Below are 72089 nucleotides of genomic sequence, written 5' to 3'. Positions count from 1 at the left end.
CAATCTTAGGTGGAGGACCGGCATGATTTAAATGAGTAGTGGGAATCGGTCCACCATAAGTAGGAGGTTCCACATGGGCAAAGATGTCGGAGCCATTTCTACCACTAGTAGAAGGACCTTTTTCACTATTAGCTTCCCCCTTGTCGGAGTTGGCATCCGTCACCTTGTTAGTGGGATCACCCACTTTCGTCGGCGAGGTGGATATTTTAAGTCCTTCTAGGCATTCAGTAAACATGCTTTTAACCTCGGCCGTCATGGAGGTTTTCAATGTGTCTAAAGCCACATTGATATCCTCACGTGAGACCGAGGTTCCCCCATCGGCCGTAGACGAGATAGGATTCACACCGGAGTGCTCCTTCGCACCGTCGTTGGTGTCAACCATACTCTTCGGACGGCAAAGTCCTTAATAAAGAGACGAGGCTCTGATACCAATTGAAAGGATCGATACGGTTGACTAGAGGGGGGTGACTAGGCAACTAACAATTTTTAAGCTTTTCTTTAACAATTTAAACCTTGCAACAAAGTAGGTTGTCTAGATATGCAACTAAATGGAAAACCTATATGATGCAATGACAACTAGCACACAAGCAAGCAATAGATACAACACAAGTAAGCTTGCAAAAGCAAAGGCACAAAATAACCAAGAGTGGAGCCGGTGAAGACGAGGATGTGTTACCGAAGTTCCTTCCTTTTAAAGGGAAGTACGTCTCTGTTAGAGCAGTGTGGAGGCACAATGCTCCCCAAGAAGCCACTAGGGCCACCGTAATCTCCTCACGCCCTCACACAATGCGAGATAGCTTGATTCCACTATTGGTGCCCTTGAAGGCGGCGACCGAACCTTTACAAACAAGGTTGGGGCTATCTCCACAACACTTGGAGGCTCCCAACAACACCACGAAGCTTCACCACAATGGAGTATGGCTTCGAGGTGACCTCAACCGTCTAGGGTGCTCAAACACCCAAGAGTAACAAGATCCGCTAGGGATTAGTGGGGGGAATCAAACTTCTCTTGGTGGAAGTGTAGATCGGGGCCTTCTCAACCAATCCCGAGCAAATCAACAAGTTTGATTGGCTAGGGAGAGAGATCGGGCGAAAATGGAGCTTGGAGCAACAACGGAGCTTTTGGGGGAAGAGGTAAGTCAACTTTGGGGAAGAAGACACCTTTATATAGTGGGGGAAACAATCCAACCATTACCCCCCAAACAGCCATGCACAGAGCGGTACTACCGCTTGGGCAGGGCGGTACTACCACTGATAAGCGGTACTACCGCTCCCTCCCAGCGGTACTGCCGCGCTGACGAGGGATGCAGATTCCTGGCCCCAGAGTGGTACTACTGCAGAAGTATTGGCGGTACTACCGCTTGGAGCAGTACTACCGCCACTACTGCCGCTACTAGTACCGTAAAACTCGACATGAAAAACAGTGGTCGAGAATCGAGGCGGTAGTAGCCCGGAACCACTGCGGTACTACGGCCAAAGTTCGCAAGAGGTACTACCGCTCGGGGAGCGGTACTACCGCTTGATGAGCTTCGGCGGTACTACCGCTGAGGATCGCGGTACTACCACTGGGAGAGGACAGGCAGGCACAGATTAGGAAAGATAGCTCCAATGAAGCGAAAAGAAGCATCGGGTGTGATAAGGATGTGTACGTGTTGATTCCACCCTAGCCTTACCAAAGCGGATCCCCTCTTGATAGTACGGTGACTCCTACGAAACTAGACCACCAGCAGAGAAACGAAGGAGCTACACCGTCTTGAATAAAACACCGAGGGGAAGTAATCGTCTCGTGCCAAAGGATGAATATCTGAAAGAACTCAACGCACACGATTAGTCCGCAAAAGCATTGTCATCAATCACCAAAACATCTTGGGGATAAATATGCCCTTACACTCCAGAATACTTATGTTCATGGTGTTTATATACTTGTCATCCTAGTATTCAATGTTGATTATTCATAATGCATGTTCATGACCGTTTTTGCTCTCTAGTAGGTCGCTTCTCAACCTATTTGCTAGCCTTCGCTTGTACTAACTGGGAATACTTCTTGTAAATTAAAAATCCTTAAACCAAAGTTATTCCAGATGAGTCCACCATATCTACCTATATGCAGTATTACCCTGTCGTTCCAAGTAAATTTGCATGTGCCACCTCTAAAAACTCAAATGAACATTTGTTTTGTGGGCCCTGACCGCTCATGGAGCGACAGGGGGTGCTCAGTATCTTCCATGTGCTAAGCAGGTTATTCTCATGATGAGTGTTTATTCATTCATCCTTGCATGAGTGGGGCTATTGATCGGGATGCCCAGTCCAATGATCAAAAATTGCAAATAATTAAACAAAACTCCCCTAGACTGTTGTTGGTATGGAGGGCACCTGAGGATTCGGCTAGCCATGGCTTGTGTTTGTTGGTGGAGGGGGAGTAAACTCTACTTTTATCGCTTGGGAACCGCCGCTAATTTTCTTAGCACGGAAGATATTTTAAACTCTTGGTCGTAACGTTGACAGGAAGGGTATACCTCCCAAAATTATATTTATCTCTGATTTAAGCTTCAAGCTCTGGCACCTCTGCAAATCCCTGCTTCCCTTTTTGAAGGTCCTATCTATTTACTTTCATGTTATTTTACTTTTATATTGAGTCATCACCTTCTCAAACAAGCACCAGTCCTGAGAGCACTATTGTCATCCTCATGCATTGTGTATAGTTAATGTTGAATGCGCGATGACTGGATCTCTTCTACCATGCATTACAATGTTTAGCCGATGCTTGAACTTTGGAGGTGCTCTGCATTTATGTTTGCGGTCTCAGAAAGGGCTAGCAAGATACCATTATTGCCATATTATATCATGATTATTTTGACAAAGTGTTGGCATTTGAGATACTTTATTGTTGCTTGCTAGTTGATTGTGCCATTGATATGAGTGAATATAATTTCTAAGAGTTATTGTTTGCATGGTTAGTCAAGATCTTTGCTGAAACCTTGGGTGCTATTTAAGCACATACATGGACACAAGAACAAAAGACTTCATAAAAGTTTTCCTTTATCACTTTCAGTTTGTCAACTGAATTGCTTGAGGACAGGGAATGGGTTAAGCTTGGGGGAGTTGATACGTCTCCATCGTATCTACTTAACCTAACACTTTTGCTCTTGTTTTGGATTCTAATTTGCACGATTTGAGTGAAACTAACCCGGACTGACGTTGTTTTCAGCAGAACTACCATGGTGTTGTTTTTGTGCAGAAATAAAAGTTCTCGGAATTGGACGAAACTTTTTGGAGAATTATTTTGGAATAGTAAAAAATACTAGAACCAAGACCCACTGGAGCGGGCGGCTAGCTGCCCACTATGAACCAGAGTGCGCCACCCCCTCTGGCACGCCTTGGTGGTTAGTGGGGCCCATAAGGCTCCACTGACCCTAATTCCAACTCTATAAATTCCTATTTTTGGAGAACAAATAGGGGAGGAAGTTTCAGCGTGTTTTATGATACGTACTCGTCACCATCTCCTGTTCTTCATCAGGAGGCCAGATCTGGAGCCCGTTTGATCTTCCATCTTCGTCATCACCAACCATCCTCCATCACCAATTTCATGATGCTCACCTCCGGGAGTGAGTAATTTCTTTGTAGGCTTGTTGGATGGTGATGGGTTGGATGAGTGATGATCCACAAGTATAGGGATCAATTGTAGTCCTTTCGATAACTAAGAGTGTCGAACCCAACAAGGAGCAGAAGCAAATGACAAGTAGTTTTCAGCAAGGTATTTTATGCAAGCACTGAAAATATAAGTAACGAGTAGTTTGATAGCAAGATAATTTGTAACGAGCATGTAACGGTAATGGTAACAAAACTACAGCAAGGTAGCCTAATCCTTTTGAGGCAAAGGACAGGCCAAAACGGTCTCTTATGATAAGCAAAGCGTTCTTGAGGGTACACGGGAATTCCATGTAGTCACTTTCATCAAGTTGGTTTGATTTGTGTTCGCTGCTTTGATAATTTGATATGTGGGTGGACCGGTGCTTAGGTGTTGTTCTTATTTTAACAAACCTCCTACTTATGATTAACCCCCTCGCAAGCATCCGCAACTACAAGAAAATTATTAAGAATAAATCTAACCATAGCATTAAATTTTTGGATCCAAATCAGTCCCTTACGGAATAGCGCATAAACTAGGGTTTAACCTTCTGTCACTCTTGCAACCCATCATCTAATAACTAATCCACAATGCATTCCCTTAGGTCCAAATATGGTGAAGTGTCATGTAGTCGACTTTCACATGACACCACTAAGGGAATCACAACATACATAGTACAAAAATATCGAGCACATATCAAGTTGACATGATTACTTGCAACAAGATTTCTCCCGTGACCTCAGGAACAAAAGTAACTACTCACAAATAATAATAATGCTCTAGATTAGAGGGGTATTAAATAGCATGATGGATCTGAACATATAATCTTCCACCGAATAAACAATAAAGTAATCAACCACAAGATGTAATCAACATTACTAGTCACCCACAAGTACCAATCTATAGTTCCGGTACAAAGATTGAACACAAGAGATGAACTAGGGTTTGAGAGGAGATGGTGTTGTTGAAGATGTTGATGGAGATTTCCCTCCCCAAGATGGGAGAGTTTTTGGTGATGATGATGACGATGATTTCCCCCTCCGGGAGGGAAGTTCCCCCGGTGGAATCGCTCTGCTGGAGGGCAAAAGTGCGCCCGACCAAGTTCCGCCTCGAGACGGTGGTGCTTCATCCGGAAAGTCCTCTCCTTATTTTTTTTTTCTAGGTCAAAATGACTTATATGCCAAAAGAGGGGCACCGGAAGTGGGCCGAGGAGGGCACAACCCACCAGGGCGCACCTGGGCTCCCTGACGTGCCCAGGTGGGTTGTGTCCACCTGGTGGGCCCCCTTTGGTGGTTATTTGCTCCAATAATTCTTATTTATTCCATAAAAAATCCTCGTGGAGTTTCAGCTCATTTGGAGTTGTGCAGAATAGGTGGCTTGACGTAGCATTTTCATGTCCAAAATTCCAGCTACCGGTATTCTCCCTTTTTGTGTGAACCTTGCATATTATGAGAGAAAAGGCATTAGACTTACTCCAAAAGGCATTATTATACATAAAAACAATACAAATAATAGTAGGAAAACATGATGCAAAATGGATGTATATATCAATGAGATTCATCATGTAATCGAGTTAGTTTTGTTAGGGCTTGATCCCTAGTATCCACCATGTTCTGAGATTGATGTTGCTAGGCCTTTGCTATGCTTAATGTTGTTCACTAGGTCCCAAGTGCCATGATTTCAGATCTGAACCCTTTATGTTTTCACCATTATATCTATGTTCTTGATTCGATCTTGCAATTTATATGCACCTATTACGTGTTATGAGCCGCATACCCCAAGGTGACAACAATTGGGATTCTTTCTGGTGACTACCGTAATTTGAGGAGTTGATGTATTCACTATGTGTTAATGTTTTGTTTTGGTTCTCTATTGAAAGGAGGGCTTAATATCCCTTAGTTTCCTTATAGACCCCGCTACAACGGGAGGGTAGGACAAAAGATGTCATGCAAGTTCTTTTCCATAAGCACGTATGACTATTTACGGAATACATGCCTACATTATATTGACGAACGAGAGCTAGTTCTGTGTCGCCCTAGGTTATAACTGTTATATTATGCATATAATCCAACGAAATCACCGATCCAATGCCTACAAGCTTTTCACTTATTATTCTTGACAAGTTACCACTATTGTTACCACTGTTACAACTGCTACAAAATTATTGCTACTATTGTTACGGTCACTATTGCTACTACTACCATTCCTCTTGCTATCAAACTATCATACTATTGTGCTACTGATCACATTGCTGCAGATATTTAATCTCTAGGTGTGGTCGAATTGACATCTCAACTGCTAATACTTGCAAATATTCTTTGGTTCCCCTTGTGTCGAATCAATAAATTTGGGTTGAATACTCTACCCTCGAAAACGATTGTGATCCCCTATACTTGTGGGTTATCAGACTTGATACTTACTGCTATGGTTGGGTTATACCTTAATGATCTTTGTAGTTGCGGATGCTTGCTAGAGTTCCAATCATAAGTGCATATGATCCAAGTACAGAAAGTATGTTAGCTCATGCCTCTCCCTCATATAAAATTGCAATAATCATTACTAGTCTAGTTATTGACTGCCTAGGGACAAATAACTTTCTCTTGTGTTACAAAAACTTTCTACTAAACAACTAACTTTTATTATCTTGCAAATTATTCATAATTTTATTCTTGCTAAGTACTTCTATTTTTATCCTTGCAAAAATTATCCTATCACCTACAGAATTGTTTCACAATTGTTCTAGGTAAATCCAACGTTAAGTGTGCATAGAGTTGTATTGGGGGTCGATAGAACTTGAGGGAATATTTGTTCTACCTTTAGGTCCTCATTGCATTCGACACTCTTATCAAAAAATGATACAAACGAGCCCCTATACTTGTGGGTTATCAAGACCTTTTTCTGGCGCTGTTGCCGGGGAGTAATAACGTGGGCTGAATATTCTCATGTGTGCTTGTTTGCTTTATCACTATTTTATTTTCTGTTCTAAGTTGTTTGCTATCTTTAGTTATGGGTAGGAAACATAAAATACCAAAAAAGTAGTTGTACCTGCTAACCCAGTGGTTGAATAACCACTCAACATCTACCACACTCCTGAAGATTTTGTTCTTGGATCATCTTCAATCCATTTGTGCTCGTGCTGAAAACTCAACTACCTTAGTTGAGGGGAAATCAGTAAAGGAGCATGCTTATTTTGTGCGACACCACTTGTCTTAAAAAGGGATACTTTTATGGTATCAAATTAATCGTTTGTAGTGATATGCTTGGAATTTATGTGAAATACATGATTTTACTTGTTATTCCGAAGACCCCAAAAAAAACCTTCAATTCCAATGTAGGTTTAAGGATAATGGAATCTTATCTTCTTATGCCAAAGATACTTATAGTTACTTTGATATTGAACAAATTGAAGAATTTGTTGCTTTTAACGGTACTTCTGAAATTACTTCTTTGATTGAAAAGTATGATGCTACTCTTTATGAATCTGGAAATTTTTCCATACTTGAATACTGCTATAAAAACTATGCTTCTCATGCTTATGTTAAACCATATATTGAGGACACCTCCGCTATCCAAGAAGAGACTAATATTTTGCAAGAATATATGGAAGAAGAAATTGTTGAAACTGTGAGCCCATTGGATGAAAAAGATGACAAGGAGAGCGAAGAACAAAGGGAGGAAGAGCGAATTAGCTACCCGTGCCCACCTTTCAATGAGAGTAACTCTTCAATCATACATTGTTTAATTTCCCTTCGTGCTTACGGAAGATGAATGCTATGATGATTGCTATGATCCCTTGGATTCGTTTTAAATATCCCTTTTTTGATGAAATTGATTCTTGCTATGTTTGTGGCCATGATGCCAATATGAATTATGCTTATGGAGATGATCTTGATATAGATCCTTATATTAAGAATGAATTTTTTTTCTATTGCACCCACACATGATACTCCTATTATCTTTTTGAATTCTCCCGACTAGAATATATCAGAGAAGTTTGCTCTCATTAAGGATTATATTGATGGGTTGTGTTTTACAACTACGCATGATGATTTTGATAAATATAATATGCATGTGCTTGCCGCTCCTACTTGCAATTATCATAAGAGAAAAACTACATCTCCACCTCTCTATGTTTCCAACACGAATAAATTGCAAGAAATTGTTTATGCTAAGTATCGGCCTTTACTTTGTGTACATGAACTGTTCTTTTCTGACATGTCGATACATAGGAAGAGAGTTAGACTTCATTGTTGCATGATATATATTACTTTCTGCTCAATACTTAATTACAAATCATTGTTAACTAAAATTGGCTTTGATATACCTTGGGATCCAGGTGGATCAATCACTTGAGCACTTTATACCTAGCTTAATGGCTTTAAAGAAAGCGCTGCCAGGGAGACAACCGGGAAGTTTTAGTGAGTCATTTTATTATTTTATGTGCTTTTAAAAATGTTTAAAAACAAAAAAATATAGAGGGGAATCTTAAACTTTTCAAAAAGAAAAGTGAACGTAAGAAAGACGAGTACCGTTGAAGTGGGGGAGCTCCTTGAACTTTGTTCATGCCCATGGGAAGTTTGTGAATCTTGTATTACAGAAAATTTTGAACAAAAATAATTATCCCCTTGTACAAATACATTGTATTATAAAAATAATGTGCCAAGATTTGCCTTTAGGATGATTAGATTGCTTGTTCGGTATGTGCAGTGCAAAAGCAGAAACTTCCACTATAGGGCATGAATTTCCCAAAAAAATTACCGGAACATGCAAAAATTCTGAATTTTTTACACGGTACTGCTATGCAATTTTTTTATTTTGTCCTAATTTTTTAGAATTTTCTGAGTTAAATAAGTATATGTAGAATCTGCATCTTTACAGATTGTCCTGTTTTCACATATTGTTGTTATAGTTTCATTATATGCGTATGTTTGAAGTCTTGTTGAGCCCCCTTTGACTTGGGGCCATAGAATTGTGATAGAATACATTGGGTAATGTTTGATTATAATTGTACAATAATTTTATAACGGAACATGGTGGTATTTGATGGTATATGTACTAACCCCGCTAATAAAAAGTTTGGTTAAGTTTTGTGTGGATGAAGTGTTCGAAGATCGAGGAGGTATTGAGTTGAGAAGAATGAAGAGAGGCAAGAGCTCAAGCTTGGGGATGCCCGAGGCACCCCAAGTAAACATTCAAGGATACTCAAGCGTCTAAGCTTGGGGATGCCCGAGAAGGCATCCCATCTTTATTCAACAATTATCGTTATGTCTCGGTTTTTGTTTTGTTCACATGATGTGCGTAAATTCTTGGAGAGTCTTTTGTGTTTATTTTTCACTATTCTTTTATGCACCATGTTGGTATGAGATAGTCCTGGGTTGATTTATAGAATGCTCTTTTCACTTCACTTATATCTTTTGAATATGGCTTTATAGAATGCTTCATCCGCTTCACTTATATCATTTGAAGTTAGGATTGCCTATTTCTCTACATATATAAAACCCTTATTTGTAGAATGCTCTTTAGATTCACTTATATTTATTATAGTGTGGGCAAGTCTTTTGTGGAAAGAATTAAACTTTCTTGCTTCACTTATATCTATTTAGAGAGGTAATAGGAATTGGTCATTCACATGGTTAGTCATAAAATCCTACATAAAACTTGTAGATCACTGAGTATGATATGTTTGATTCCTTGCAATAGTTTTGTGATATTGAGGTGGTAATATGGGGGCATGCTAGTAGAAGAATTAAAGTTGAGTATTAATAATGGTGTTAAGGGAAGTAAGTCCTAACGCAAGTAAATCCTCACACGTGTAAAGTGGTGGACGCTGACATTAGCAGTGTGGTTGGAGCATAATTCATCCTTGATTGAAATCCTTCTGTGTTGTTTGAATTGGGGGTGCACGATGGTTAACTCCTACCAACCTCCCCCCTAGGGGCATGAGAGTAGTACTTTCCTTTGAGGGCTAATAAAACTTTCACAATAAGTATATGAGTTCTTTATGACTAATGTTGAGTCCATGGATTATACGCACTCTCACCTTTCCACAATTTGCTAGCCTCTTCGGTACCGTGCATTACCCTTTCTCACTGAGGGAGTTCCGGACTAGGGGGTGTCCGGATAGCCGAACTATCATCATCGGCCGGACTCCAAGACTATGAAGATACAAGATTGAAGACTGCGTCCCATGTCCGGATGGGACTTTCCTTGGTGTGGAAGGCAAGCTTGGCGATACGGATATGTAGATCTCCTACCTTTGTAACCGACTCTGTGTAACCCTAGCCCTCTCCGGTGTCTATATAAACCGGATGGCCTTAGTCCATAGGACGAACAACAATCATACCATAGGCTAGCTTCTAGGGTTTAGCCTCCTTGATCTCGTGGTAGATCTACTCTTGTAACCCACATCATCAATATTAATCAAGCAGGACGTAGGGTTTTACCTCCATCAAGAGGGCCCGAACCTGGGTAAAAACATCGTGTCCCTCGTCTCCTGTTACCATCCGCCTAGACGCATAGTTCGGGACCCCCTACCCGAGATCCGCCGGTTTTGACACCGACATTGGTGCTTTTATTGAGAGTTCCTCTGTGTTGTCACCGATAGGCTCGCTGGCTTCTTCAATCATCATCAACGACGTAGTCCAGGGTGAGACCTTCCTCCCCGGACAAATCTTCGTATTCGGCGGCTTTGCACTGCGGGCCGATTCGCTTGGCCAACTGGAGCAGATCGAAGGCTACGCCCCTGGTCGTCAGGTCAAGTTTGGAAGTTTGAACTTCACGGCTGACATCCGCGGGGACTTGATCCTCGATGGGTTCGAGCCACAGCCGAGCATGCCGCACTGTCGCGGCGAGCATGATTTAGCTCTGCGGCCGGACAGTACCTTGGAGGCTGCACTCAAAACCGCTCCGATCTTCAATTCGGGGCCAGCTCCGCAGATCGAGGATGGATGCCTAGACACCGCCTCGGGGGCTGCAACCTCTACGGCGATAGAGCCGAACACTGACTTTGTCCCTCATAAAGCTCGTGACTCCGAGGTGCCGGACTCCTCGCCGGACTCCGAACCTCCCGCACCTGCCCTGATCGAATCCGATTGGGCGCCGATCATGGAGTTCACCGCAGCGGACGTCTTTCAACACTCACCTTTCGGTGACATCTTGAGTTCGCTAAAATATCTCTCGTTATCAGGAGAGCCCTGGCCGGACTGCGGTCAGGACGATTGGGATGCAGACGACGAAGAAATTCAAAGCCCACCCACCACCCACTTGGTAGCCGCTGTCGATGATTTAACCGACATGCTAGACTACGACTCCGAGGACATCGACGGTATGGACGACGACGCCGGAGACGACCAAGAACCAGCGCCCACTGGGCACTGGACAACCACCTCATCGTATGACATATACATGGTGGATATCCCAAAAGATGGGAATGGCAAAGGAACAGAGGAGGATGACCCCTCCAAAAAGCATCCCAAGCGTCGGCGTCAGCGGCGCCGCTCTAAATCCCGCCAAAGCAAGAATGAAGACTCCGGCACCGGAGACAATAATACACCAGTCAGTGCCGAAGACAACCTGCTCCAGCAAGATGCAGCGCAGGAGGATGGAGACGCCAGCCCTTATGAAGGAGCGGCAGGAGAAGAGGCAGAGGATTATACGCCTCCCTCTGGAGACGAAGCGAGCCTCGACGATGACGAATTCGTTGTGCCTGAGGATCCCATCGAACAAGAGCATTTTAAACGCAGGCTTATGGCCACGGGGAACAGCCTCAAGAAAAAGTAGCAACAGCTTAGAGCTGATCAGGATCTGCTAGCCGACAGATGGACTGAAGTCCTTGCGGCCGAAGAGCATGAGCTCGAACGCCCCTCCAAAAGCTACCCTAAACGCAAGCTGCTCCCCCGATTAGAGGAGGAGGCTTACGAACCCGCTTCACCAGGAGACAATACGGCTGACCGACCACCCTATGGTCGTGACAGAGAGGCCTCTAGGCCCTTCACCAGACCCGTACCCCGACATCGCTCGAAAAGCACACGGCCACAGGGGAACACTCCGGACTTGCAAGATATATTGGAGGATAAGGCAAGACAATCAAGATCGATCTATGGATCGCGTGGGCGTCCCACGATACGTGACGACAATCATCGCGCCAGACACAATAAGACCGGCCGGGCCGAACAAAATAGACCAAGCTCCCTTGAGCTCCGTCGTGATATCGCCCAGTACAGAGGCGCCGCACACCCACTATGCTTCACAGATGAAGTAATGGATCATCAAATCCCCGAAGGGTTTAAACCCGTCAATATTGAATCCTACGATGGCACAACAGACCCCGTGGTTTGGATTGAAGACTATCTCCTTCACATCCACATGGCCCACGGTGACGATCTTCACGCCATCAAATACCTCCCCCTCAAGCTTAATGGACCAGCCCGGCATTGGCTCAACAGCTTGCCAGCAGAGTCAATTGGGAGTTGGGAGGACCTGGAAGCCGCATTCCTCGATAACTTCCAGGGCACTTATGTGCGACCACCAGATGCTAATGACCTAAGCCACATAACTCAGCAGCCAGACGAATCGGCCAGGAAATTCTGGACACGGTTCTTAACCAAGAAAAGCCAAATCGTCGACTGTCCGGATGTGGAGGCCCTCGCGGCCTTCAAGCATAACATCCGCGACGAGTGGCTTGCCCGGCACCTGGGACAGGAAAAGCCAAAATCCATGGCAGCCCTCACATCACTCATGACCCGCTTCTGCGCGGGTGAGGATAGCTGGCTAGCACGCAGCAACAACCTCAGCAAAAATTCTGGCAGTCCGGACTTCAAGGACCGAAATGGCAGGCCGCATCGCAACGAAAACAAACGCCGCATTAACAGCGATCATATTGAGGATACGACAGTCAATGCCGGATTCAGAGGCTCTAAACCCGGTCAGCGGAAAAAGCCATTCAAAAGAACTACTCCGGGTCCGTCCAATTTGGACCGAATACTCGACCGCTTGTGCCAGATACACGGCACCCCCGAAAAGCCAGCTAACCACACCAACAAGGATTGTTGGGTATTCAAGTAGGCAGGCAAGTTAATTGCCGAAAACAATGACAAGGGGCTACATAGCAATGACGAGTACGAGACCCAATAGCCGAACAATAGAGGACAGAAGGGTTTCCCCCCATAGGTACGGACGGTGAACATGATATACGCAACGCACATACCCAAAAGGGAGCGGAAGCGTGCACTCAGGGATGTCTACGCGATGGAGCCAGTTGCCCAGAAGTTCAATCCATGGTCCTCCTGTCCGATCACTTTTGACCGAAGGGACCACCCCACCAGCATCCGCCACGGCGGATTCGACGCACTAGTCTTAGACCCAATCGTCGATGGATTTCACCTAACCAGAGTCCTGTTGGACGGCGGCAGCAGCCTGAACCTGCTTTACCAGGATACAGTGCGCAAAATGGGCATAGACCCCTCAAGGATTAAACCTACCAAAACGACCTTTAAAGGTGTTATACCAGGTGTAGAAGCCAATTGTACAGGCTCAATTACACTGGAAGTGGTCTTCGGATCCCCAGATAACTTCCGAAGCGAGGAGTCAATCTTCGACATAGTCCCGTTCCGCAGCGGCTATCATGCCTTGCTCGGACGTACTGCGTTTGCAAAGTTCAAAGCGGTGCCGCACTACACATACCTCAAGCTCAAGATGCCAGGCCCTCGAGGAGTCATCATGGTCAACGGAAACACTGAACGTTCTCTCCGCATGGAGGAACATACAGCGGCTCTAGCGGCAGAAGTGCAATGCAGCCTCTTAAGGCAATTCTCGAGTCTGGCCTTTAAGCGGCCGGACACAGCTAAGCGCGCCCGGAGTAACTTACAACAAGACCACCTGGCACGTTCCGAGCACGCGTAGCAGTGCGGCCCCAACCCCAGCTCCTGCGAAACGTTAAAGCAGGTCCTTCGCATACACCATTACGCTCTGAAGATACCATGGGCATGGGGAGAGGGGCACGACCACGATAAACCCAGACTGCGGCTAAACCACACCAGGGGCTCTCAAGTGTGTCGTTCTTTTTTCTTTTCTTTTTACCTTTTCTTTTTTTTACACACAGGACTCCGTTTGTTAGAGGCCCTGTCTGGCAGCAGATCTGCCGAACTCACGATGCAACAGCCAGGGAAGGATAAAGGATACAACGAATATACAGGTGGTCTCCGTTACGAGCATTTTTATACACCAATCTGCAGCCTACCCCTGGAGGGGGACATGTTTAACAGTCACATACCTTGCTTATCGCACTATTTGTATCGTTCTGCATCTGTAGTAGAACTTATTGAATAAAACAATGCAGCACCTTTTTGATTATAATTGCATTCCTTTTTCATACATATGTTCAGTCACGGCATATTGCATTCGTACACTTTGGTACGGCTAATACACATCAGGGGCTTAGGTTCCCCGAAAGATGGTGTGATGAGTCCGAACAATTTCACAAGTGCGGCACCCCGAACTTATAGCACTATATGCATCGGCTACGAATCATGTCTTGGGTCAATAGTTGGGTTTGCCCGGCTCCCATGTTTTGGTACCTTACATTCCGTTATATCGGCTAAGGTAGCACTGGGAGAACCACTATGATTGCGCCCCAGTTGAGCTGGGTTAACGCCTCAGTGGAGAAAGCTAAAACTGACCGTCATGATGAGGCGAGAGCCGGTCGCTGTTCGAGAGGTTTTTTGCGAGTCCTTAAAGACTTATGCCGCTTAGAGCGAGGAGCCGGATACTGTCCGGCCAAGGCGTGGATAGCGCCCCAAATTCGGCCTTTCGAAGACTACGGGCTTCGCCGAAATTTAAAATTATAGAATTCTATGGCTAAGTGAGAGTGTTCAAGCATTATAAGTCCGGTTGCCTTGTTCGCTGTGTCGAGCGCCTCCCTAGATGGACCCTAAAATGGGAACAAGAGCACTCGAGTTTATCCCGAACACCCCAGCACTCGTGGCGTGGGGGCCGAAGCCGACGACTTGCCATCTCTCAGATTTGATAAACAGCCGCACAGAAGGTAATATTTTAAATTAACAAGCATTGCTTAGCGCATATGAACTAAGTTTTCAGTGCACAGGATAACAAAATGCGAGTCTACTCAAATATTACATCTTTGGAGCACTCACCCACAATAGTGCGGGCGCCCTTCAGCACACTCTTATAATACATCTCGGGCGTGCGATGCTCCATGCCCTCTGGTGGCGGGTCCGTCACGAGCTTCTGGGCATCCATCTTGCCCCAGTGCACCTTTGCGCGGGCAAGGGCCCGACGGGCACCCTCAATACAGGCGGAGTGCTTGATAACTTCAACCCACGGGCACGCATCCACCAGCCGCCGCACCAGGCCGAAGTAGCTCCCAGGAAGAGCCTCCTTAGGCCACCGCCTTACTCTGAGGCCCTTCATGGCCTGTTCGGCCGCCTTGTGGAGCTCGACCAGCTGCTTCAGCTGGTCGCTAAGGGGCACTGGATGTCCGGCCTCAGCATACTAAGACCAGAAGACCTTCTCCGTCGAGCTCCCCTCCTTGGTCCGGTAGAATGCGGCAGCATCGAACACGCTGCGAGGAAGATCTGCGAACGCTCCTGGAGAGCTCCGAATTCGGGTAAGCGACAGGTAATTAACACTCACATGCTTACTTTGCATGAAAAATGCCTTACCCGCTGCTATTTTCTTCACCGCCTCAATCTCCTGGAGGGCCTTGTAGGCTTCGGCCTTAGCGGTTTTGGCATTCTCAAGAGCCATTGCAAGCTCAGACTCTCGAGTCTTTGAGTCACGCTCCAAGCTCTCCCGTTTTTTCACGAGATCCTGGAGCTCTTGCTGTACCTCCGCCACCCGCGCCTCCTGTTTCTCTCACTCGGTCCGCTCCGCGGCCACATTGCGTTCGGCCGCGGCCACTGCCTCCTTCAGGGTCGCCACCTCGTTAGTGGCCCCTGCAATACCCAAGTTATCCTTGTCATTTTTCTTGCAACCAAATCCTTTTCTGTAAGGTGCAATTTTCATAAGGTATTACTCACCTTCTTTTTCTTCGAGCTGCTTCTTGGCATGGCCGAGCTCATTCTCGGACCGCTCGAGGTTTTCCTTCAAAGTATTGACCTCCGCAGTCAGTGCGGCGGAGGTCAGCAGCACAGCCTGCAATCCCATATTGACATATTTTCATGACTCCTGCGTTTATCTTTCTAAAGATCCTCAGTCCGGCTTTTCTTTCCGAACACCAAACCGAGCATCAGGGGCTACTGTCTATGCGGTACCATTTTACATGTATTGAAATTCTTACCTCAAAGCCTGTTAGAAGGCTGCTGCAAGCTTCGGTCAGCCCGCTGTTGGCAAGCTGAACCTTTTGAATCACCGCACTCATAACAGTGCGGTGTTCCTCTTCGACGGAGGCGCCGTTGAGCGCCTCCAGCAAATTATCCGGCACCTCCAGTTGGACGGAGGCAGCCGGCGTCGCGGTCTTGCCCTTCTTATGAAGGGGTCGCCCGCCGGACTCCGGAGCCACTGTGGGTTCCGGGGCTGAGTCTGGTGCAAAGTCCAGGAGGTTGTCCTGCGACACCTCCGGGGCCCTCTCCTCCTGGTGGGTCCCTTCCTGGGATACCACCTCGGCATCGTCCGCATCACGGGGGGTGGAGGCAGTCGGAAGAGAATCCATATCCGACGCCCCTAAGGACCCGCTCGACGAAGTGGGGAGATCATCCTTAGGCGGACTGCAGGGTTGTATGCGGCATTAGAAAGACATAATGTGGCGGAAAACGAAAACCTTGAAGTTATTCGGGAGTCCGGATACTTACGATCTCGCCAAAGGCTTGGCCCTTGGAGGCCAGTCCTCGTCGTCGTCACTGGCGGTGGCGGAACAGTCCGGGGGAAGAGTTTTTCCCTTCTTGGACCCTTCGGCCTCCCTTGTTGGGGAGGCCTTCCTTTTCTTCCCTCACCCCGCTGGGGGAGAGGCTTTCTTCTTCTCCTCCTCGCCCTGGTGGGAGGAGTCGGCCTCGGATTCATCATCCGATAGCACCTGAAAACGGGAACTCTTCCGAGTCCCCGTGGCCTTCTTCTTGGCCTTCTGTTCCGGCACCACGTGGGGTGCCGGAGCCAGCAGCCCCGTTAGGCGGGCGTCAGCTGGGTCCTCTGGCAATGGGGCCGGACAGATAGCCTGTGCGGCCTTCTTCAGCCAGTCCTGTCAAAGGAAAGGGAGTTTAGATACCGCATAGAGTCAAAGTATGGAAAACAAGCGTCCCTTAAAGGACAGAATGACTTACTTCATCAGCTGGACGCTCCAAGCTGAATCCGCGATCTTCGGTAGCGGATGCGGAGCCTCGGCGCCCTTGAACAGCACCTTCCAGACCTCTTCGTACGTAGTGTCGAAGAGCCCATTCAAAGTCTGGTGCTGCGCCGGATCAAACTCCCACATATTGAAGCCCTGTCGTTGGCACGGGAGAATCTGGCGGATGAGCATGACCTGGACTATGTTGACAAGCTTGAGCTTCTTGTCCACCAGCTTTTGGACGCAGGCTTGGAGTCCAGTCAGCTCCTCCGAATCAGCCCAAATCCGGCCGCTCTCTTTCCAGGAGGTGAGCCGTGTGGGGATGTCGGATCTGAATTCGGGGGCCGCTGCCCAATCGGCGTCACGCGGCTCGGTGATGTAGAACCACCCCGATTGCCACCCCTTGATGGTTTCCACAAAAGTGCCTTCCAGCCACGTAACGTGGGACATCCTGCCCACCATGGCGCCTCTGCACTCCGCTTGGCTGCCCTTCACAACCTTCGGCTTGACACTAAAGGTCTTGAGCCACAAGACGAAGTGGGGCTGGATGCAGAGGAAGGCCTTGCACACGACGATAAACGTCGAGATGTTGAGGATGAAATTCGGGGCCAGATCATGGAAATCCAGGCCGTAGTAGAACATGAGCCCTCGGACGAAGGGATGAAGTGGGAAGCCCACTCCGCGGAGGAAATGGGGAAGGAATACTACCCTCTCATGGGGCCTGGGGGTGGGGATGAGCTCTCCCTCGTCGGGGAGCCGGTGTGCGATGTCGCTGGACAAGTATCCGGCGCTGCGCAGCTTCTGGATATGCCCCTCCGTGATGGAGGAGGCCATCCACTTGCCTCCCGCTCCGGACATATTTGGAGAAGGTTGAGGTGAGATGTGCGGACTTGGGCGCTGGAGCTCGAGTTCGCGGATATGGATAAGCCAAGGAGGAAGAAGGCGCAGGTAAAAGGGTTGGATCTTTATCCCCTTATATGGGCGGACGAAAACATGTGTCCCCATCGGCCTGGTAAAACTCGCTTATCTCCCAAGCGTCACAATCAATGGCGCGGTTGGGTTACCCACGCCCGTGTTGATGGGAATCCCGGAATAAGGGGAACACGATCTCTGCTTCGACGAGACGTGCCAAGGAAACCGCCTCGCTAAACGCGCTGAGGTGGAACAATAAAAACAATTTGAGTAAAGGCTTGGAAGTGGTGTGACGTCACGCCACAGAATACGTCAGCAGATTGATCTTGTGTAATATTATGCTCTCTACGGTGGTATGTGGAATTTATTTTTGCAGAGCCGGACACTATCCTGGTGTTCACAATCTTCTATAAATTATTCAGAGGAGGAACCCGCCTTGCAATGCCGAAGACAATATGCGTGCCGGACTCGTCGTCATTGAAGCCTGGTTCAGGGGCTACTGAGGGAGTTCCGGACTAGGGGGTGTCCAGATAGCCGAACTATCATCATCGGCCGGACTCCAAGACTATGAAGATACAAGATTGAAGACTTTGTCCCGTGTCCGGATGGGACTTTCCTTGGCATGGAAGGCAAGCTTGGTGATACGGATATGTAGATCTCCTACCTTTGTAACCGACTCTGTGTAACCCTAGCCCTCTCCGGTGTCTATATAAACCGGATGGCCTTAGTCCATAGGACGAACAACAATCATACCATAGGCTAGCTTCTAGGGTTTAGCCTCCTTGATCTCGTGTAGATCTACTCTTGTAACCCACATCATCAATATTAATCAAGCAGGACGTAGGGTTTTACCTCCATCAAGAGGGCCCGAACCTGGGTAAAAACATCGTGTCCCTCATCTCCTGTTACCATCCGCCTAGACACACAGTTCGTGACCCCCTACCCGAGATCCGCCGGTTTTGACACCGACACTCACCTCAAGAGTAGGTGCAAACTTCGCCGGTGCATAAATCCTCCTTGTATCTTCCTCAAAACAGCCACCATACCTACCTATCATGGCATTTCCATAGCCATTCCGAGATATATTGCCATGCAACTTAGATCATCATCATATACATGACTTGAGTGCTCATTGTCATATTGCTTTGCATGATCGTAAGATAGCTAGCATGATATTTTCATGGCTTGTTCATTTTTTGATATCTTTCTACGCTAGATCATTGCACATTCTGGTACACTGCCAGAGACATTCATATAGAGTCATCATGTATTCATTGTATCGAGTTGTAATATCGAGTCATAAGTAAATAAAAGTGCGATGATCATCATTATTAGAGCATTGCCCCATTGAGGGAAGAATGATGAAGACCGTGATTCCCCCACAAGTCGGATGAGACTCCAGATGAAAAATAAAAGAAAGAGGCCAAAAAGAGCCCAATAAAAAAGAAAAAAATGAGAGAAAAAGAGAGAAGGGGCAATGTTACTATCCATTTACCACACTTGTGCTTCAGAGTAGCACCATGTTCTTCATATAGAGAGTGTCTTGAGTTATCACTTTCATATACTAGTGGGAATTTCTCATTATATAACTTGGCTTGTATATTCCGACGACGGGCTTCCTCAAATGCCCGAGGTCTTCATGAGCAAGCAAGTTGCATGTACACCCACTTAGTTTCATTTGTGAGCTTTCATACACTTATAGCTCTAGTGCATCCTTTGCATGGAAATCCCTACTCGCATTGATATCGATGTATGGCCATCTCCATAGCACGTTGATCCGCCTAGTTGATACGAGACTTTATTCCTTCTTCTATTGATCTTTACCACCACATTCTATTCCACCCACAGTGCTATATGCATGGCTCATGCTCATGTATTGAGTGAAGTTGAAAATGCTGAAGTGCGTTAGAAGTACAATCCAATTGTCTGGTTTGACACCAAGGTGCTCATGAGTTATACTTTAGGCAGGGAAGACTAAGTGTGTCATGCTTACCACAATTAAGTGTATATAGGTTGTTTCCTTTAGCTCCATTATTATGAAAGGCAATGATGCATTACATGCATGTCTTGTATTATTCTTTTGATGTCAAATTGATAGACTATTGCCATGAATCACTCATGTCTTAATATTCATGCCCTGATTAGATTACATGATCAAGATTATGCTAGGTAGCATTCCACATCAAAAAATATCTTTTTTTATCATTTACCTATTCAGGGACGAGTAGGAATTAAGCTTGGGGATATTGATATGTCTCTGTCATATCTATATTTTTTGACTGTTTCATGCCAATATTCTACAACATCCAGATACTTTTGGAAACATTTTGTATTATTTTTGGGACTAACATATTGATCCAGTGCCCAGTGCCAGTTCCTATTTGTTGCATGTTTTTGTTTCACGGAATATCCATATCAAACGAAGTCCAAACACGATAAAAATTTATGAAGATTTTTTTGGAATATATGTGATTTTTGGGAAGAAGAATAAGCGTGAGAGGTGGTCCACAGGCCCCACAAGCTCATAGGGCGCGCCCTGGGGGGTAGGCACACCCCTAGGATTGTGGCCACCTCGTAAGTCGGTTGGGGTATCCTTTGGCCACAAGAAAGAGAATATTCGAAATAAAATCCCCTCAAAATGTCAACCCAATCAGAGTTATGGATCTTCGTGAATTTAAGAAATGGTGAAGGACCAGAAAACAGGGACGCAAAAGAGAAGAGAACAGAGAGAGAGAGATCCAATCTCGGAGGGGCTCCTGCCCCTCCGCCACCATGGTGGCCATGGACCATAGGGTTAACTCTCCTCCTATCTAGGGGGAGGCCAAGGAAGAAGAAGAACCCACTCTCTGCCGGTGGCGCCGGAATGCCACCGGGGAAATCGTCATGATGGAGATCTACACCAACAACTTCATTGCCGTCACCACCAACTCTCCCACCTCTATGAAGCGGTGTAACACCTCTTCTACCCACTATAATCTCTACTTAAACATGGTGCTTAATGCTATATATTATTATCCAATGATGTGTTGCCAACCTATGATGTTTGAGTAGATTCCTTTTGTCCTATGGGTTGATTGATGACCATGATTGGTTTGAGTAGTATGTTTTATTTTAGTGTTGTCCTATGGTTCCCTCCGTGTCACACAAGCATGTGGGATTCCCGATGTAGGGTGTTTCAACATGTTCATGGTTCGCTTATGGTGGGTGGCGAGAGTGACAGAATCTTATACTCGAGTAAGGGGGTTGTTGCGTATGGGATAAAGAGGACTTAGGGTGTGTTTGTTTGGGTTGTAACTTCTCCGGCTGTAGCTGCAACTTCTCCGGCTGGAAGGAGCCATTGTAGCTGCTAGCTGCGGCTGAAAGGTTGGCATTGAGGTGCAGCTATTTGGTGGTTTTGCTGTAGCAGTTGTGGTTGTTGCTGAAACATGCTGAAATGACCAAAAACACCCTATGTTCTTCTATAGATTAGGTTTAAGTGCTAGTTACACTGTTTTAAAAGTAAATGGCCCAATTAAGAGCTATTTCGGTCACAAATGGCCAATTTTTACAGATTTGAACTGGGATCATACTAGTATGATGCTGTGGACGGTGTATATCAACAAATTTGAATTTTTTTGTCAAATTCAACCGCTCTTTCACTTTCTCTCACTTGAACAAGTTGTACCATCACTACTGTTAGTGATTGTGCTCATCTTTGTACATACAAGTACAAAACCAATAGTCGGTATCACAAACCATCATTTAATCCATACAGAACATATTTCAACAAGTGCTCACACTACTAGGGAAAACCCTAGTAGTAGCGCGGGTTTTGACGCTAGCAGCAGTGCGGGATGCGGCGCTACTAGTAAGGCGCTACAACTAACTCTTAGTAGTAGCGCGGTCCGTACCCACGCTACTAGTATTGACTATATCAGCAGCGCTTTTATGGAACACGCTACTATTACTTAGTTGTAGCGATTCCCGAGCCCTCGCTACTGCTATCTCTTTCATCATTTTCCCCAGCTTCCTACCCCATTTCGGTGGTTTCGGTCCAGATACTAGGTACTACTAGATATCAATTCTATAAAGCATTATAGGTACTAGGTAGTACTCCCTCCGTTCCAAATTACTCGTTGTGGTTCAAACCACGACGAGTAATTTGGAACGAAGGGAGTGCTAGATAACAATTTCATATATAGTCAACATGCAACCTCAAGCAGTACTTGGTGATATCGACCATGATGATCATATGTAGTTCTAGATGATATCGACGATGATCATCATATGTAGTTCTAGATGATATAGCCACACACACATATGTAGTTCTCGATGATATCGAAGATGCTCATCATCCTCAAGCCTGGGCGGTTGGTGTTCCTGATAGTAATTAGGATGTCCTGTCCAACATGAAGATTCTTGCCATCGAGGAATCTCTTCCACCCAACCGAGTTTAAGTGTGTGCGACCGTCCGTGTCCACGCGGTAATTACAAATTGTGACGGAGCCCCTTGCAGAAAGGCGTAGTCCAGCTGAGCCTTCTTCATCAGGCTCGATACCATAACTCACAAATAGGCTCTTTGCCAATTTCTGAAAAAGAAAAAACATATCAACTAATAAATAGCCTCGCACATACTCTTGCAAATAAGTATATATGGATTATCTACACTATTAAAAGTTCCTTAGATTCTACACTAATAAGCATATCATCGACTAGATTCCACACAACATATCATTGGACTCTACACTAAGCATATCATCGGATAATTTGCATTTGTAAGTATAACATACCATATCATGTCAATCGACCATGGTACTTGTCAGGCGGGTCACGAATGGCACCCCGACAAAGTCAGCATGTGGCGGTATTATGTCCGATAGGTTGCACACCTCCTCCTTGCTCAGCCTCATTCTTTGAGCTACGATGGCTTCATGAAGTGGGTCCTCATCATCTTCATCGAGTGGGTCCTCATTATCTTCATCATCTTCGTCGGGGACCCACTCGAAGATGATGAAGATAATGAGGACCCACTCGATGAAGCTGATCAACTCACCACCAGTAAGACGCATGTGGGCGAGGAAATGGGCCCATCTATTTCCTCCAATTTGTGAAAGATTGCGTCCTTTCTCGACCTCCATAGTGTACGGCTGAGGGAGTCCTGGATTAGGGGGTGTCCGGATGGCCGGACTATGACCTTTGGCCGGACTCTCGGACTATGAAGATACAAGATTGAAGACTCCGTCCCGTGTCCGGATAGGACTTTCCTTGGCGTGGAAGGCAAGCTTGGCGATACGATATGAAGATCTCCTCCCATTGTAACCGACTCTGTGTAACCCTAGCCCTCTCCGGTGTCTATATAAACCGGAGAGTTTTAGTCCGTAGGACGAACAACAATCATACCATAGGCTAGCTTCTAGGGTTTAGCCTCTCTGATCTCGTGGTAGATCAACTCTTGTACTACCCATATCATCAATATTAATCAAGCAGGAGTAAGGTTTTACCTCCATCGAGAGGGCCCGAACCTGGGTAAAAACATCGTGTCCCTTGTCTCCTGTTACCATCCGCCTAGACGCACAGTTCGGGACCCCCTACCCGAGATCCGCCAGTTTTGACACTGACATTGGTGCTTTCATTGAGAGTTCCTCTGTGTCGTCACCGTCAGGAAGGATGCCGCACCCCGTCTTTAAAGACGGCGCTATTGCTAAAGGAGCTTTGGCTGTCGGACAAACTCTCCGGCTAGGCAGTTTTTTGATGACCGCATGTTCGGCCGCCGCGCCAACGATGACCTCTCGGGCCATCGAAAGCAATCTCCACATCAGCTTGGAACTTGCCGAGCAGTTAGAGCCGATGGAGCTCTCTTACCTAAACGAGCTCTTGGATCGCATCGCCGCCCTGGGAGTCGCTATAGATTACAGCCAGATTGGGCTTAAACCCGATCAGAGAGAGATCGACTCTCCCCAGGTCACCCACCACGTTGAAGTGGTGGAAGAACAATGCGGCGAATCTTCTCCCATCCTAAGGACCAGATGTGTCCGGATTCCCGACCCCTCCAAGCCGGACATCTGTGGAGGGGAGGACGTTGCCCAAGCCCTAAACCTAAAGTCAGGCAGCAGGCCTGATTCATTGTATAACGTCCAAGAAAACAAGCTTCCAAATCTGGAAATTTCTTGGCCCCTGAGTCTTATATCGGGCGAGGTTCTGGATTTAAATCCACCCGCCCACCAAAATATAAGGGATCTATCCCAAATACACCAAGAGCCCGGGGAAACATTACACCACTACTGGGCCAGATTCCTCCTGGTAATGAACAGGATAAAGGACTGTCGTGCGAAAGATGCAATTTCATCCTTCTGTAACAACTGCACGGACATCGGAATCCTTAATGCCATAAGTCGTCGCGAAATTACACACTTCGCCGACTTGACATCCATAGTACGAAAGTACTGTGCGACAGAAAGCGTTCGGAAAACCAAAACTAAATTCTGGGACAATCCGGCCCTGGATACAATCCCAGTCCGAAACAAAAGGGCGCATTATCGGCAGGTACTTGAGCCAAACAGCAAAAAACAAAAACCCACTACAGGGTATGGGACCGTACTGGAGGGATGGCTCAATGGACCCTGTAAAATTCATAGTTCAGGGGAAGTCACACCAACTCACAGCCTTAGAGCATGTTGGATACTCCGGCAGGTGGCCAGAAGTGGCGAGGAGCTTCTAACTCCAGAATCCGCAGAGCACCACCCCAGAAACGCCAGTACGGTGTCAACAATCTTCGAGACTTTCGCATCAAACAATGCGAGGAAGCGAACGCTCCGCAGCCTTACCAAAGTCTACCAAGTAGCAACAATAAACCCATGGAGTGACACGGCTATTACCTTTAATGCCAGTGACGAACCAAAATTCTGGACAGACCGAGCACCAGCCGCATTGGTGCTTAGTCCGATAGTGGACGGCTTCCAGCTTACAAAGGTACTCATGGACGGCGGCAGCGGACTGAACCTCATCTATGAGGAAACCCTGCGAAAAATTGAAATAGACTGGAGCCGCATTGAGCGAAGCAACACAACCTTTAGAGGAATAATACCAAGCCGGGAAGCGTGTTGTTCAGGGAAAATCACACTGGATGTGGTGTTCGGCACGCCGGATAATTACAGATCCGAGGAGGTCACATTTCAAGTGGCCCCGTTCAGCAGCGGATACCACGCTCTGTTAGGACGAGAAGCATTCACAATTTTTCAAGCTATACCCCATTACGGGTACATGAAGCTCAAAATGCCCGGACCCAACGGAATCATCACTCTTGCTAGTGATCCGGACACAGCGCTTCGCGCCGAAAACAAGACAGCCGCACTGGCCCTCGAGGCATTATCCGAGGCCCTAGTGGCCAAGGAACTAACTGCGTTGCACTCAACGGTGGACAGGGACGATGTGATACTAGATAAGAGATCCAAGTCCACCACTTTTAAACCAGCGGACGAAATAGTCAAATTCCAAGTCCATCCAACGGACCCTACAAAAATGGCCTCCATCGGGGCACAATTAAACCCCGATGTAGACGCCGCACTACGAGAATTCCTATGGGAGAATTGGGACATCTTTGCCTGGCACCCTTCAGACATGCCAGGAATCCCACGTAGGCTGGCCGAGCACAGCCTGAACATCCTAAAAGGATTCAAGCCTGTTAAGCAGACTCTTCGGCGTTTCTCCGAACCCAAGACAAGCCATGGGAGAGGAGCTAGCAAAACTACTGGAAGCCGGATTCATCAGAGATATAAAGCATCCGGACTGGCTAGCAAACCTGGTGATGGTACCAAAGAAGGACAAATCCTGGCGCCTATGCGTCGATTTCATAGACCTAAATAAGGCCTGCCCAAAGGATCCCTTCCCCCTCCCCCGTATTGATCAAATCATCAACGCCACTGCAGGACACAATTCATTGTGTTTCCTCGATGCATACTCTTGCTACCAAAAAATCAAGATGGCAGAGTCAGATCAAGCTGCGACGGCATTCATCACCCCATACGGCCCATTCTGCTTCAACACGATGCCCTTCGGGCTCAAAAACGCCGGCGCAACATATCAGCGCATGATTCAGACATGTCTGGCCAACCAGATCGGCAAAACAGTTGAAGCGTACGTAGATGACGTGGTCGTCAAAACCAAACATGTTGAAACTCTAGTAGACGACTTAAGGCTCACATTCGACAAGCTCCGAGCATATGACATTAAGCTCAAGCCAGAAAAATGCGTTTTCGGCGTACCAGCCGGAAAGCTCTTGGGCTTCATCGTATCCGGTCGAGGAATTGAAGCAAACTCAGCCAAGATCCGAGCTCTATCACAATTAGATATCCCAAAAGACCTCAAGCAAATACAAAAATTGACTGGATGTGTGGCGGCTCTAAGCTGCTTTATCTCCCGCTTAGGAGAAAAGGCATTACCCCTTTATCACCTCTTGCGGCGCACCTAACACTTCGAGTGGACGGATGCCGCCATGGCTAGGCTCGAAGAAATCAAAGCCATATTGGCAACAAATCTGGTCCTAGCCGCGCCCAACACGGGCGAACCAATGTTATTATACATCCCGGCAACCCATCAAGTTGTAAGCGCGGTGCTCGTTGTCGAACGAGAAATGGACGGACACAAGTTCCCTCTCCAAAAACCAGTTTACTACGTGTCCACTGTCCTAACTCCATGCAAGTCCCGGTACCCGCATTATCAAAAGATAGCATACGCGGTGTTCATGGCATCCCGGAAGCTGCGACACTATTTCCAAGAGTGTTCGATAACAGTAGCCTCCGAAGTACCTCTTAATGACATTATAAATAACCGCGACACAACGGGCCGGATTGCCAAATGGGCCATCGAGCTCCTCCCGTTCGACATAACTTACAAGCCACGGCGAGCTATTAAGTTGCAGGTTTTGGCCGACTTCATCGCCGAATGGACTGAAGCCGAGCTCCCTAAAGAGTATGGCGCATATTCCAATTGGATCATGCACTTCGACGGCTCCAAAATGTTGGCTGGCCTGGGGGCTGGCGTCGTTCTGACGTCCCCAACCGGAGATATAGTCCAATATGTACTTCAGATAATGTCCATGGACTCCGACAACGCAGCCAAATACAAGGCCCTTCTACATGGTCTACGGATGGCAGTCTCCATGGGCATTCAGCGCCTAGAGGTCCGCGGGGATTCAAACCTCACGATATCCCAAATAAATGGAGACTTTGATGCCAAGGATCCGAAAATGGTAGCTTATCACAACGCCGTCTTAAAGATGTCAGCTCAGTTTGAGGGGCTCGAATTTCACCATATAGCCCGGGAGAACAACCAGGCAGCAGACGTGTTGGCACGCATTGGCGCAAAGCGCGATGCCGTTCCTCCCAACATCTTCCTAGAGAGGCTTTTCAAGCCATCCGTATCATGGGAGGGAGAGTTCGGAAACAACAGACCGGACACAACCACACTACCCCTCACCGAACATTCTGACACAGTCGATGGCTCCACCAACGAAACAACACCGTCAGCCCACACAATAATGGCAGCCATTGCCCCGTGGACAGAACCATTCCTAGCCTACCTAACTAGGCAGGAACTTCCCGAGGACCAAAACGAGGCCCGCTGCATAGTGTGGCGATCTAAAACCTACAAATTCCACGAGGGAGAGCTTTATAAGAAAAGCATAACCGAAGTCCTTCAAAGGTGTATCTCCGAAGAGGAAGGGAGAAATCTTCTGGCTGAAATTCATGCCGGACTCGGCGGGCACCACGCCGCAGCCCGGGCCCTTGTAAGAAAGGCCTTCCGTACCGGATTTTATTGGCCGACGGCCCGGGCAAACGCTCAGTACTTAGTGCAGCGATGCGTCGGTTGCCAATTATTCGCTAATCAAAGCCACATGCCACCTACCGCCCTACAAACCATACCAATTACCTGGCCTTTTGTGGTCTGGGGGCTTGACATGGTTGGACCCCTTAAAGGAGGAACCCACAAGCAAAAATATCTACTGGTCATGGTGGATAAATTCACCAAATGGATAGAGGCCAAGCCTGTAAAGACGGCTGAATCCGGACCAGTGATAGCCTTCATATCCGGGGTTGTACACCGCTACGGCGTCCCCCACAGCATCATCACTGACAACGGCGCAAACTTTACGGCCGATGAAGTCAAAATCTGGTGCAAAAACATGGGCATTAAGCTCGACTATGCTTCAGTCTATCACCCACAAACCAACGGTCAAGTCGAGCGTGCCAACAGTTTCATCATGAGCGGCATCAAGCCCAGACTAGTGCGATCCCTCAAGGAATCTAACACGCACTGGGTAGAGGAGCTCGACTCCGTACTCTGGGGGCTGCGGACCACACCGAATCGCACTACCGGATTCACGCCATTTTTTATGGTATACGACGCGGAGGCAGTCCTGCCCTGCGACATAATTCATGACTCACCTCGCGTGCGCATGTACGAAGAAAGAGAAGCCGAGCTCGATCGGCAGGACAGCTTGGACGCATTGGAGGAGGAGCGCGACGTAGGAAAAGCCTGTTCCGCATTCTATCAACAACAGGCTCGAAGATATCAAAGCAAAGAAGTACGGGCCAAAACTTACAACGTTGGCGAACTAGTTCTACGCCTGCCGGACAAGAAAAAGGACAAACTAAAGCCCAAATGGGAGGGTCCCTTCATAATCGACCAAGTCCTGACTGGTGGAGCGTACCGTCGGCAAAACGCATCGGACAACCGACTCGAGCCGAACCCATGGAACGCAGCACGCCTATGAAGATTCTACGCCTAGCGCCGGACTCCGTGTTGTCTCCTTCCTCTGTCCCTTTTTTTATTTTATCTTTTTTTCAAATTAGCTGCCTGGTATTTTTTTCTCCTTCTCCCCACCTTTTTCTCCCAAGCCTTAGGGGCTTGCCTGAGCGTTGCTCGCACACACTTGACGTGCCACTCGTGCTCATTATACCTGGGGGCTTCTTTATCAGAAGTTTATATAAATAGGCTTCATGCCCCAAACATGTGTGACAGTTCCGCATGAACCTCTTATACACCATTATATGCATCGATATGACTTAAGTTTTGGCCAAGCTGGGTTGCCTGGCTCCTGTGCTTACCCCTATGTTCCCATTTGTTCGGCTAGATGGTAAAGGGAGCACCTCTGTGATTGTTACTGCCGGGTCAGCCGGATGTGTACCTCAGACTGGGTGAAGCCGAAAGCTAGCGTTCTTAAGAGAATATTCGGTCGGTGAACTGTTTATTTATCTGCCGCCAGATGCTTTTTCTGCTCTTTCTCGTGGTTCGGACATGCACTTTAGGGCATGCCTCCCAGGGAAAGGGACCCCTAACGGAACTATTCTCCCTGGAAGATGTTTCTTACTAACCATGTAATATAACATAACTAGTTGGGCACTTGTCTGCTAAAGCACTTATGACCCCTACGCCTTGTCTCCATGCATGCCCCGGTTCTTACATAACCGAGAGGGTATTCGGACACACTCCGGACTATCGGGTCCAGAGGTTGAAGCGAAAAGGTCCGCAATGACAAACGATCTACAATCCGGCTAGAAGGCATTTTACATGTCATTTTAAAATTACATAGTCAATTTGACTCGGTATATTCTTCTTCAATACCATCCAACAGGCTGTCTAATTTAAGTCCTGTTGAGAATACTTGGCAGCCAGCTCTACCTGGCCATACACCAAACTGACAGGGATCTCCTTCCCATCGGGCCCCACAGGGCCGACCTTGGCCATGTGGTTTGGGTCAGCCTTCGTGTACCGAGTCTTCACCATGGCCTAGGCCTCCCTGGCACCTTGACGGCAGGCCGATATCTTCCATAACTGGAAGTGCTGCCGCACTCCCTTTAGCTTCTGCAAGCTCTCCAAGGCCTTCGGGCATGGAGAGGGATGGCCACATAGCCTGGACGACGCCTGCCGAACTCGTTCGTGCAGTTGCAACAGCTCAGGAAGAAGGTCCCACGCTGAACCGGGCATTTCCTCCGCAGGACGACCTGTCAGCATACCTACAAACATAGCTCTGTCAATCGACTTCCTCGCCGAACTCTTTTTTCGAAGATTCATTAAAGCACTTACTAAAAATGCCGCGTCGAAGTCGCCGATTCTCCTTTACGGAATCAAACAGCTGAGCATGAACATCCTTTAGTTCCTCGCCCAGCCGGGTATTGGCGTCTTGAAGCTTGTTCTTCTATTGCCTCACCCTCATCAGGATGCTCTCACCAGCCTTTAACTGGCGTAGGAGTTGCTACTTGTCCGGATTCACTTCGGACCCATCTGCACTATTATCGTCAGAATTGCACACATGCCGCACTTCACAACGGAATTATCTTTCGAAGCATATATTACCTGGGGGGTCCCCTTGGCACTATCTGAAGCGGCCAGTGCGGCCTCGAGTTGGGCCTTGCACTCTTCCAGCTCCTGGGACAGTTGCGTGTTCTTTTTTGTAAGATCCTGCATAACATATGATCCTTAAAACAGTTATCTTAACTATTTCAAGTCTCGGGGGCTACTGACATATATAACCATCAGATTTACTCACCCGTATGTCTTTCACATACTGCTCTGTGGCTCTGGCCAGACCATTTTGAGCGGCACAGAGGTACGCATCTCCCGTATTAAAGGCGTCCAACGCCTCTGGGAAAAACATGCGTCACGAAGAACAGTCCGGCGACGCTTGTGGTTCATGGCACTCTCCACCTCTGAATTGGTGGCAGAAAGCCCGTCTGCGTCCTCTGTCGGAGGAACGTTCGATGCGCACCCCGTGTTCGCCTCCGCTTCCGGACTCGGCCTTGAAGCCTGGCCGGTGGATATAGTCCGGCGGACTCTCTTCTTCCTGAGGAGAGCATGAGTGTTAGTGTGACTTGAGGGCCTAAACCCTGGGCGTTAAATTTTCGCGCCGTATTGTTGCGCCAGAACCTCGATCTGGTCCGCACTTCTTTTTAACCCGCCTGGCTTTAGCGGCCCTTGTTGGCTGCCCACCGCGGGCTCGGCTCTCCGCCTCAAGGATTTCCCCTGCAAAATGAAACACTATTGGTTTACGGCATTCAAAATAAAGCATGGATGGATCCTCTTGAAAGTACTGGGATTTCAGTCTCGGTTACCTTTGAGGCTGGAAGTAGTCCGGGATAGTCGGCCGTAATGGCCACTAAGGTATTGTCCTTACTCAGTTGATGAAACACCCCATCAATTAGCTCCACACATAAATCCGAGTCCTCTTATTAAATAAGGAACTAGGCACACCCGCTCTCCTTGAGAGGGATTGGGGACACTCTCCGCCTGCTCTCCGCCGCTATAGGTGGCAATCCCGGATTGGACTGGGACCATATATGCTGGGGGGAGGAGCCCCTTGGATTGAAGCACTACTAGCTTGCTATACGGGATGGAACACCGCTCCTAGTCTCCGGGCCGAGGGCTAGAGAGGCGAGAGGAGGAGCTGCTTTGGCCGGCCATGGTGGAATGGATCTCTGTCGAAAGCGCTCTGATGAATACTCGCAGGGGGGAGGTGGTGTGAGTTGGATCTAAATCCCCGCCTCTTTTTATGAGCGGCTCATTTACCCGGCCTGGGGGTGAACGAAAAGACCCCCTGGCTTTTCGCATTCGTTTGACACGTGGAAGATGGTCATTATTGGGAATAGAAGCTGAGGATAGCAACACGCACCAGAAGCCGGACACTATCCGACAGGTACATGGAATTTGGAGAAGAACCCGCCTTGCAATACCGAAGACAAACTTGCGCACCGGACTCATCGTCATTGAAGCCTGGTTCGGGGGCTACTGAGGGAGTCCTGGATTAGGGGGTGTTCGGATGGCCGGACTATGACCTTTGGCCGGACTCTAGGACTATGAAGATACAAGATTGAAGAATCCGTCCCATGTCCGGATAAGACTTTCCTTGGTGTGGAAGGCAAGCTTGGCGGTACGACATGAAGATCTCCTCCCATTGTAACCGACTCTATGTAACCCTAGCCCTCTCGGTGTCTATATAAACCGGAGCGTTTTAGTCCATAGGACGAACAACAATCATTACCATAGGCTAGCTTCTAGGGTTTAGCCTCTCTGATCTCGTGGTAGATCAACTCTTGTACTACCCATATCATCAATATTAATCAAGCAGGAGTAGGGTTTTACCTCTATCGAGAGGGCCCGAACCTGGGTAAAAACATCGTGTCCCTTGTCTCCTGTTACCATCCGCGTAGACGCACAGTTCGGGACCCCCTACCCGAGATCCGCCGGTTTTGACACCGACAACGGCCCCCCAGGAGCCTCAAATGTCACAGTGTCTCATGTCAGCTTGTTGAGTTTCAACCTCAGATTGCATGGGACGATCTGTGTAAAAAAGCAAAATGACACAATGCAGTAATGCCAACACTAAAAATAAAATAGTTGTTACATTTCATATAATTTCTTACCGCCGCATGACAAAAACTCGGCTGGAAGTAGATGCCGAACAGCTTGCCAGTTGCAAGGCTGCTAGCGCACCTTGACTTGCACAATCGACATGGTGGTGGTGGTGGTGGCACCATTTTCCTAAAGCAATATGAGCAAAGGATTAACGATCCACTTCACATGAAAGAAAAACAGTAGCATGTGATTTTTTTGGTTCTTCTTCACTTATATTTTCACAGCTAGGTGGTGCCAAATCTTCAGAGCTATCAACTAGCATACTAAATCAACTAAATCAAAATGTTTTATAAATCAACTAAATCAAAATGTTTTATAAATCAACTAAATCAACTTGTGGTCATTTTTTTGTAGCTTATGGTCATTTTTCTGCGCGGGCTCCGACTTTGGGCTCCGTGGAGCTGGCCCAAATTTTGACTACTTGTTTGGGCCCGAGCTTCTAATGGCTAGAAGACACATAAGCTACTGAAAAGAGCCCAAACAAACACACCCTTAATACTTAATGTTGTAGTTGGGTTTTACCTTAATGATCTTTGGTAGTTGCGGATGTTTGCTAGAGTTTCAATCATAAGTGCATATGATCCAAGTACGGAAAGTATGTTAGCTCATGCCTCTCTCTCATATAAAATTGCAATAATGATTACCTGTCTGGTTATCGATTGCCTAGGGACAAATAACTTTCTCTTGTGTTACAAAACCTTTCTACTAAACAACTAACTTTTATTATCTTGCAAATTATTCATAGTTTTATTCTTGCTAAGTACTTCTACTTTTATCCTTGCAAAACTTATCATATCACCTACAAAAATGGTTTCACACTTGTTCTAGGTAAATCAAACGTTAAGTGTGCGTAGAGTTGTATCGGTGGTCGATAGAACTTGAGGGAATATTTGTTCTACCTTTTTAACTCATGTTGGACTCGACACCCTTACTTATCGAAAAAGGCTACGAACTATCCCCTATACTTGTGGGTTACCAGCAGTATCATGCTCGTCATTGATAATCAACCTGTAAATGCCATGTTGTTGTTTGTCTTGATTGTTTTGGCTGTTGTGATCTTGAAAGTACAATCAAAGTACTCACTTGGCATGTCATGCCAGATTGTAGGTCATGTTGTGATTGATTGCCTGCTAAGGATCCCTGAGTTTGTGCACTAGGATACGTTCCAGCCAGAGTCCCTGCGAAGTGGAGTTCATCACCATCGTCATTGTTCCGCTGCTAGAAGTTGTTCCGCTTCCACGAGTTGCTAGCATAGGACTACCTGAGCAGGCATTGAACCTTGTGCCGATGTAATCCTTTGTACTACTTGAGCCCTTGTATCCTTAGCATTTGTAATAAAAGTCGATTTCTTCTAGGCCAAGCAGTGTCGTATTCCAGAAAACTTGATCTTCGGGCTGGAATACGAGGTGTTTTGGTCTCTCTCTGAGCCGGGGTGCCACAGTAAGGAATCCTACAATTGGTCCTGCTCCGATACGAACATGTAATTGCCCATATGCGGTACTATTTCAAAACCATATATGTCCATTCCAGAAAGCGCATATAAAGCCGCTGTAAGCATATGACTTCAGAACCATACGCCTCCAAAATATTGCTAGGGACCTTTTTGGAAAAAGCCAAACTAGTCACCATACGCTCGGTTGGCATGCAAAAATGAAGATGGTAACAACTGCACTATAATTACAGTCTAGTGTTGGACGTACGCATTCACAAAACGTACAACCAGTTGTATGGCCTCACCAAGGTATCCATGTGGACACGACGACTCGCAAACAACACCGTCAAAGATAATGCTAGGGACTTTTTTGACAAAGTTGCGTGATTGTGACCAACAATGTGTTTACCTTTTTTACTTTTCCTTGATGCCCTCCACTGGATGTGCGCTCGATTGGCATACAACAACGAAAATGGAAACAGATGCATGCTATAATTGCGGGCTAGCGTTGTATGTGCGCTTGACTAGTTGGAGGCAAATATGTAGCATGCAATCGGCTGCATGCAATTACTCCGAGTTAATTTCATTGGCTATTATACCATACACCTAAATCACGCGTCTTTAGCCTAGACATTTTGCATTGGTCCATTAGTTTGAATAACTCACACAATAAATTCGGATGAAGAAAGCATCTCTTAAGTGTCTCCCTATCTGAATATGTGAACCAAACCAGTGTGGCCAAATTCTCACCCCCCCCCCCAATAATAGAGCAGTGCTAGGCACCGGGCAGCCACCCAAATTTGTAGCAGGCATCCGATTTGAGAGAGTAGGGCACACCATATCTTTCTTCTTTTTCCTCCCGCACGGCTGAACCCACCCCCACCCCCCACGCCCCTGCCTCCCCCGCAGCAAGCTCGTCCGCACCCCCTTCGCACCCTGTGCCACCACTCCTGTGCTCGTCCTGCTACTACCGGCCACCACTGCTTCCTCATTGGTCATCGTGCTCGTCATCTCCCACCGAGGAACAACCCCATGTTGGTCGCGAAAATGATGGCCGAAGTCGTGGCAACAATTTTAATTGTTGGTCGTAGCAAAACAGATACAAGGTATCTGCCACTCTCGCCATGGTGACCGTCACACTCCCTACGGTCACCTATTCCAGCCAAAAACGAGTCTCCGATGCAACTCACCGGCTCTATGATTGTGGCACCGTGTGGTCGCCGTCACGCATTGCCAGTCAAGGTTTCGGCTCACTTGTGACCGATTGCAGCATTCACCCTGGGCCCACACTAGATCTTGTCCCCGGGATTCACATCAACCCACCACCGGCATCTCATCGTCGTGAAGAATGGATGTAGCAAAAACCGCCGATATTACTAGGCAAAACCCACACGGTTGTGCAAAACCTGTCGTCTCGCCATCAAGGGTCGCACCAAGTTGTAAATAGATGTACCAACTAATTCGTTGGCAGTAGCAAAAAAAGTTGTCGGTAGTAGCTTTATTCATCGGAAACTACAACATCCATATTCGCTGGTTTCAGCAAAATGTGTAGCTCGTGGTCACCGTCGCCTAAGCTCCTCTGCATTTGTAACATCGACACCTATGTCGTTGGCGGTTGTTACTCCCACGTGAAAAGGGTTGCGGCTCTGTGTGAACGTGGATGTATAGCTTTTGCCGGGTATGGGTGTAAACAAACGATGACGGTGTTGTTGGCTACAACTCTGGTTTCAACAAAAAAAATTATGCCGGTCGTGGCCGTCAACCTCGCGTTATGCGTAGTCAGTTCCAGGAAATTGTGCTGCTGGTTCTAGAAAAAGAATTTTCATGGCAACACGCGGTTGCATCCTGTCAACAAAAAATATGCCCCCCCGAACAAGAGCTCGCAGCCATGGTTGTGGAATGTTGCACGCAGCCGCGCGAGTTCCAGCGACGAGCACATTGGTTGCAACATTTGTGGATTAGTGGGGAAAAAGCTCACTGGTCGTGCCCGTGGGGGAGGGGTGGAGGAGGAAGTGGCCATGGCGGCGAGCATCGGGGAAGATGACCTTGGCGACAAGCATCTGGGGAGAGGAGCAGAGCGCGTCTCGGAGAGAGGAGTCCGACGAGAGGGAAAAAGAAGATAAGCAGGAGAGAAGGGATGTGCATGGGCCCGCAAGGACGCGTGGCGCCCTGGCATTTGCAGGTGTAGCGTGGCGCCCTACCATTGGTGGGTTTAGCGTGGCGCCCTTGCATTGGTAGGTGTAGCGTGGCGCATGGGAGGGAGCTATGCGACCGGGTGAAGCTTTGGCGTTTCCCTAAATGATAATGGTAATAATTTTAGACCTTTTCCATTCCATAAAGAAAATCCACCTTTCCCCTTCGCGATCCAAAAATAAAAGCACCTCCCCTCCACCCCCAAACTCCCCCTTCACCTTCGCTCCTAAGGTTTCTCGCCTCGTACCACCTAGCCACCCCAGTCTCCCAGGCGATCGGATCAATGGCGGCCGCGGCAGCAGTGGCACCGGAGAAGAAGCTCACGCTGAGGAGCTCCGACGGCGTGGAGTTTGTGGTGGAGGAGATGGTGGCGATGGAGTCACAGGCCATCAAGCACATGATCGAGGATGACTGCGCCAACAACATCATCCCCCTCCCCAATGTAATAGCAGAGATCCTTGCCATGGTCATCAAATACTGCAAGCAGCACGTCGAGAAGCACGGAGCCGAAGCCACAGACTCCACCACCAAGGCCTCCGAGCGGTACCTCAAGACCTTCGACAAGGATTTCGTCGACGTCGAACAACGCATCCTCTTCGACCTCATCTTGGTGAGATTTCCATCCAACCCTCCCCATCGTGCTCCTTCTAGTTAGTACTCATCAAGGGATCTTGTTCCTGCTATTTAGAGGCGGTTTTTTTTGTGATTTTGAATGGTTAGTATTGGTACCCCAGATTTGTGCTTCGTGTGCTCGTGATTTTAGGGTCTCATGGCATTGTTGGGTTAGGAACTACGTAGTACTCCCTCTATTTTTATATACAAGGCCACAAACTCATATTACAGGTACCAATGTAAAATTTAATGTCTTCTTTGTAAATCAACTTTTCTCTTCCTATACTGGGATCATTAATACACCAAATACATGCAAGGAAAGGGTAGGAAGCTGATTGGACTATCATTTATGATTGTATGCATGTTTTAAATAGGTTGCTAGTTCGAGAAAATATCATTAACTTTTGTCTCGATTACTGTTGGTGGTCTTGTATAGATGCAAAGTGTATTTTCTATAGTGGCCTTGTATAAGTAAATGGAGGGAGTACTGTAGACTCGTTGCAAGTACTCTGATATATGATATGCATTATATGTTCGTCGTAGGTATTCTGCAAAATATTGGAATGGTTCATTAATTTTTTTAATAAATAAAAGGGGGAATGTTGTCGACCTTTATATTTTTTACGTTTTCTAATTTCTAGGTTAATTGCCATCATGTTTACATGGTTGTGCGATCCTAAGTGTTTGTAATCTCAATAGGATGGAACAACTATTATATGAAGAGCTATTTGATGATATTGGTAAAAGTGTATTGCCTTATTTGCTAAATATGTTTACTTAGATACGCTAATATTTTCAGTGTTGTACTACTGTAAGTTGCATTTATATAACTTCAGTATTGTGCTTTTCTACAAAAAATATCAGTATTGTGCTTAGTTAAATGCACCTAGCTTTGTACACGTTGCTGATTTCTGTTTCCTGAGTTAATTTGCATTACTCTAGTCTATTATATTTACTTGAGCAGAGTATTGTGATAACATTTGACTATCTGCATTTCATCATTTGCTGGAAATCTGAACTATCTGACTTGCATTTCATTAGTAGATAGGTAGATTATCTATAGAAATGGTCAGCAAGACTGTAAGACATCAACATGGTTTGGTTGTTGTTTTGTGATGGCTTGTTGGACTTCTTTGATGTCATTTCTATTCGATGCTTCTTGCATCATCAGTCAAGAATGCTATCCTAGGATGCATCTGTGTTCAACTATTCAGTACCTTTATCCCATCAGATTGTAAGGCATGTGAGCTTTCTTTTATGCTTTGTGGTATCTTTATTCCGGATAATATTTTACACATATGAGAATGCTACTGTTAGTGGTCTATTGGTGTTTATAGCTCTATAGTATATGTTTCTCATTTTTCAATTATATGCTTTTGCAAGTAATATAATATGTATTTCTTTACAGCTCCTAGCTGGTAGGTCTATTGTTGTACATAGTTGTTTTGGGTTATCCATGTTGCTGGCATGATTCATCTGCACTGTATTGGCAATATTGGAATCCATTTGTGTGCAAAACTTGTATAGTATTGTTTCAGTATCATGTAAGACAACTCACCTTTAGATTGTACTATATGTATTGATATTATCTTGCTTAATATGAAATTTTGCTCCCTCGTCATGCTGTATTGCTACTATTTTGCTTAATATGAACTTTTGCACGCTCACCATTTGCATTTTTGCTACTATTTTAGTTAAGTGCGAAGTTCTGCTCCCTCACTATGTGGGTGATGCAACTATAGCTTGTTTATGTTGCTCCTGTCTCTTATCTGTTTAGTCTCTTTTGTGTAAGTATGATACCTGACCATCATGCTTATATTTGCCTTGATAGGCTGTAAACTACCTGGACATCAAGGGGTTGCTGGATCTGACCTGCCAGAAGGCCGCTGACATGATAAAGGGGCTGACTCCAGAGGAGATCCGTAGGACCTTCAACATCAAGAACGACCTCACCAAAGAGGAAGTGGATGAACTCTGGATGAAGAACTAGTGGGCCTTCAAGTGAAGATCGAGGGGGTAAAGTAAAGAAACAACTATCTCGTAATCGAATGACCAACAAGGAAGGAAACCCGGCTTTGTTAATGCCTGAGAGTAGCTGTTAATCGTTTCTGGTTCAAAAATATGCTAGTAGTAAGTCGTAAGTACATTGATCCGGTTCCAGTCGATCTAGGAGGTTTACCATATGGCTCACTCCATTATCTTTATGTTGGTGGTCTTTTGCTGCACTCTTGAACTTGGTTATTATGCGTTTGTTGTTGGTTGTTGGTTATTCTGCAAATAATTCTAGTTCTAATATATCGTTTTGCATTCCTATGATGCGTTGAGATTCTTCCTTTGCATGTGCTTCAAGTTTGAGTAGCGAATTCATGTTGTTATGATGTTGTGACGCTCCAGGTGAGCTGCCACTATAGGTTTGCGTTCAAACCTGGCATCTCGGGAGCTACCTCTCCATGTGCTCACAGGCTTTCCTTCTGCCTTGTTCAGTGGTGTCTAGTGCAATTTGCATGTCACCCTATTCAATATGCTGACCCTAGCATCTCAGGGCAACTCTAACATAGATCACGAAATCGCCCGCAAAAGTGCAGATCGGACACTCACTTTTGGTCATCCAACTAGGGTCGTCAAATTGGTCAGGACTGGTCTAAATCCCCCAAACTAACACCAAATTGAGGTGACGTTTGTGGGCATCTAGATGTCCGTAACACATGACTCCGATAATGCAGGAGTCTGTATTTTTCCTTGTTCCGTCCATTCTCATATGCTATTGAAAGTGCAACTATCCCTAGGTGGTTTTGGTAATTCCTAACAACATATAGCTCATTGAGCTAACATATTTCCAAGACAAACTTTTCAGGAAAAGCTCAATGAATGGCATGGCATGGATGAGGAAAGTGGATCCCTCAAAATACTAAGGATAAAAGGATTGGCTCAAGCTCAAAAGCTCAAGACTCTACATTTTACATTTTAGTGATCCAAGATCACATTGAGTCTATAGGAAAAGCCAATACTATCAAGGACGGATGAGGTGTTGCTTAATGACTTTCTTGCTTCAAGTGCTTAGTGATATGCTCCAAAAACCCTCAATTACTTCCTCATATCCACATATGACCTAAACCTAAACTCAAGCTCAGCCCCAGCGATTCTTTCTATCTGGAGCCACCGAGTTCAGATGTCATAGCCACTGCTACAAACCCTAGACAAATCGGTCTCACCGATAGGGATCTCGGTCTCACCGAGATGGGATTGTAATCTCTCTGTTTCCCTTCGTAACGTTTCAGTCTAACCGAAGTGAGCGATCGGTCCCACCGAGATTGCAATGTGAACTCTCAGTTTCCCTTTCATAACATTTCGGTCCCACCGAAAAGAGCGTATCGGTCCCACCGAGTTTACTTGACCAACTCTCTGGTTAGCTTATTACCAAAATCGGTCTCATCGAGTTTGTGTAATCGATATCACCGAGATTACGTTATGCCCTAACCCTAACCATATCGGTCCTACCGAGTTGCATGCCGGTCCCATCGAAAATCACTAACGGTCACTAGGTTTACTAAATTGGTGTGACCGAGTTTGTTGATTCGGTCCCACCAAGATTGGTAAATTGTGTGTAACGGTTAGATTTTGTGTGGAGGCTATATATGCCCCTCCACCTCCTCTTCATTCATGGAGAGAGCCATCAGAACAAACCTACACTTCCAACTTACCATTTCTGAGAGAGAAATACCTACTCATGTGTTGAGGCCAAGATATTCCATTCCTACCATATGAATCTTGATCTCTAGCCTTCCCCAAGTTGCTTTCCACTCAAATCTTCTTTCCACCAGATCTAAATCCTGTGAGAGAGAGTTGAGTGTTGGGGAGACTATCATTTGAAACACAAGAGCAAGGAGTTCATCATCAACACACCATTTGTTACTTATTGGAGAGTGGTGTCTCCTAGATTGGCTAGGTGTCACTTGGGAGCCTCCGACAAGATTGTGGAGTTGAACCAAGGAGTTTGTAAGGGCAAGGAGATCGCCTACTTTGTGAAGATCTACCGCTAGTGAGGCAAGTCCTTCGTGGGTAACGGCCATGGTGGGATAGACAAGGTTGCTTCTTCGTGGACCCTTTGTGGGTGGAGCCCTCCGTGGACTCGCGCAACCGCTACCCTTCGTGGGTTGAAGTCTCCATCAGCATGGATGTACGATAGCACCACCTATCGGAACCAAGGCTCAAAAATCACCGTGTCTCCAAATTGCGTTTGAAATCTCCAAACCCTTCCCTTTACATTCTTGCAAGTTGCATGCTTTACTTTCCGCTGCCCATATACTCTTTGCATGCTTTCTTGAACCGTGTGAAGATTGCTTGACTTGTGCTAAGATAGCTAAAATCTGCCAGAGACTAAAATTGGGAAAAGGTTAAGTTTTTAATTGGTCAAGTAGTCTAATCACCCCCCCTCTAGACATACTTCAAGGTCCTACAAGTGGTATCAGAGCTTTGGTCTCCATTTGCTTTGATTTCAATAGCTTTTGGTGGTCATAGCCTTGGTTTCACAACCTAGGAGAGTATGGCATCTCGGAAATTATCACCGTAGAGGTCCTTACTTTGATGGTACTAATTTTGCTAGTTGGAAGCATAAGATGAAAATGCATATTCTAGGACATAACCCCGCCATTTGGGCTATTGTGTGTATTGGCTTGCAAGGTGAATTCTTTGATGGGAGGGAACCAAACCGTGAAGCTAGCGCGGATGAGTTGAAGATGCTGCAATACAACGCTCAAGCTTGTGATATCCTCTTCAACGGATTGTGCCCCGAAGAATTCAACAAAATCAGCCGTCTTGAGAATGTGAAGGAAATCTGGGATACTTTGATTGATATGCATGAAGGTACCGACTCCGTCAAGGAATCCAAATTGGATGTGCTCCAAAGTCAACTTGACAAGTTCAAAATGAAGGATGGTGAAGGTGTCGCTGAAATGTACTCTAGGCTTGCTCTTATCACAAATGAGATTGCGAGCTTAGGAAGTGAAGAGATGACCGAAAAATTCATCATCAAGAAGATCCTAAGAGCATTGGATGGAAAATATGATACCGTGTGCACATTGATCCAAATGATGCCCAATTACAAGAATCTCAAGCCAACGGAGGTCATTGGAAGAATTGTTGCTCATGAGATGTCACTCAAGGATAAGGAGGAACTTCACAACAAGTCAAGTGGTGCTTATAAAGCCTCATGGGAAGCTCCTACATCATCAAATGAGAAACAAACCTTCAATGAAGAATTGAGCTTAATGGTGAAGAACTTCAACAAATTCTACAAGAGTAGAAGCAAAGAAAGAAGCTCCAAGTCAAGGTCCTACAATGACAAAAGATCTTCCAGTCGAGAGCGCAATTGCTACAATTGTGGGAGACCCGGACACTATTCCAATGAGTGTACGGCACCCTACAAAAGAAGAGAAGATTCTCCAAAGAGAAGAAGTAGAAGAGAAGAATCACAACCAAGAGAGAGGAGGAGTAGTGATGATCGTTATGAACGAAGAACATCACGGAGAAGCAAGGATTCGGAAAGTAGGGACAAGTCATCAAAGAGATACACAAAACGAAGACATCAAGCTCATGTTGGTGAATGGGTATCCGGTTCCGACTCTGAACATCACTCCGAGAGAAGCTATCACTCCGACTCCGAACATACTCAAGATGAAGGTGTTGCCGGTCTAGCACTTGTGTCGACCAACTCCTATGACATATTTGATTCACCAAATGAAGGAATTGGAAGATGCTTCATGGCTAAAGGCCCTAAGGTAACACACCCCGAGTATGTTGATTTCAATAGTGATGAAGATGACTTGTTAGGTGATGATGATTTACTTATTGACAACTCTAGTGATGAATACTATGATGAAACGTCAATTAATCATGCTAAACAAGATAAAACGAATGACAATGATAAGGAGAAGATTGAGCTTCTAACTAAAGAACTAAACCCTCTTAAGTTAGCTCGTGAAACTATCTTAGGGGATCATCGAGAACTTTTGAGGACTCATGAGAATTTACGCTTTGAAAAGCTCAATCTTGAGCAAGAGCATGAGTTCTTAAAGGCAATCAATGATGATCTTCGGAAGAAAAGTTCTTCTTACATTGCCAAGCGTTTACTCTTATCTACTTACATGCCTCAAGTCAAGTCTAGTAACAAGAACAAGAAGGATCCTTCCTCTAGTAGTAACAAAAATCATGCTAAATCCAATATTGTTGCTTCTAGTAATTCTCTTGATTCCACTAATGATTCTCTTAGCCAAGTTACACTTGAGCAAGAAAATAGCTTATTGAAGGGAATCATAGAGAAAGGTGTATACAAGAGCCTTGCCGGGAGTAAGCAATTCGAGGAAATTGTACGCAAGCAAGGAAGGCACCGGAAGAACCAAGGTGTTGGTTTTGAACGAAAGTTCAATGCTAATGGAGTTGAGTGGGAAGAAGATCAATACCCCAAGACGAAGTTTGTTCCTCAACAAGTGAAGTATGATCCTACTTCCTTCGAAGGGACACAAGCTAAGGAGGATCTTCCACCACAAGACCACAAGAACAAAGGCAAGGACAAGCTTCAAGAGGAGATTGATGCATTTGAAGAAGCTCCTAAGGCCTTGGTCAAGTGGGTTCCCAAGACTACGTCAAGTTCTACTTCATCAAGCACGACTACAACTACAAAGATTCCCATCAAGATGATGTGGATCCCGAAGAAGAAGAACTAGAGAGTTCTTGAGGGTGACTCCGCCAACATACTTCACTCATATCATTATGGCAAGGACAGGTGCAATCAACTTCCACATCTTGCACTAGTTCAAGGAGTCACAAACCCTCATGTTGGTAAGGCAAGGGACAAGGTAACCTAATGCTTTCATGGACATCATCTTGTGTGTGCATCACTCTATGTTTATGGATATACTTGTTTGTTCCTTGTGGGACAAACCCGTGTAGGTATTGAAAGTGCAACTCACTCCAAAGGATTGCTCCAAATGATCTTCATCAACATTGAGCATCCACATCTTCAACAGCTACATGAAGTCATCATTGACAAAACCCAAGGTTAGTTCATCCCTCTAAGGGGGATCTCACATCTAGGGGGAGCTTAACTCTAAGAATTGAGTCAAAGCAACTCTAATGGTGTGAACACATCAATGCATTATGTAAAAGTGGTAACCCCACTTGAGCTTAAACGATGAGTATGACCTATGATCAAATGTTCTCATTTGACTCCTAAGTCAATATACTCATATATAGATGACCTAGTCATCGCCAATTGTTTGATAGATGCTAGAATTGGTTATGAATGCTTTGCCACATATTTCATTTGCCATTTTATTGTGTGAGCATGTTGGTTGCATATTTCACTCATTCGAGGACATCCACTTGTTGCTTTGATTGTTTGGCTTCTTTTTCTTTTGCCAATTGGATGAACAAGAATGCCTAAGAACCTTCTCTAGCTATCTATGATTTTCTTGTCTCAAACTCTATTCATGCTACATCACAAAATTTGATCAAGTCAGATTCGAACCACTCTGTGTGAGGAGCACTTGGAGTCCCCGATTCGTCATAGACTTAAACTTCCAAAACTTCTTTGTGTGTTTCGGTCTGACCGATTCTTCCATTTAGGTCATACCGACATCACTAAGTCGATCTAGGTTTTCATCATGGTGCAACCGATTTGAACTTTTTGGTCTCACCGAGTTGCTGTAACTGTCAACAGTTATGCATCTCGGTGCCACCGAGTTGTTCCACTCGGTCACACCGACAGGGTCGGGCTATATACTGACGGGCAAAAATTTGGAAACCTTCTCCAAACCCCTTCGCCCGCGCATAGCTCCCTTTGCCTCCAAGGTCTCCGGATCGTCGACTTCGTCGCCAGCCGCCTCCAGTCGCTGGTCTCCGCCGCCGTCAATGGAATTCTACCCCGCCGTTGCCGCCGTAGCGAGCTCATCTCCAAATTAGGGTATGGACTCGATCACAGTGCTATCCCCGTCCGATTCCTAGCACATTGTGTTCATTATGATTCTTGCCACGATTGAAACGCTTCTATCTAGTCAAAACAATCCTTAGATTAGATGTGAATTGAAAATTTAGGGTTAGGTTTCCGCCAAAACCATCTCGGACCCACCGAGTTGAAAAACCCGGTTCCACCGATTCGGCTAAGGCCATTACACAAGTGATTCTCGGTCTGACCGAGAATTGCAAATCGGTGTGACTGAGTTTAGAACTCTGTGAAACCCTAGCAGTCTCGGTGCCACCGAACTGTGACTCGGTCTGACCGAGTTCACTAGTTTAGGTTCCAAAAGCTGCTTCGGTATCACCGAGTTTGCAAATCGGTTGATCCGAAATGCTTTCTGTGGAAAACTAAAACTAAGTTTTTGAATCATTCTTTTGCAAAAACCTCTGCATTTTGTGATGCTCATCCATTCTATCTCAACTACATCTATTCACAGGGTCAGCAATTAGTGTTTGCAGCATGTCAGACCAAAGTGACAGCCAGAACAGGGAAGAGGAGCAGATTCACATGAGTGAGGGCACTAGTCCCTCTAGTTCCTCAGATGAGGGCAGCAGGAGCACCCCAAGCAATTTGCCCAAAGCTGCCACCAGGGCCAAGAGGAAGAGAAACTCAGACTCTGAGGATGAATACTATGTGGCAGCTGAAGATGAGGCTACTTCCAAGAAGATAGTGCTCAAAAAGGAGTATGGCTCAGCTAAAACCACAAAGCCTGGACTAAATAGGAAGGTCCCTGCCAAGAGGACACCTATGCTGAAAGTCAGAGCTTCCACTCAAGAACCTGAGAAATCTGAACCCAAAGAGCCTGCTGCAGAAGGGAAGAAGAGGAAGGAAAGGGTCAAAAAGACCATGACCAGAGTTGTTGGACAGCCTTCCATGATGGAAGAGGAAGAAGAAGAAGAAGCTGTTGCTCCAGCACCCAAGGCACAAAAGCTTATGGGTGATGCTATAAGGTCAGGGGCTGCAACATCAAAGCCCAAAGAAGCACCCAAATCTGCTTCCAAGGCCAAGTCTGCACCTAAAAGGAATACCAGGAGTATATCGGCTGCTGAGAAGAACAAGGCCCCAGTGCCTGAAGTTTGCTGAGGAACAAGATGAAGGACAAGTTCTGAGGAAGCTGAAACCTAAGATTCCAGACCACAATGATGCTCATCCAGTGGCTGAGAACATGAAGCTGAGGAAGGATGCAGGACTCAGACAGTGGAGATTGTCTGATCCTCATGCAATCAGAAGGAGGACTGTTGTTGACTACAGGTTCCACACTAAGGAACAGCAGGATTTCTATGAGACTGTGTTGCTGGACAAGAAACCCATAGTTTGTGACATGAGGTGGGTGGACTGGAAATACATGAAGGCAAATGAGGATCACTACCCAGGAGTGTTTGACAGCTTTAAGGCTTGTGGAGTTGATGAGTTTGTTGGACAAAAGTTCGCCAACTGGAATGATGAGCTAGTAATGCAATTCTACTCCACAGCTCACTTTTATCCTGATGGCAGAATAGTCTGGATGTCTGAAGGTACAAGGTACCAATCCACAATAGAAGAATGGGCCAATCTGATCAATGCACCAGAGGAGAGTGAAGATGACTTGGATGTCTACTCCAAGAAGAAGAAGGATCACAATTCTATGTCACACATGTACAAGGAGATACCAGACAAAGCACATGAGACTTTGAAGTTTGGGTCTGTCCATTTCCTTCTGTCAGGGCTGCCAACGATCAACTGGATCCTAAGGCACACCCTCTTGCCCAAGTCAGGTGACCACAACATGATCAGAGGGCATGCAATAAATTTGCTACACATATTTGATGTGCCTCAGAAATTCAAGGTCATGAGCCTCATAGTTGAGAACATTAAGAGGACAGCGGCAGACCAGAAGAGAATCTATGGGTATGCCATACAGATCCAGGAGCTGATCAACTCCAAGATGGGCACAGGCAAATACTTGTTGGATAAGGAACACTTTGCTATCCACCCAGACTTCGAGGACAATCAAGTAGTCATGAATGAGAATGAACCATCTTCAGTGCAAGCTCAAGAGAAGAAGGAGAAGGCAAAGAAGGAGAAGGCTGCCAAGATGCCAACTTTAGAGGAGGCATCTGAGTACTTTTTGAAGAGCAAGCAGGACCAGCTTGGTTACTTAATAGCATCAACTCTGAGGATTGAGAAAGGGTTGGCCACCCTAACTCAAAACCAGGAGAGCCTGGAAAGAATCATGGAACAAAAATTCTATGACTTAGATGTGAAAGTAACTGAGATCCAGTCAGTTGTGGAGTAGCTTCAGGATGATATGCAGGAGAGGAAGGGCAAGACAACCACTGATGCATTTGCCAGAGTGCCTCGAGCTCAGAGATCAGTTGCAGAGCTAGTGACAGACACCAGAGCCACTTCATCTGCACCAGCTACAGCTCCAGGGCAACCAACTCCAGCACCAACTCCTCCAGCTCCATCCACATCAACTGAAGTCTTTGTCCAAGGAGCCATCTCTACACCACCACCTGAAGACCAAGCCTGAGAGACGAAATAGAACTATGCATTTTCTATGAACTTTTTGGTAACTTGTTGCCAAAGGGGGAGAAAAATGTATAGATCATAGGCTTCGAGAGAGAGAGAGAGAGAGAGAGAGTTTGCTTTTGTTCTCTCTTGTCTCTGTGGTTGAACTTTATTTGCTTTTGCTTGCTTGAGATACTACGTTATTGTCTGTGTGATACAATGATGATCATGTGTTTGATCATATGCTACATTTATGCTTGTTAGATGACAATATCTCATTTATCTTTATATGATCATTCACTTTGCTTGGTGATGACTGCATGTATTCAATCTTTATTATTTTGAGCGCTCCACCAAGATGTATGTGACATGGAAGAGTAACCCATGAGCCTAACTCCTTGTGCATTTGCAGTCCAAAGCAAATCTTAAACTATGCACAAATTTAGGGGGAGCTCTTGCTTATCACATACTTCTCAAAGTGACGATGTTTTTCAATCTTATTATCATTTGTCGAAGCTTTGATCTATATGTTGTCATCAATTACCAAAAAGGGGGAGATTGAAAGTGCAACTATCCCTAGGTGGTTTTGGTAATTCCTAACAACATATAGCTCATTGAGCTAACATCTTTCCAAGACAAACTTTTCAGGAAAAGCTCAATGAATGGCATGGCATGGATGAGGAAAGTGGATCCCTCAAAATACTAAGGATAAAAGGATTGGCTCAATCTCAAAAGCTCAAGACTCTATATTTTACATTTTAGTGATCCAAGATCACATTGAGTCTATAGGAAAAGCCAATACTATCAAGGAGGGATGAGGTGTTGCTTAATGAGTTTCTTGCTTCAAGTGCTTAGTGATATGCTCCAAAAACCCTCAATTACTTTCTCATATCCACATATGACCTAAACCTAAAGTCAAACTCAGCCCCACCGATTCTTTCTATCCGGAGCCACCGAGTTCAGATGTCATAGCCACTGCCACAAACCCTTGGCAAATCGGTCTCACCAATAGGGATCTCGGTCTCACCGAGATGGGATTGTAATCTCTCCATTTCCCTTTGTAACGTTTTCGGTCTAACCGAAGTGAGCGATCGGTCCCACCGAGATTGCAATGTAAACTCTCTGTTTCCCTTTCGTAACATTTTGGTCCCACTGAAAAGAGCGAATTGGTCCCACCGAGTTTACCTAACAAACTCTCTGGTTAGCTTATTACCAAAATCGGTCTCACCGAGTTTTTGTAATCGGTCTCATCGAGATTACATTATGCCCTAACCCTAACCATATCGGTCCTACCGAGTTGCATGTCGGTCCCACCGAAAATCACTAACGGTCACTAGGTTTACTAAATCGGTCTGACCGAGTTTGTTGATTCGGTCCCACCGAGATTGGTAAATTCTGTGTAACGGTTAGATTTTTGGTGGAGGCTATATATACCCCTCCACCTCCTCTTCATTCGTGGAGAGAGCCATCAGAACAAACCTACACTTCCAACTTACCATTTCTGAGAGAGAACTACCTACTCATGTGTTGAGGCCAAGATATTCCATTCCTACCATATGAATCTTGATCTCTAGCCTTCCCCAAGTTGCTTTCCACTCAAATATTCTTTCCACCAGATCCAAATCCTGTGAGAGAGAGTTGAGTGTTGGGGAGACTATCATTTGAAGCACAAGAGCAAGGAGTTCATCATCAACACACCATTTGTTACTTCTTGGAGAGTGGTGTCTCCTAGATTGGCTAGGTGTCACTTGGGAGCCTCCGACAAGATTGTGGAGTTGAACCAAGGAGTTTGTAAGGGCAAGGAGATCGCCTACTTCGTGAAGATCTACCACTAGTGAGGCAAGTCCTTCGTGGGCGACAGTCATGGTGGGATAGACAAGGTTGCTTATTTGTGGACCCTTTGTTGGTGGAGCCCTCCATGGACTCGCGCAACCGTTACCCTTCGTGGGTTGAACTCTCCATCAACGTGGATGTATGATAGCACCACCTATCGGAACCACGGCTCAAAAATCGCTATGTCTCCAAATTGCGTTTGAAATCTCCAAACCCTTCCCTTTACATTCTTGGAAGTTGCATGCTTTACTTTCCGCTGCCCATATACTCTTTGCATGCTTGCTTGAATTGTGTGAAGATTGCTTGACTTGTGCTAAGATAGCTAAAATCTGCCAGAGACTAAAATTGGGAAAAGGTTAAGTTTTTAATTGGTCAAGTAGTCTAATCACCCCCCCCCTCTAGACATACTTCAAGGTCCTACAACTATGTATCCATGCTACCTGACTCTGGCATCGCTGTTGTACCACCAGGACACCATCCAACCCTCGTCGTACCTCCCCCTCTCCATCCAGATGCCGCCCGGCTTTGCCTATGCCTCCGTTCCACCCTAAAATCAACCACGGCCTAGGTATCCTCCGCCCTTGCCAATGCTACTGATGGAGGATACTACGCCTGACAAGTGTTCGGTCAAATGTTGTTTGCAACTTTTTTGGTGTTCTTGTTGTTTACTTTGAAGAAAATACAATTGATTCAAATGAGGAGTACTATGTCGAGTCCACGGATTCGTCATTGTCAAATGAGGATGAAGATGATGATGATGAAATATCGATGATGAGGGTGATTCCTAAAGATGCAGAATGTGTGGCAAAGCATGTTCTCAACTACAATGGTTCAACAAAGGGACATCGAGTGTTAAATTGACAGATGGCACGAGGGCATATTATGTTGTACAGTGACTCCTTTGCCCCTGATGTGTTGTTCGAACCCTATTTTTTCCTCCGATTTTAGATGCAAGAACATGTGTTCGAACACATATAGCAAGGTGCCAGGGTTTATGTTGATTACATCAAGCTGAGGAGGGATGTCGTTGGAAACATTGGGTTCTTTGGTTATCAGAAGTGCATGCTTGCTATGAGGATGCTTGCCTATTGCATGATCATAGATTCATGGGATGAGTACCTTCGAATGGTTGAAAGCACATGCCTCGAATGCATGGTAAGATTTTCTACTCTAGTGGTCATGATGTTTGGACCAAAGTACTTGAGAGAACCAAATGCCGCAAATACAACAAAGCTCATGGCACTTGGAGAATCAAGAGGGTTTCTAGGTATTCTCAGATTCTTGTATTGCATGCACCGAAGATGAAAGAGTCGATCATATGCTCAATAGGGGCAATACCAAGGCAATTGCAGAAAGCCCACCATCATTCCTGAAGCAGTTGCATCGCAAGACTTCTGCAGTTGACACTCTTTATTTGGCATGCCTGAGTCTCAGAATAACATCAACGTGATGCGGCGGTCTCCATTGTTTTGCGGTTGTGTGCGGGTAAAGCTCCTGTGTGCAACCATACATGAATGGTCATGATTACAACATGAGGTACTATCTTTGTGATGGTATCTATCCTCCGTGGGCGACCTTCATCATTACCATTTCTGAGACAGGTAATAAAAAATTCACTTACTCCAAAACAAGAAGGTGCTAGAAAGGATATGGGCAGGGCATTTGGAGTGCTCCAAACCTGTTATGCAGTTGTTCGTGGACCTGCTAAACTATGGGATCTAGAGACATTGTGGGAGATGATGACAACTTGTGTGATCTTGGACAACATGATTGTGGGGGATGAAAGTAAGGGAGTCCGCCAAGCTCTGGAATTTCAAGAGAGAGATGATCCTATCCAACTTCTGAAGCATAATCCAACGATGTTTGAGGATTTTCCCCAAACACATCAGCATATTCGCTATCTTGGAACTCATGAGCAGCTTTAGAATGATCTAGTTGAGAATATGTAAGAATAAGTTGAATTCACATTAAAACTATTTTATTTCAAAACTTTATGTTTGAATTTTAATATTTATACTTGAATTATTGTTGCATTGAATATTTATCTTTCAATTATCAAAGAGGAAGCATGCTATTTATCATTCATTACTCTAGAAATAGTGAAAAAAATAGCGGGCTGATATTTCATGACCATGGTTGGATGGTCGACGCTCCAGTGTTTGGTGATTTGCGTTGGAGTTGCCCTTAAATTTTGTTTCTGCATGTTCCAGTGGTTACATGTTCCCATCTTTTATGTTGATGGCTGATTTAAATTTATGTCCCTCTGTTTCAGAAAACCCAACTAAACTATTTTGATAGTACTCTTGCCCTTTTTTGCGAGGGTGAGAGTAGTATTGTCATGACACCGGCTACAGACCATGTTGCACCGCATGATCAACCACACTCATTTACATTGCTTGTGTGTTCTTCTACACTAGTGTAATATCTCAGTCTATATTTTCCACACAGGACAATATCAATGTGCAGGTAGCGCCATGATAATGCCAACCTTTGATAGGAACATGATAATTACAACAACTAAGTCCCTTGTCATCTCATCGGAGATGAATGGGAAGAATATCTTGTGTTTTGATTGGTGTATGTGTTCCTCCAACTGAATTTTGAAGAGCTTATAGTTTTCACCAATGGATTCCTATTTTTTAGTTTTGTGAAGGCGGTCATTGAAAGCACAAAATGCTTTGACTCTACGAGCTACCTACCTGTATTCTAATTCAGGCGGAAGGAGATAAATATTTTGAGTTTATCGAGAAACTTTGACACTTGAAAACTATGATCACATGGTTCATGTTTTAGCCACTAACAACAGTACGACAATAGCATTGTTACATATCAGTTTCCTCAACCTTCTTGGTCACACCAAGAACATATCATGTACTCTCAATACACCCAAATCAAAAAATCACCCCACTGATGCGGGTCTTATGTGGGCGGCCTCTTCCGATGTGCGGTGGTGGATCTGGTGGCAACCATCACTATGGCAACAGGTGTGGCTCTCCTCTCCTCGGTGGTGCTCCAAGCCAGCGCCTTGCTTCCCTGCAACCCAACCTGCTTTTCTCTAATGGTTCTTGGCGGTCATGGCGGGGGAGAAATACCTATGCGATAGCAGTTGCAGATAATGGTGACACATGTGGGTGTTCTCCTCTTTGGAGGCATTGTCTTGGTCTTGGATGTCTCCTTGGAAGCACTGCATGGGTGGTTGTGGTGTTTACTGCAGTGCAAGCTGGTGTTTTTGCCTTGGCGGGCTCACGGAGCTTGGGGAGGCGTGGTGCTATGAGTTGGTTGTTGTTGTGGACATGGGCCTTCGAGGTGCTATCACTACTAGGAAAAACCTTACCAGTAGCGCTGGGTTTTTTGCTACCAGTAGCACTGGCAAACGTGCTATTGCTACGGTGCTACAACTATTTTTTAGCAGTAGCGCTTGTTTGTCCTAGCACTACTAGTAACTAAAGATAGCAGTAGCGCTCTTTTGTACCACGCTACTGATACTTATCTGCAACGCGTATGGCTAGTAAGCGCTACTGTTATTTGAGTGCTGCTGGTAAACTTTACCCCCGCGCCACTGCTAAATTTTGTAGTTTTCTTTCTGCTTTTTGGCTCTGTACATATTTAAACAGATACATGTTTTATACAATAACATGCATATTCATTGAAAAGCAAGTGAGGCATCGATGAGCAAAAGTTATTAGAAGTCTCGACATGTCTCAAGTATCTCATCATCATCAATCATGGTCGAACACATGTCTCGAAATAGCGTTACAAGTTATTAAAAGTTCTAAATACATGCAACTACATGGTCACATACTCATGTTTCATTCTCTATGTAGACTATGATATGACCGCATAGAAGAGAAGAGCGATCACGATGAGCAAAAGAGGGATTATGTAGTAGTTTTTGCGGCGCTCGTTCTGAATCCCCAGTTGCGCTATGAATCTCAAGTAACTAGCTTAGGTTTCCATTCTTCTATCAAACACTTTCTGGCTTCCACACGGCAAGAGGTACACTTGGGCCTGACACTCTGGTCACTCATCGTACACACCCGGAACATGGCCTACATACACGGCATACCACTTCCTCACCGTCGTTGATCTATATACCTATCAAAGATGCACATATATCATCAAGCAAATTCAACGATAATATGCAGCATAAGATACATCGGCCTATGGGGAAAAACAGTTATGAAATAGAAGCAATGCACAGTAAACATAGTTAACAAATTTCATCGTACCAAAACTAATTAACTAGAGCGCGGCACCATTTGCATCTAATAGTTTCGTCTTACTGAGGCATTTGAAGTTTTGTGGTACGGAAAGTAACAAGTAAATAAACAGACACATTGTCTTCAAGCAGTGCACTCTTCCCATCTGTCCATATCCGGGAGGGTGCACCCAAGCTTAGTGAAAGGAGTCATGTCCTGACACTGTAGGGCTATGCGGGTTCGGACATCAGCTCGTGATATTGGGTCGCCGTAGAACATCCCATTCTCTTCGAGGGCATCTTTCATCATGATGGACGCAATTTCCTGCTGGATCCGATAGAAATCATTTCAAAGTTGATTATCTGGCACGGCTCCAAAGGCTTCGACCCATCTCTGGATATGGGTATCGGGTGAAGATTTCATGCAAAGTTATTGCACATCCCTTCTGTACTCCATCATTAGATGGATGATGTAGAATCCATCATTCTCACTTCTTGCCGGTTGCTGGATGCAACAGAAGTCAGTCTTGTGGCCGAAACACGGCCTGGCCTTATTTGTTTTTTGCATTGGATGTAGCCACCCCGCATGCTGAACCCCAGGAGAGATTTGTCCAAAACATACTTTATGTGTGTGTAATATTTCTTCTGTATGTTCTTCGACGGGTCCAAATATAGAGCACGGGGGTAACTCGGGTAAAGAACGATGAGAACGGCACTAGGCAAAATGCGCGATCAAGTTAGCCTCCATGCATGCAAAGTAATTATTGAAATGCACGAAAGGATGTATGTGTTATAGTGGCTATCCGCGGATGACTTACCCGGGATGATAAGGTAGGAGAATCGTTTCTTTGTCCTTATTGCTGACCAAGAATTCTTTGATGTACTGACTCGCATATTGATGGTTGGATTCATTGATTGACAAGAAGCCCTCATGCATGTAGTATGGGTCCGCGACCGCAAACCAGTGACTTGCTCTCTCCTGACGATGTAGTTCATGTGCAACGCATACAGGCGGGCGAACGTAAAATCAAGTGTCCTCATTTGAAACATCTGGAAGATGTAATCAAATCGCAGGAATAAGAGGTCCGCGGGGCATGTGTATACGTACATCTTGCAACTGCTCGGCACATTAACCGTATAAAGTGGGTATCCTGGATCATCTGAGGCGAGGAGGCTTCTCTCTGTCGAAAGCACATGGTCATGGAGTCTCCTGAGATCCCCTATTATGGCAGCTAGCGCATTCACCGGTACAATTGGCTTTCCCACGACATGGATTAATGGTGCATGTTTCATCGGTACACTGTCAATCCTGGTCTGCGAAGGCGGTTGGCTGCTAGAACTAACATTGGTAGCTTTATTGGATTTTCTCGTCGGTCTCTTCCTCTGCTTCTTCTTGGTGGGCTCAGGTGCTGGTGGGTCTGTCATACCCTCCCTGAGCACCGTCCCTAGTGTTGTCGGGCTTAGCATTGGACGACTCTAGCTAATTAGTTGAGCTTGGTGGAACCGTCATCTAGAGGCGTGTCCTATGAGGATTTCATGAACATGGATTTCTAGCACTCTTGGGGACGTTCCGACTCTATTACATCCATCTCATATTCATATGGTTGACTCATCTTTACTTCGTTGTCAAAGATGGTATTGAGATACTGGAGAGGGTCATCCTCCGCCATGTCATGATCCATATCCTCTTCCATGGGGCAGATGGCGTCATCCACCGGAACGGTTGGCCCTCCTTCTTCATGTCTCTCAATCTCACCCAGCAGCATAGATGATGGTTTTAGTTGTGTAGGTGGGGTTGTGGTTATACCTTCCTGAGGTCCCGTTGGTGTGCTCCCGGCCACCTTGACACGAAGAAGATTTTTTGGCCACGGGATCGGCCAATGTTTGCATTGGCCAAGCTACGTGGGGCTCTTGTCATCCTCTCCATCGGTTTGTATCGGACAAGGGAAACCCTTGTAGCCCGCTTTCACACTCGCCATGGAGACCCTTAAGGCGTTCTCAAGCATCTTCCGGTGGTGGAACAATCAATCCTTGGTCTTCACTATAGTACCCTTCCCCACATCCACCAACCAGCCCTTCATGTGGTAAAGGAGGGTACACGGAGTGGAGTCGGCCTGCAAAGAGATGTATGTGCGGTGTCAGAGACCCAAAAAGAACGGAAACTAAAGATTAATTAATTAGTTGTGTTGGTGAGGGTGTGATGCGTATTTACCATGAGGGCGTTGAGCTCAGCCAATGTCGGCGGCCTGACATTCAAGCCAGAGGCGGAGCTAGGGCTGCTGTGAGAGCTGGGTGCGGAAGCAGGTGCTGGAGTAGGTGTAGGTGTGGTTTCCATAATAGGTACGGGTGTGGGTGTGGTGTTCATTGAGTTGCTCCCGATGAAGGTGGGCATGGGAAAATCAGTTGGTTCCGCTTTTGGATTTTGTTGTACCCAGCTGACCACAGTAGGAATCAAGCTTGTAAATGCAGTTGTCATATCATTTCTACAGGCAACTACCGCTTCCCGGATTGCCTCATCTTTGGTATCAGCTTTTGTTTTCTCGATCGCTCATGCCACCTTCTCGTCGATAGTCACTTGATTGAACTTCTTTTTCTATCTTTTGGCCTCGGGGTCCTCGTTATAATAGTACTTCCATGTGGCACCATCTCTGGCGCCGTGCACACGTCCATATTGTGGCTACTGGCCCAACGGGTGTCCCATCATTATGTTCATGGCCCGGTTGAAAGGAGTGTCCCACTTTTACTTCGCCGAGGACTGAGTCGACGAGTCGCTTTCGACTGCAAGCTTGTGTTGCTCTCTCTGCAAAATGGAGCGTGAATCGTTTACGAATGTGACTAGAATGTAGTAGACTTCATTGATCAGAAGCTAATATATAAGGTGGTAAAAGGATAATTACCAGTAATCTCATGAATTGCCTAGTCGGCCTGTCGGTGAAAAAAAAATCTTTTTTGGAGGTCCCATGAGAATCAGGCCCTGATGAAGTCGTGCTCCTGCTGGTCGGTGAACTCAGCCAATGGGTCTGGATCCCCAGACGTTCATGTTCTGCGTCCTCCTTAGCCCACACGGACCTATTTCCCGTGTAACCACGACTTCCAAGGCGATGGTTCCTCGTGTTCTTTGCCTGCAGCTGCTTGCCTCTCTTCGACCTGGCCTTGGCAGCTTCTTCATTGCAAGTCTCCTTGAACTTTTCAAAGTCCTCTAACGTAATTTTTGGATTGTCTGCAACAATCTTGGTGTAGGTTTCGTGGTCTACTTCAATCGCCTTTTCACCCTAGTTTTTCAAGCGCTCAATGTGTTGTTGAACTTCCCTAGGGCTTTGTTGTTGATTTTTTTCATGGCATCATCTTTCCACGGGTCGACATCGTCATTCCGATCGGGGAATAGGAATCTTGTGAGCAACCTAGTTAGGCAGATGCTTCAAATGTTCATTCTTCCATATTTTTGTGGTGTTAATGTTAGCGGTATCCCATAGGATGCATGCTAGTTGGTTGCTGTAACACGCTGCCACTTCCCGCCGCTTTGTTGGCTCGAACTTGCCGGGGTGCACCGCTGTGGCCACCAGTCTTCCGGTACCGATCTCATTTGGGTGTTGTGTCCTTTGTGCCTTTTTTCCTTCACTGGCTTGGGACCACCTTTCGTGCTATCGTTAGCAACATCGTCAGGGCCCAACTCAGTGCCGCTGTTGGTGGCATCAGTGTCGGCACCGGCGCCACCATCATTGTCATCCATCATGACAAGGGGGTCCTGACACCAAGCTTGCCTCTCCTGATCCACCAAAAAGTCGAGGTAGGCGTGTGCTCGACCTTCTTGGGATGGAGAACCTCCGGCCTCATCATTGTCGGTTATGTTTCCTAGGGTTCAATGTAATAGTCGTTTAATTATCGAGATTTATATAACAAACTGAATAATGATAAAAAGAGTGACATTTGTTTTGCCTAAATGTCGTTTCATTCCCATCACGACAAATCTCGAGCACTCGATATGTCCAACTTTCTAGCACAAGTCATGCCGAAGCACGGAAAATTTCGGCATGACCTATGCTAGAAAGTGCACATATAGAGCGCCTGAAATTTGTCGGAATGGAAATGAATCAACATTTCCGGCAAAACATAGGTCACTTGCAATTGGTTTCCCTACAAATGACAATAAGCACTATGTGTCTAAGTAGCATTTCACTACCATCTTGTACTTTTCATCACAGTGATGCAATAACTTTTACCCAGTGTAAGCCCATTGTTGAACAAATGCAAGAACAAATATATTACCCACAATATCTCACAAGCAATGCACCACCAAGATCACCAAAATTTTATAATTTATACTACTACTATGTAACAACCAAAGTCCGACACAACTACAGTAGCACAACAATATAGGATGCATCTGTCCAAATATTCTATAGTAGCAAACTGGCTAATAAAATGCTCATTTTAACAGCAACTCCAAATAGACTCCAATGGATAGCATTTCATTTCATTTTATTTTAACTCCAAATACTCTAGCAACTCCAAAATGACCCTAATGGATAGCAATTGCATTTCATTTTAATAGCAAGCATTTTAACACTCTAATAAGATTTTAACAGCAATATGAACACTCTAACAAGCACTCTAACAAGCATTTTAACAAGAACTCTAACAAGCATTGCCTAATAATATTTGTTGTGCTAGCAAATGAAGAGGGAGGGAAGAGGGGGTGGCGCACCTCGGGGTTGGGATTGGGATCGGGGTCGCCAGGGCAAAGGAGGTTGAGGGCGTCCTTTTCCTCCTCGTCGATCTCCGCCTAGCTTCGATCTGCAGAGAGCCAAATTTGATCAGAGAGAGAGAGAGAGACTGCTCGGGGAGGGGCGCCTGTTGGTTCTATATCTGGCCTATCTCGTAGTAGGGGTCCTAAGCTAGGCGTCTTGGAGCGATGGTAACATGGACACGAGATTTTAACCAGGTTCAGGCCCTCTTGATATGGAGGTAAAACCCTATGTCCTGCTTTTGATTGTATTCATATGGGGATAGTACATAGTACATGTGTCTACCACGAGATTGTAGTAATCAATATGAGATTGTCTATTGACTAGCCTCGTCTCAGTTTATATATGCACCAGAGGCCTAGGGTTTTAGAGAGTCCTTGGCTTGGGTGCAAAGTTTTGTGGAAACCACCTTGTATGCGGCATGGGCTGCCTGAAGTGGCCCGTGAATGAACCGCCATGGGGGTCCTCGACCCGATCCAGCCGGTCAGGAGACGACGTGGTGAGTACCGCCTAGTCCATGACACCGTCAGTAGCCCCCTGTACTGGTCTTCAAGTTGGGGATGCTCCTCGATTCTTTCGAATTGTTCTTAATCTTCGGCCGTCGGTCTTGAAAACTGGTTCAACAAATCTTCTCATCTTCGATCTTGAGGATCGCCGAAGTGCATCAGAAGAGTTTACACGTTGGGTATCCGAGGAGCCCCTTGAAGTTTCTGGCCTTTATCAATGCCTTGTTAATTTCATGCCACACCTTGGGTTTGAAGTTGTTCCCGGGCGGCAGTGTCCTCTTGCCCCCAAGCTCCAACACTGGACTGCATTCGAGGTATCTTTTGCAGCCGAGCACCAACACCGGACCGCTTCCGAGCTCCAATGCCGGAGTGTATCCGAGCTCCACCGTCGGACTGTATCCGAAGAGTATTTGAGAGCACAAGTGCTCCCTGGGTGATTTTGGTAATTAATGACAACATCTCTCTTGTTGGACTAATACTTTCATCTAGTATATTCAGATAAGTCCAATAGTGGAGTGGCATGGACAAGAGGATGTGGAACCCCTTCAAGATGCTAAGGACAAAGGATTGGCTCAAGCTCAAAGCTCAGGACTCTACATTTTCTATTTTAGTGATCCAAGATCACATTAAGTCTATAGGAAGCCAATACTATTAAAAGGGGATGAGGTGTTGCGTAATAGATTGCTTGCTCAAGTGCTTAGTGATATGCTCCATAGCCCTCAACCACTTTCTCATATCCACATATGTCCCAAACCAAAAGTCAAACTCGGCCCCATCGATTTGATTCATCCGGCGCCACCGAGTTCATTTGACATAGCCACTGCCAGAAACCCTAATCACTTCGGTCACACCGATGGGATCTCGGTCTCACCGAGATGGGCTTGCAAACTCTCTATTGTCTATTGCAATATTTCGGTCCCACCGAGAATATGTAATCGGTCACACCGAGTTTGCCTAGCCAACTCTCTGTTTTGCTTATTACCAAATCGGTCCCACCGAGTTGTGTAATCGGTCAAACTGAGATGAGGTTTTACCCTAACCCTTGCACATCGGTCCCATCGAGTTGATTGTATCGGTCCCACCGAAATTGCCTAACAGTCACATTATGTACTGAATCGGTCAGACCGAGTTTTCTGATTCGGTCCCACCGAGTTTGGTATATTGTGTGTAATGGTTAGATTTTATGTAGAGGCTATATATACCCCTCCACCATCTCCTCATTAGTGAGGAAAGCCATTAGAACATGTCTACATTTCCAGCATTCATTTTCTAAGAGAGAGCCACCTACTCATGTGTTGAGACCAAGATATTTCATTCCTACCATATGAATCTTGATCTCTAGCCTTCCCCAAGTTGATTTCCACTCAAATCAGCTTTCCACCAAATCTAATCCTATGAGAGTGAGTTGAGTGTTGGGGAGACTATCATTTGAAGCACAAGAGCAAGGAGTTCATCATCAACACACCATCTATTACCTTTTGGAGAGTGGTGTCTCCTAGATTGGTTAGGTGTCACTTGGGAGCCTCCGACAAGATTGTGGAGTTGAACCAAGGAGTTTGTAAGGGCAAGGAGATCGCCTACTTCGTGAAGATCTACCCTAGTGAGGCAAGTCCTTCGTGGGTGATGGCCATGGTGGGATAGACAAGGTTGCTTCTTTGTGGACCCTCTGTGGGTGGAGCCCTCCGTGGGCTCGCACAACCATTACCCTTTGTGGGTTGAAGTCTCCACCAACGTGGATGTACGATAGCACCACCTATCGGAACCACGCCAAAAACATCCGTGCCTCCAATTGCGTTTGCACACTCCAATCCCATCCCTTTACTTTCTTGCAAGTTGCATGCTTTACTTTCCGCTGCTCATATACTCTTTGCATGCTTGCTTGATATGTATTGTGATTGGTTAAACTTATGCTTAAACTCCACCTAAACTTGAAAAACTTAAAAAGTGCCATCTTTTTGAGTTAAGGGTCTATTCACCCCCCCCCCCTCTAGACACCTCTTCTCGATCCTTTCAATTGGTATCAGTGCTTTGGTCTCCATTGCTTTGGTTTAAACACCATTGGAGGAAGATGGATGAGTCTACTTTGGGGAGTCTTACTCATAGAGTGCCTATACTTGATGGAGAGTATTTTCATGAGTGGAAAAATGAGATGCTTGTGATTTTCAATGAATATCATTTGAACAAGTACATTACTAGCCCTTGTGCACCTCATGTTGATCCTATGCATCCTACCCTTGATGAGTCAATTGACATGATTAGCAATCTTAGAACTGTTAATCTTATCACTAGAGGTTTGCCTAGAAACTTGATTGGTTGCTTGCCTACTCTTAAGTGTGCCTATACTATATGGAAATTTCTTGAGGAACGATTTCCAAATTATTCCTTGCAAAATCTAGGTGAAATTCTCCATAAGTCTGTTGCCTTGAGTAAGATGAATTCCAATGATCCTATGTTTGGTGACTGTCTATTTGAGCTTACAAATCTTGTGTGCACCGAAGGAAATGTTGGAATCATTAGCGATATTATTTCCGAAGCTATTAGAATTCATAAAGATGATTATTGTCAAAATCAGTTATCTAATGAATCACCCTCTCTAGGAATTGATCCACCACATGATGATGTTGAACATGGATACTATGATGAGGATGATGATAGTGACTAGGATCTTGATGATGCAATGAGACACTTTGGTCTTATGGCAAATCTTCGGGGATACATGGCAGGAGGACAGGAATGGGTCCTTGATAGTGGATGTACCGATCACATGACCGGAGATAAAGATATGTTTGGTGAGCTTGCTGAAAACAATGGCCCTCGAAAGTATGTCACTTTTGGTGACAACTCAAAGGGTAAGGTGGTTGGCCTTAGTAAGGTGGCCATCTCACATGATAGCTCCATACAAAATGTCATGCTTGTTGAATCTCTTGGCTATAATTTACTTTTGGTATCTAGACTTGCTGATTTCAGTTTCAATGTCCTATTTACCAAAGTAGATTGCCAAGTGTTTCGTAGAGATAACCATAAAATGCTCTTTACCGGCATACAAAAAGGTGATCTATACATTATTGACTTCACTAAAAAGGATCAACCTAGAACTTGCTTAATTGCTAAATCTTCTAAAGGCTAGTTGTGGCATAGATGGTTAGGTCATGTGGGCATGCGAAACCTTGACAAGCTTATTAAAGGTGATCATATCCTTGGTGTTAAAGATGTCATATTTGATTACGATAGACTTTGCAGTGCTTGTCAAGTAGGTAAACAGGTTGGAGGAAGCCACCCCGTGAAGAACATCATGACCACAAGGAGACCGCTCGAGCTACTTCACATGGATCTTTTCGGTCCCAACGCATACAAAAGTCTCGGTGGAAACTCATTTGGTCTAGTTATAGTTCATGATTTTTCAAGATTTACGTGGGTGTTCTTTCTCGATGATAAATCGCAGGTCCAGAAGATCTTCAAAAACTTCGCTAGGAAGGCCCAAAATCAATTTGAAGTGAAGATCAAGAAGGTACGCAGCGACAACAGAACAGAGTTCAAGAACGCAAATATGGACACCTTTACTGACGAAGAAGGGATTTCACATGAGTTCTCGGCTACGTACACACCTCAACAAAATGGAGTTGTTGAGAGGAAGAAGCGGACGCTCATCAAAATGGCAAGAACGATGATTGATGAGTACAAGATGCCAAAACACTTTTGGGCGGAAGCTGTTGAGCCAGCTTGTCATGCGACAAATCGCTTGTATCTTCACAAGCTACTCGGCAAGACGGCATACGAGCTCCTCACTAGTAACAAACCCCAAGTTGGATATTTTCGAGTATTCGGCTCAAAGTGCTACATTCTTGATAAGAATCGTCGTTATAAATTTGCTCCTAAATCTCATGAAGGTTTCCTACTTGGTTATGTCTCAAACTCTCACACTTACCGTGTCTACAACAATTTCACCCGAAAGGTTGAAGAGACGGTAGATGTGAAGTTTGATGAATCTAACGGCTTGCAAGTAGAAAAATTGCCAATTATGTAGGAGATAAAGATCCTTCGGAAGCAATCCAAGACTTGTCTATTTGCAAGGTTCGTCCAATGGAGGTGAAGGAGAGTACCTCGTCCATCCAAGTGGAAGCTTCTACCTCACGACAAGGTGAACCAAGAGTTGATATGGAAGCATCCGTAAGTGGGACACACCAAGATGAAGAAAACGAGGAAGTACACCAAGATGAACCTCATCAACCTCCTTCTCCACCACGACGAGAGAACGACAACGCCAACAATGATGAAGGCCAAGAAGAAGAACGAGATGATGAAGAAGATGTTCCACCCCGATCAAAGCAAAAGCTCTCACGAGTTTGAGCAAGAGTTTCTAGAGACCATCCCGTCGAGCAAATCTAAAATGATATCCAAACCGGGAGAATCACTCGCTCTAAATCTCTTTTGGCTAACTTTTGTGAACATTATGCATTCATCTCTAGCATTGAATCTATGAAGGTTGAAGAAGCATTGGAAGATCTGGATTGGATAAACGCCATGCACAAAGAACTACACAACTTTGAGGGAAACCAAGTGTGGACATTGGTCGAGAAGCCCGACAACAACCACAACATCATCGGTACCAAATGGGTGTTTCACAACAAGCAAGATGAAGATGGAAAAGTAGTTCACAACAAAGCACGTCTCGTCACCCAAGGCTACACTCAAGTCGAAGGTATGGACTATGGTGAGACATATTCCCCTGTTGCTAGACTTGAGTCCATTCGCATCTTACTTGCCTATGCTAATCACCATGATATCACTTTATACCAAATGGACATTAAAAGTGCTTTTCTAAATGGTGAAATTGAGGAGGAAGTTTATGTTAAACAACCTCCCAGCTTTGTTAATCCTAAGATTCCCAATCATGTTTACAAACTTCACAAAGCTCTTTATGGTCTAAAACAAGCTCCTAGAGCGTGGTATATATGCTTGACCAAGTTCCTTAATTATTGAAAAAGGCTTTGAGATTGGAAAGATTGATTCTACTCTTTTCACTAGAAGGGTTAATGGAGAATTATTTGTGTGCCAAATTTATGTTGATGACATTATATTTGGATCAACTAACCCTCATTTTAGTGAGAAGTTTGGGAAGCTTATGTCAGAGAAGTTTGAGATGTCTATGATGAGTGAACTCAAGTTCTTTCTTGGTTTGCAAATCAAGCAAACTAAGGAAGGTACCTTTGTCTCTCAAACGAAGTATACCAAGGACTTGTTCAAGAAGTTCAATATGCAAGAATGCAAAGGTATGAGTACACCCATGCCTACTAGTGGACATCTTGACTTGACCAAGGATGGTGAACCCATTGATCAAAAAGTTTATCTCTCTATGATTGGTTCATTATTATACCTATGTGCCTCTCCTCCCAATGTTATGCTAAGTGTGTGCATGTGTGCACGATGTCAAGCGGCCCTTAAAGAGTGTCATCTTATGGCCGTGAAAAGGATAGTGAGATACTTAATTCATACACCAAACTTTGGCATTTGGTATCCAAAGAGGGCCTCTTTTAATCTTGTTGGCTACTCCGACTCAGACTATGCCGGTGAAAAGGTTGATAGAAAGTCCACTTTGGGTACTTGTCAATTTCTTGGTAGATCTCTTGTGTATTGGTCCTCCAAGAAACAAAACTCGGTATCCTTATCCAAAGAGGGCCTCTTTTAATCTTGTTGGCTACTCTGACTTGGACTATGCCGGTGACAAGGTTGATAGAAAGTCCACTTTGGGTACTTGTCAATTTCTTGGTAGATCTCTTGTGCCTTGGTCCTCCAAGAAACAAACTCGGTATCCTTATCCACCGCCCAAGCGGAATACATTGGCGTCGGGTCATGTTGTGCTCAATTACTTTGGATGACCCAAACTCTTAAAGATTATGGGATATATGTGAAACATGTTCCTTTGCTTTGTGAAACTGAAAGTCCTATTAAGATTGCTCACAATCCCGTGCAACATTCTTGAACCAAGCACATTGAAGTTCGTCATCATTTCATTTGAGATCATGTTGCTAAGGGTGACATTAACCTTAAGCATGTTCGCACCGAAAAGCAATTGGTCGATATTTTCACTAAACCACTTGATGAGAAAGTGTTTTGCAGGTTGAGAGGTGAATTGAACATCATTGATGCTTCAAAATTGGAGTAGGAACTCCATTTGGATACATGCAATACATGAGCCTATGACTATTCCTTGATATTTCTCTTATGATGATAATCATATATCTTGGATACATTTGCACCCTTGCATGTTGTCTAACTCTTGTAGGTACTTGGATAGATAAAAATCTATGAGATTGCAACTCACTCATATCTTGAGAAATCTCTATATCACCAAGTCTCTACTTTACGGTGGTTGAAGACAAGGGAGCATGCAACCCTTCAAATGTATCCTTTGACAGTTTTCTAAGTAAAATTTCATGATTGCCATTTTGGATACACAAGTGCTCTTCCTTGCAATGCTAACTCATGTAGGAAGATGAACTCCAATTACAAGTGGTGCTCCAAATGAACTACATCAACATTGAGCATCCCACACAAGTTCAACTACATGATCAAGATCAACACCACCACCCAAGGTATGTTATTACTGAAGGAAATATGCCCTAGAGGAAATAATAAAGTTATTATTTATTTCCTCATATCATGATAAATGTTTATTATTCATGCTAGAATTGTATTAACCGGAAACATAATACATGTGTGAATACATAGACAAACATATAGTCACTAGTATGCCTCTACTTGACTAGCTCATTAATCAAAGATGGTTATGTTTCCTAACCATAGACATGTGTTGTCATTTGATTAACGGGATCACATCATTAGGAGAATGATGTGATTGACATGACCCATTCCGTTAGCCTAGCACTTGATCGTTTAGTATATTGCTATTGCTTTCTTCATGACTTATACATGTTCCTGTAACTATGAGATTATGCAACTCCCGTTTACCGGAGGAACACTTTGGGTACTACCAAACGTCACAACGTAACTGGGTGATTATAAAGGAGTACTACAGGTGTCTCTGGAGGTACATGTTGGGTTGGCGTATTTCGAGATTAGGTTTTGTCACTCCGATTGTCAGAGAGGTATCTCTGGGCCCTCTCGGTAATGCACATCACTATAAGCCTTGCAAGCAATGTAGCTAATGAGTTAGTTACGAGATGATGTATTACATAACGAGTAAAGAGACTTGCCGGTAACGAGATTGAACTAGGTATTGGATACCGACGATCGAATCTCGGGCAAGTAACATACCGATGACAAAGGGAACAACGTATGTTGTTATGCGGTTTGACCGATAAAGATCTTCGTAGAATATGTAGGAACCAATATGGGCATCCAGGTTCCGCTATTGGTTATTGACCAAGAATAGTTCTAGGTCATGTCTACATAGTTCTCGAACCCGTAGGGTCCGCACGCTTAAAGTTACGATGACAGTTTTATTATGAGTTTATAAGTTTTGATGTACCGAAGTTTGTTCGGAGTCCCGTGATCACGGACATGACGAGGAGTGTCGAAATGGTCGAGACATAAATATTGATATATTGGAAGCCTATGTTTGGACATCAGAATCGTTCCGGGTGAAATCGGCATTTTACCGGAGCACCGAGAGGTTACCAGAACCCCCCGGGGGGTTATTGGGCCTACATGGGCCTCGGGAGAGAAGAGGGAAGGAGGTAGGAGGGGGCCGTGCGCCCCTCCCCTTCCTAGTCCGAATAGGACAAGGGAAGGGGGGCAACGCCCCCCTTTCCTTCCCCTCTTCCTCCTCTTTCCCCCCTTCTCCTATTCCAACTAGGAAAGACGGGAGTCCTACTCCCGGTGGGAGTAGGACTCCCCCCTTGGCGCGCCCTCCTTGGCCGGCCGCCTCCTCCCCCTGGCTCCTGTATATACGGGGGCGGGGGGGCACCCCATGACACACAAGTTGATCTACGGATCGTTCCTTAGCCGTGTGCGGTGCCCCCCTCCACCATATTCCACCTCAGTCATATCGTTGCAGAGTTTAGGCGAAGCCCTGCGCCGGTAGAACATCATCATCGTCACCACGCCGTCGTGCTGACGGAACTCATCCCCGAAGCTTTGCTGGATCGGAGCCCGGGGATCGTCATCGAGCTGAACGTGTGCTGAACTCGGAGGTGCCGTACGTTCGGTGCTTGGATCGGTCGGATCGTGAAGATGTACGACTACATCAACCGTGTTGTGCTAACGCTTCCGCTTACGGTCTAAGAGGGTACGTGGACAACACTCTCCCTTCTCATTGCTATGCCATCACCATGATCTTGCGTGTGCGTAGGAAATTTTTTGAAATTACTACGTTCCCCAACAGTGGCATCCGAGCCAGGTTTTATGCGTGGCGAGTAGAACACAAGTGAGTTGTGGGCGATATAAGTCATACTGCTTACCAGCATGTCATACTTTGGTTCAGCAGCATTGTGAGATGAAGCGGCCCGGACCGACATTACGCGTACGCTTACGCGAGACTGGTTTCACCGTTATGAGCACTCGTGCTTAAAGGTGGCTGGCGGGTGTCTGTCTCTCTCACTTTAGTTGAACCGAGTGTGGCTACGCCCGGTCCTTGCGAAGGTTAAAATAGCACTAACTTGACAAACTATCGTTGTGGTTTTGATGCGTAGGTAAGAATGGTTCTTGCTCAGCCCGTAGCAGCCATGTAAAATTTGCAACAACAAAGTAGAGGATGTCTAACTTGTTTTCGCAGGGCATGTTGTGATGTGATATGGTCAAGGCGTGATGCTATATTTTATTGTATGAGATGATCATGTTTTGTAACCGAAGTTATCGGCAACTGGCAGGAGCCATATGGTTATCGCTTTATTGTATGAAATGCAAACGCCCTGTAATTGCTTTACTTTATCACTAAGCGGTAGCGATAGTGGTAGAAGCAATAGATGGTGTAACGACAACGATGCTACGATGGAGATCAAGGTGTCGCGCCGATGACAATGGTGATCACGACGGTGCTTCGAAGATGGAGATCACAAGCACAAGATGATGATGGCCATATCATATCACTTATATTGATTGCATGTGATGTTTATCCTTTATGCATCTTATCTTGCTTTGATTGACGGTAGCATTTTAAGATGATCTCTCACTTAAATTATCAAGAAGTGTTCTCCCTGAGTATGCACCGTTGCCAAAGTTCGTCGTGCCCAGACACCACGTGATGATCGGGTGTGATAAGCTCTACGTCCATCTACAACGGGTGCAAGCCAGTTTTTGCACACGCAGAATACTCAGGTTAAACTTGACGAGCCTAGCATATGCAGATATGGCCTCGGAACACGGAGACCGAAAGATCGAGCGTGAATCATATAGTAGATATGATCAACATAATGATGTTCACCATTGAAAACTACTCCATCTCACGTGATGATCGGTTATGGTTTAGTTGATTTGGATCACGTGACCACTTAGATGACTAGAGAGATGTCTGTCTAAGTGGGAGTTCTTAAGTAATATGATTAATTGAACTTAAATTTATCATGAACTTAGTACCTGATAGTATTTTGCTTGTCTATGTTTGATTGTAGATAGATGGCTCATGCTGTTGTTCCATTGAATTTTAATGCGTTCCTTGAGAAAGCAAAGTTGAAAGATGATGGTAGCAATTACGCGGACTGGGTCCGTAACTTGAGGATTATCCTCATTGCTGCACAGAAGAATTACGTCCTGGAAGCACCGCTGGGTGCCAGGCCTGCTGCTGATGCAAGTGACGACGTTAAGAACGTCTGGCAGAGCAAAGCTGATGACTACTCAATAGTTCAGTGTGCCATGCTTTACGGCTTAGAACCGGGTCTTCAACGACGTTTTGAACGTCACGGAGCATATGAGATGTTCCAGGAGTTGAAGTTAATATTTCAAGCAAATGCCCGGATTGAGAGATATGAAGTCTCCAATAAGTTCTATAGCTGCAAGATGGAGGAGAATAGTTCTGTCAGTGAACACATACTCAAAATGTCTGGGTATAATAATCACTTGATTCAACTGGGAGTTAATCTTCCTGATGATAGTGTCATTGACAGAATTCTCCAATCACTGCCACCAAGCTACAAGAGCTTCGTGATGAACTATAATATGCAAGGGATGAACAAGACAATTCACGAGCTCTTCGCAATGCTCAAAGCTGCGGAAGTAGAAATCAAGAAGGAGCATCAAGTGTTGATGGTTAACAAGACCACTAGTTTCAAGAAAAAGGGCAAAGGGAAGAACAAGGGGAACTTCAAGAAGAACAACAAGCAAGTTGATGCTCAAGAGAAGAAACCTAAGTCTAGACCTAAGCCTGAAACTGAGTGCTTCTACTGCAAGCAGACTGGACACTGGAAGCGGAATTGCCCCAAGTATTTGGCGGATAAGAAGGATGGCAAGGTGAACAAAGGTATATGTGATATACATGTTATTGATGTGTACCTTACTAGAGCTCGCAGTAGCACCTGGGTATTTGATACTGGTTCTGTTGCTAACATTTGCAACTCGAAACAGGGACTACGGAATAAGCGAGCACTGGCCAAGGATGAGGTGACGATGCGCGTGGGAAATGGTTCCAAAGTCGATGTGATCGCGGTCGGCACGCTACCTCTACATCTACCTTCAGGATTAGTTTTAGACCTGAATAATTGTTATTTGGTGCCAGCGTTGAGCATGAACATTATATCTGGATCTTGTTTGATGCGAGACGGTTATTCATTTAAATCAGAGAATAATGGTTGTTCTATTTATATGAGTAATATCTTTTATGGTCATGCACCCTTGAAGAGTGGTCTATTTTTGTTGAATCTCGATAGTAGTAATACACATATTCATAATGTCGAAGCCAAAAGACGCAGAGTTAATAATGATAGTGCAACTTATTTGTGGCACTGCCGTTAAGGTCATATCGGTATAAAACGCATGAAGAAACTCCATACTGATGGACTTTTGGAATCACTTGATTATGAATCACTTGGTACTTGTGAACCGTGCCTCATGGGCAAGATGACTAAAACACCGTTCTCCGGTACTATGGAGAGAGCAACAGATTTATTGGAAATCATACATACAGATGTATGTGGTCCAATGAATGTTGAAGCTAGTGGCGGATATCGTTATTTTCTCACCTTCACAGATGATTTAAGCAGATATGGGTATATCTACTTAATGAAACACAAGTCTGAAACATTTGAAAAGTTCAAAGAATTTCAGAGTGAAGTAGAAAATCATCGTAACAAGAAAATAAAATTCCTACGATCTGATCGTGGAGGAGAATATTTGAGTTACGAGTTTGGTTTACATTTGAAACAATGCGGAATAGTTTCGCAACTCACGCCACCCAGAACACCACAACAAAATGGTGTGTCCGAACATAGTAATCGTACTTTACTAGATATGGTGCGATCTATGATGTCTCTTACTGATTTACCGCTATTGTTCTGGGGTTATGCTTTAGAGATAGCCGCATTCATGTTAAATAGGGCACCATCAAAATCCGTTGAGACGATGCCTTATGAACTGTGGTTTGGCAAGAAACCAAAGTTGTCGTTTCTTAAAGTTTGGGGCTGCGATACTTATGTGAAGAAACTTCAACCAGATAAGCTCGAACCTAAATCGGAGAAATGTGTCTTCATAGGATACCCGAAAGAGACAGTTGGGTATACCTTCTATCACAGATCCGAAGGCAAGACATTCGTTGCTAAGAATGGATCCTTTCTAGAGAAGGAGTTTCTCTCAAAAGAAGTGAGTGGGAGGAAAGTAGAACTTGATGAGGTAACTATACCTGCTCCCTTATTGGAAAGTAGTTCATCACAGAAACCGGTTGCTGTGACACCTACACCAATTAGTGAGGAAGCTAATGATATTGATCATGAAACTTTAGATCAAGTTTCTACTGAACTTCGAAAGTCTACCAGAGTAGGATCCGCACCAGAGTGGTACAGTAATCCTATTCTGGAAGTCATGTTACTTGACCATGACGAACCTACGAACTATGAGGAAGCGATGATGAGCCCAGATTCCGCAAAATGGCTAGAAGCCATGAAATCTGAGATGGAATCCATGTATGAAAACAAAGTATGGACTTTGGTTGACTTGCCCGATGATCGGCAAGCCATTGAGAATAAATGGATCTTTAAGAAGAAGACTGACGCTGATGGTAATGTAACTGTCTATAAAGCTCGACTTGTTGCAAAAGGTTTTCGACAAGTTCAAGGGGTTGACTACGATGAGACTTTCTCACCTGTAGTGATGCTTAAGTCTGTCCGAATCATGTTAGCTATTGCTGCATTTCATGATTATGAAATTTGGCAAATGGATGTTAAAACTGCATTCTTGAATGGATTTCTGGAAGAAGAGTTGTATATGATGCAGCCAGAAGGTCTTGTTGATCCAAAAAGTGCTAACAAAGTGTGCAAACTCCAGCGATCCATTTATGGACTGGTGCAAGCATCTCGGAGTTGGAATAAACACTTTGATAGTGTGATCAAAGCATATGGTTTTATACAGACTTTCGGAGAAGCCTGTATTTACAAGAAAGTGAGTGGGAGCTCTGTAGCATTTCTAATATTATATGTAGATGACATATTATTAATTGGAAATGATATAGAATTTCTGGATAGCATAAAAGGATACTTGAATAAAAGTTTTTCAATGAAAGACCTCGGTGAAGCTGCTTACATATTGGGCATCAAGATTTATAGAGATAGATCAAGACGCTTAATAGGACTTTCAAAAGCACATACCTTGATAAAATTTTGAAAAAGTTCAAAATGGATCAGGCAAAGAAAGGGTTCTTGCCCGAGTTACAAGGTGTGAAGTTGAGTCAGACTCAATGCCCGACCACTGCAGAAGATAGAGAGAAAATGAAAGATGTTCCCTATGCTTCAGCCATAGGCTCTATCATGTATGCAATGCTGTGTACCAGACCTGATGTATGCTTAGCAATAAGTTTGGCAGGAAGGTATCAAAGTAATCTAGGAGTGGATCACTGGACAGCGGTCAAGAACATCCTGAAATACCTGAAAAGGACTAAGGATATGTTTCTCGTATATGGAGGTGACAAAGAGCTAGTCGTAAATGGTTACGTTGATGCAAGCTTTGACACTAATCCGGACGATTCTAAGTCGCAAACCGGATACGTATTTTTATTAAACGGTGGAGCTGTAAGTTGGTGCAGTTCTAAACAAAGCATCGTGGCGGGATCTACATGTGAAGCGGAGTACATAGCTGCTTCGGAAGCAGCAAATGAAGGAGTCTGGATGAAGGAGTTCATTACCGATCTAGGTGTCATACTTAGTGCATCGGGACCAATGAAGATCTTCTGTGACAATACTGGTGCAATTGCCTTGGCAAAGGAATCCAGATTTCACAAGAGGACCAAGCACATCAAGAGACGCTTCAAATTCCATCCGGTACCAAGTCCAAGTGGGAGACATAGAGATTTGCAAGATACATACGGATCTGAATATTGCAGACCCGTTGACTAAGCCTCTCTCACGAGCAAAACATGATCAACACCAAGACTCCATGGGTGTTAGAATCATTACTATGTAATCTAGATTATTGATTCTAGTGCAAGTGGGACACTGAAGGAAATATGCCCTAGAGGCAATAATAAAGTTATTATTTATTTCCACATATCATGATAAATGTTTATTATTCATGCTAGAATTGTATTAACCGGAAACATAATACATGTATGAATACATAGACAAACATATAGTCACTAGTATGCCTCTACTTGACTAGCTCATTAATCAAAGATGGTTATGTTTCCTAACCATAGACATGTGTTGTCATTTGATTAACGGGATCACATCATTAGGAGAATGATGTGATTGACATGACCCATTCCG

General features: G+C 45.2%; 1 protein-coding gene across 1 annotated transcript; it reads left to right on the top strand.

Annotated features, from left to right (window-relative positions):
* The first annotated feature begins 36008 nt into the window (after positions 1-36008).
* On the top strand, positions 36009-38622 carry LOC123116701 (SKP1-like protein 1B). The gene is made up of 2 exons (XM_044537624.1): positions 36009-36439; positions 38273-38622. The coding sequence occupies exons 1-2, from the start codon at positions 36113-36115 to the stop codon at positions 38429-38431; spliced, it is 486 nt and encodes a 161-aa protein (XP_044393559.1). The 5' UTR covers positions 36009-36112; the 3' UTR covers positions 38432-38622.
* The last annotated feature ends 33467 nt before the right edge of the window (positions 38623-72089 follow it).

The sequence above is a fragment of the Triticum aestivum genome, chromosome 5B (assembly GCF_018294505.1).
Source record: "Triticum aestivum cultivar Chinese Spring chromosome 5B, IWGSC CS RefSeq v2.1, whole genome shotgun sequence".
Taxonomy (NCBI): Eukaryota; Viridiplantae; Streptophyta; class Magnoliopsida; order Poales; family Poaceae; genus Triticum; species Triticum aestivum.
The sequence above is the reverse complement of the archived record's forward strand: the minus strand, read 5'-3'. Positions and strand labels throughout refer to the sequence as shown.

Coding starts and splice junctions, on each gene's coding strand:
- LOC123116701 (XM_044537624.1), top strand. CDS start 36,113: ATGGCGGCCGCGGCAGCAGTGGCACCGGAGAAGAAGCTCACGCTGAGG. Junction 36,440..38,272: donor TCCTCTTCGACCTCATCTTG/GTGAGATTTCCA, acceptor TTGCCTTGATAG/GCTGTAAACTACCTGGACAT.